This window comes from Leptopilina heterotoma, unplaced genomic scaffold (genome assembly GCF_015476425.1).
Source record: "Leptopilina heterotoma isolate Lh14 unplaced genomic scaffold, ASM1547642v1 Lhet_172, whole genome shotgun sequence".
Classification (NCBI taxonomy): Eukaryota; Metazoa; Arthropoda; class Insecta; order Hymenoptera; family Figitidae; genus Leptopilina; species Leptopilina heterotoma.
The window spans coordinates 446882-518970 of NW_025110888.1; the positions used below are offsets into that span (position 1 = coordinate 446882).

General features: G+C 30.0%; 4 protein-coding genes across 6 annotated transcripts; 3 read left to right on the forward strand and 1 right to left on the reverse strand.

Annotated features, from left to right (window-relative positions):
* Positions 1-656: 656 nt before the first annotated feature.
* LOC122499688 (armadillo repeat-containing protein 6 homolog) lies at positions 657-42484 on the reverse strand. Its single transcript, XM_043608162.1, has 5 exons — positions 42225-42484; positions 35703-36031; positions 5291-5586; positions 1539-1804; positions 657-1093 (listed from the first exon to the last, which is right to left on the reverse strand). The coding sequence occupies exons 1-5, from the start codon at positions 42339-42341 to the stop codon at positions 728-730; spliced, it is 1374 nt and encodes a 457-aa protein (XP_043464097.1). The 5' UTR covers positions 42342-42484; the 3' UTR covers positions 657-727.
* LOC122499689 lies at positions 7366-14824 on the forward strand. Of its 3 annotated transcripts, XM_043608163.1 has the most exons (8): positions 7366-7389; positions 8496-8615; positions 8806-8975; positions 9084-9286; positions 9366-9547; positions 9630-9783; positions 9857-9996; positions 11979-14824. In XM_043608163.1, exon 8 carries the CDS (start codon positions 13670-13672, stop codon positions 14702-14704), a length of 1035 nt encoding a protein of 344 aa, XP_043464098.1. In that variant the 5' UTR covers positions 7366-7389; positions 8496-8615; positions 8806-8975; positions 9084-9286; positions 9366-9547; positions 9630-9783; positions 9857-9996; positions 11979-13669; the 3' UTR covers positions 14705-14824. The 3 variants fall into 3 exon arrangements, with proteins under 3 accessions (XP_043464098.1, XP_043464099.1, XP_043464102.1); XM_043608164.1 differs by lacking the exon at positions 7366-7389 and having other exon boundaries at positions 8244-8615; positions 8818-8975; XM_043608167.1 differs by lacking the exons at positions 7366-7389; positions 8806-8975 and having other exon boundaries at positions 8244-8615; positions 9168-9286.
* On the forward strand, positions 26037-27739 carry LOC122499690. Its single transcript, XM_043608168.1, has 2 exons — positions 26037-26529; positions 27588-27739. Exons 1-2 carry the CDS (start codon positions 26052-26054, stop codon positions 27719-27721), a joined length of 612 nt encoding a protein of 203 aa, XP_043464103.1. The 5' UTR covers positions 26037-26051; the 3' UTR covers positions 27722-27739.
* A 647-nt stretch (positions 42485-43131) lies between the features above and the next one.
* Positions 43132-50970, forward strand: LOC122499698 (geranylgeranyl transferase type-2 subunit beta). The gene is made up of 6 exons (XM_043608178.1): positions 43132-43594; positions 43846-43950; positions 45449-45805; positions 47311-47455; positions 49865-50040; positions 50122-50970. The coding sequence occupies exons 1-6, from the start codon at positions 43592-43594 to the stop codon at positions 50332-50334; spliced, it is 999 nt and encodes a 332-aa protein (XP_043464113.1). The 5' UTR covers positions 43132-43591; the 3' UTR covers positions 50335-50970.
* The last annotated feature ends 21119 nt before the right edge of the window (positions 50971-72089 follow it).

A 72089-nucleotide genomic window follows, 5' to 3' on the forward strand; every position in this document is an offset into this window, starting at 1 on the left:
AGATTTTTCAGCTTTAGTGTTAAATGTTTTTTTTATTTTTATGTTTCTGATAATTCAAAATGGCGGAATCGTTTCTATAGCAAACCGCCTTTTTTTAGAGTCAACTTCACCAAACTATGTCAAAAAATTTACTACAATAAATTAGATGTAACATTACTTTTTTTTGTTAAAATACTTCAATTTTAATATATAAACAGATTTACATTGATACTTATAAAAATTAAAAAAATAAAAACGAACATGTTCATTTTCCGACCTTAGTACAATAGCGGAAGATGAAGGAAGCTTCTTTAAAAAAAGTATTTCAATTTTTGTTAACTTTCATACCTAGGAATTTGTTTGTGTTATGATAATTGTATATTATTATTGGATTAAAAATAAAATTATGATTTAATAAGTGATTTTAGAATGGCTGAAATGATAAAATAACTTATTTCTAATTTTTTATGCGATAAAGTAAAACTATTTATAAGCAATTTTGCTCAAATTCTAGTAAAAAATTTCAATTCTTCTAAAATTAAATTCAAATCAAAGAATTGAAACTGAAATATTTTAATTATAAATTTATTGTATGTCAATTTCATTAATATAAATTCATAAATTAATACATTAAATAAAATCTCATCAAATTTGTTACTGTAACTGAAAAGCTTAATTTTTTATATCTATGTATTATAAAAAATAAAAATACTATAAATATAATTATTCAAAAATGTTGACTTCAAGATTAATTTTCCAATAAATTACCCTTCCCAGTCCATCTTTCTTTTAAATTTACTTTCAACCCTAAATCTCTTAATGCAGCTTTTATATCATTCTCTAATGTTTCACCATGAGTATTAACAGCTTTTGTTAAAACACTCTCAACACCGTGTTCAATAAATTCCTTTGCTTCAATTGTATTTCTAACAGACATATTTCTTATAGCCCAAGATCCTTGTTGCTGAACATTTAAACTTTCAGGATAAGCTTTCATTGCATCGACGATAACAACTGGTGCACCACAATCAAAAAATACTCCAGCGTTTGAGGGACTTCTTAATGATAAGGCAGAAATGCAAGCTAGTCCGGCAATTACAACTGCTTGGGAATTCTGAAAAATTGTTATTGATTAATTAACAAAATTTTTCATCTTCTGAAAAATGGAATTACAAAAATACTTCATATGAGTGATTCTTTACTCAGTGGTCACTTTTTATTCCACTCTCCCTTATTTAATAACATTAAAAATTATTTAGCGCGCACCAAACGTGAAGAGAGAAGATGTAACCCACCCTTACCCCATTACTAAAGAATAATTTTCACTTCTTCTACATGTTTCGAAATTATATAAAAAAATTTTTAGGATGTCAAGTATTGTTAATATAGTATGTAATCAAGTATTGTTAAATATAGTAATTGACCTTTTGAAAACCACCTTAAACAGCATAGTTCTAAAGGAAAAATAAAAGAAGGTACTTTCTGATGAAAACATACTCTAAACGTGATTCACAAACAATCTTGCAATATAAAGAGTCCGGATAAAAGGGAAAACTTACTTTCAGTCTACTAATTGCTGAAACAATAAGAGGAGCACTTCCGGCAGTTACAATACGTGCTTTAACATTATCATTTCCAGCGAGAGCTTTCATCAATTTCAGAGATTGAACATTCAGTTTCTCAACATCAGGGTGGTCAATCATCACATCCAAAAGAATTTTTAGACCACCTGCATTATCAACAACTTCACAAAATTCATTTCTTACTAATAAAGTTGCAAGGGTGAGCATTATATCTCCAGTAATAGATTTATCTAATTTGAATCCTGCGTAAACAAAATCATTAAATTATTATAATATTTAAAAAATTTAATCATAAAAATGTACACAAACCTGTTAAAAATTTGTAGGTAATTCTACAAATATTTATAATAATAAACTGAATACAATATAACTTAATATAATAAACAAATTTATAATAACTAAACATTTTTTCTATGTATTTTCAATAAATGTATAAAATTCTGAAAAAATGACACCTTAATAACAAAAAAATATTAATTTTTCAATAAGATATTTAAGAAAAATCCTATTTTCAGTGACTTGACTAATTTTTGTATATCTTTCAAAGAAATTAACTTTTTTTAACTTTCATAGACTCATTTTAATCTTATTTTTTTGTAGAATTGATATTCCTTACAAGATTTTATCTACATACATTTTTTTATAAAATGCAAGTGACGAAAGTTGAAAGAAAAAATTATAAAAATTTTGAAGGGACTTTTACAACTAAAAAATAATTTTTAAAAATCAAATATAATGCAAAACTTTATTCAAAGTTTAAACATTTTTTTGAAATAACGGATTTTACTAATTCCTTTTAGGCATCTTAATAGTAATTATAATTTTTCCAATTTTTTTGACGCAACTTTGATCACTTGCATTTACCTAGTAGAAATTTTTAAGAACACTTTTTTCAAAATCCTGACGTGATGGGAGGTTTTCGATTCCCGTTAGTTGTTATTTTGCTAATATATTACTCAGTGTTTTTTGGGATCGCTGATTACGAATCCGATGTCCGAATTTAAAAATTCAAATTGGCGGATCCAATATGGTTACCACATTTTTTTAAAAATTCAACGTATTGGCTTGAAAATCATTATTCGGGGTTTTCTAGGGTGGCTGATTTCGAATCCCGAGTAATGAATTTCAAGCTAATCTGTTGATTCGTAAGTAATGACCTTAAAACAGGGTGTCTAACAAGGATTGAGAAAAAAATTCCCTGACTTTTTCCCTGACTTTTAACTAATTTTATTTTTGCTTTCTTGCGACAAAAATATGGTAACTGACATATTTAAGGTACTACTACACTTTAGAAGGCTCTTAAAAGACCAAATTTTAAAAAAAATTTCTCAGATCTTTTATTATAAATATTAAAAAAACTTTTTTGCCTATATTAGTACATATTTGGAGAATAAAAATAATAGTTTGTTTTTAATTTTTATTTAATATCATAATCTGCAGACAGCATTCAGATCGAAACACCAAAAAGTTAGTTGTCCAATTGCGGACAGTTTATCTCAAGATTGACAAATCGGAAACAAAAAATCCAAATTGCTTTTTAAAAAGGAAGGTGTCTTGCATAGAAATCTACCACCAATAATGAAAAATCGACTAAAATAAAAAAATAGCAGATGTTTCAATAATTTGTTTAAAAATACACTATGTTTTTCAGTATTTTTCTAGTCTGCAAAAATGTTTTTTTTAATTTTTTGACCATTTTCTGGTAAATTGTCACACAGGACATGCTAACAAACAAAACGAGTTATCATTTATTAAAATCGGTTCAGTAGATTCAGAGATAAACTGTCCGCAATTTGAGAAAAACGCGTTTAAACTTATATGTATCGTTAGAGGCCATCCATAAATTACCTAAAATTCTTTTGCAAATTGAAACCCCACCATTTTTTTGATGTCAGACACTGTTACATACATTAGCACCAATGTTTCTAGTGGTCGTAACAAAAAGCTGGACCCCACCATCCCCTTAAAGACTTACTTAATTTGTCAATGACTTTTTACATTAATTGAATATTTTTTGAAAAATTTACTTTTATTTTTTACAATTGGTTATAAATACTTTAGGATGTGTTTTCTGAAGTCATAAGGAGTTAAAAAATACAATAAAAAAAATAAAATTTTTTTAAATTCTAAAGTGTAGTAGTACCTTAACAATAAATTAATATCTAATGATAGAAACAAAACGATAATAAAAATCTTGTAAGTTTTGTTAAATTAAATAAAATTTTTATTCACAAAAAATTTAAATTTTTGTATAAATTTTTAGAAATTTCCCTGACTTTCAATGAAATTTCTGCCCTTCCCTGACTTTTCCCTGACCAAAAAAATTCCCTGACTTCCCTGACCGTTAGACACCCTGTAAAACCCACGGAGTATCAAATTAACAAAATAACAAGTAACGAGAAACTGACGAAGACAAATCGGTCCATCTACCTCACACGAAGGTTAACATAAAGTTAACATTAAGACAGGTGGTCGAGGCAAATGCGAGTAGGAGAAACCTTTTTTAGAGTTTTAGAAAAACCAAAATTGATATCGGTGGAGATTTGTGTTGTCGGCGGAATTTTTTTCAATAAACTGCGTTGTCAAGGAAAAACTAAAATTTTTTTGAAAAAACGTTTTCTCATCCTAACTTCTACATTATTCGACTTAATTAATGTCCGCACAGAAAGTCTTTGCCCCTCAGAATTTGTTAACTTTGCAAACTTATATCTCTTTTAAATTTTATTTTTTAATTTTGGAATAAACAGTTAATAAAGCGTAGTTTATCTGTGCAAATAAATGTATGCTATTCTTAACTGGAAAAAATTTTGTTCCTAATTTGTAATCAAATATGTATAAAAATGTCCCTTAAAAATGATACTTTATAAAATGTATGTACTTTCACTAGTCCCTGTGATGTTATTAACAATGAAAAAAATTTACAAAACATATAACAGATTTGTTAATAATTAACCATTATAAAGAAGTTTAAAAAATCCTAAAATTATGTTAATTATCGTTGTAATGAGCATTTTTATGCTAATGTGCTATCTGGCTTTAGAATGAAGATACAGCTTTGCGACAAATTGTAAAATATCCAGTACAACGCAACATTCAAAAATATTTAAGCTAAAAAGTTGTTAATTAATAATTTCAATTTTTAAGAAAAACGGCATTTTTTGGATTGAATATTGAATTGAAAAAAAATGTCAGAAAAAATTTAGTGCCACTTGCTGCTCGGAAACATGGCTCACCAGTAAACTATACCTGGGCTTTGGGAGTCAGGGATGTATAATGGAATATTGCAGTAGGTGAAGCCCCTTTAACATAAAAATACTTACGACTATTCAGATTTTCCATGAAACATCCCTGAGTTTTAAGGCCTACAAAGGTTTGGTCTTAAAATTTTATAACTTTTTTTTTAAAGTAAGATACGAACTTGAGCTTTTCAGTAGCTTCATATTTTATAGAAATCTGTTAAGTGACAACTTTTTCAAAAAAATTTTTTCTTTAAATTTTGAATTGTAAAATATGTAAAAATAAAAAAAATTTAATCAAATTAATGTAGAAATGACTTTTTTATGTTAAAAAGTGAAAAATATTTACAATAGTTGTCTTTAGAAAATTACAAATGACTAAAAAACCGTAAAAAGGGAATAGCGCTCTGACAGACCGGAGGTAGCACTGAGCGTGATTTTTCGGCACATAGCACTTTAAAGGTTAAGTCACAAATAAAAATGTATACCTACTTGATAATAATCCAGTTAAAACATTCAGAGAACTTTTGGCAATAGAAGTAGCATGTTCATGTGCTTTTCCAAATTCATGTCTCACATCATCATCTAGTACCAAAACTCTTAAAACGCTACAAACATTTTTCACTTCAGACCCTGTTACATTTTCATTAATTAGTATCTTCATCAATTTCTCATTAATATTTGTACTAAATATATTTTGTCTATTAATTTCGTGTTGAATACAACATGTTTTAATCCATTTTAATAAGCACTGGAGTGTCTCGGTATCATTCGTTGTATTTAAAATTCTGTAAAATAATAGTTAATTATAAATATGAACAATTTTCAGTGATTTTGACAAAAGGCTTTAAACGTTAGTTTAGTTATTATGCATGATTTACAGTAAATTGTCTTTAAAAAAGGTTTGAAATTTCTCTCTTATCAGAATTACGATAAGACTGTCGACTTCTAACGGAAATCAAACGAAATCTGATCAGTACAAATTTGGTCTGTTTTTTAATTTGAAAATCCGTCAACATATTACACTTCTGCTGTAACGATGGTCTATATATTAATATATAGAGCAATAGAATACGTCACACACAGCCATCGTAGTCGCGTTCAGCGCGAAGGCAAAAAGAGAGTAACGACCGCGCACGAAACTTGCGTTGCCTGCCTCCGCTCCACCCACCACTCGCTCTCCTTGCGTTGCGACAGAGCGAACCTACACGGAGAAAAAAATCAGGGCTTTGTGGTACGGAGGTAGTTCGTACTTTTTTCGCAGGAGCGTCTTTCTTGCCATGGAGTATGAATTCATACGTTTTCAGTGCGAGAGACCTCTAGACTAAAATACCACGTTATAGTAGGGCTATAATTGTACGAACGCGTGCTAGGTTCGTAGCGACGCCACGCGAATAAAGCATGCACCATCAAGGTGCTATATTTCCACGAGTTCCGTCCTATTTCGGCAAGGAGCGTCTTGCAAATACGCTCTTGAACGCTCTCTTTGAAAACCGGCTACAGAACACGTGTTTTGATCAGATCTGGTTTTGATTCATTTTATTAATTTCACGATTAAGGGGATCCCACTTATCGACATTGCAGATCTAAAATAATTAAAAATGTGCAACGACCGTTTCTTGGAAAATATAAGATATTATTACCTATAAATTTGGAAAACTCATTTTTTATCATGAATACACAGGATGAGTATTTTATTTGTTTTAATTATTTGAAAAAAATTATTGTTAGAAAGTTAAATATGGGCAGTTTCCCTGTAACAAATCTTTGACTACTAGTTCAAACTGCAACGACCATTTCTCGAAAACAACGAAACAAAATAATTTTTCCATTTGGGAAATTTAATTTTGTAGGAAAATACGGAGGATGAGACTCATTTGCCATTCAGGAATAAATAAAAACTTTATTTTTTGTAAAGTGTGTATGTGACAGCTGTTCGGTGGCACTTGATATTTAATTTACTAGCATTAATTTTTCTTTAACAATTTGAACAAAATAAATGTCTCACATTGTGTGTCTTTCATCACTAATGAATTTCTACTCGAAAAGAAAACATTATATTTTATTGTTGTTAATTTAAAGCTAAAAATAATCAAAATTTGTCAGTTTTGGAACCTTTGGCGCCATCTCTTGGTTCTATGAACAACTAAAAGCTGTCACATGTGTACTTCTTGTTGTAAATTGCTATACAAAACAGTTTACATAAATTAAAGTTTTTTATTGTTGTTTTCATATGTAATGAATCTTATTATGTGTATTTTTTTATTAAAATTAAGTTTGCTAAATGGAAAAATTATTTTGTTTTGTTTTTTTCAAGAAAAGGTCGTTGCAGTTTGGGCTCTTGGAAACTGACCATATTTAATTTTCTAACAATATATTTTTTTTAATAATTACAACAAATAAAATACTCATCCTATGTATTTATAATAAAAAATGACTTTCACAAATTTATAGGTCATAATTCCTTATATTTTACAAGAAACGGTCGTTGCAGATTTTTAACTATTTTTGATCTGCATTGTCGGTATGTGGGGGTTTGTGCCTTTTGTATAAATAGTTGTTTAACAAAATAATCGTTTACTGGTTTAAAAGTAAGTTAATCATTGAAATTTTGTAATTGATTAACAATAAATTTGTATAATGATATTAATGTTAAAAGTGCTTTTTATATCAACAAATTTTTGTTGCCACTGTGTAATCTTGTTGTGATATTTATTGTATTAACATTTATATATTATCAATATTATTTTGTTATTGTCAACCCTCCGTTACACACCTTATAAATGATTACAACATTACACACGTTTAGAGGGAATTCTTTACCACATTGTAAAATAAGCGACATTACAATATAAACGAAGGAATCAACAAAAATTTAATTTTAACACAAACTTACAAATATGTAGTAAATTATTCTAAATTATAAAATTAATAAAATTAATTTTTGGTTTCAAAAATAAAAATGAAAAAGCAAAAAAATAAATAATAATAAATAATAATAATAATTAATAAGCATAAAAATCATTAAACAATTCATTTTAATTATATTTATAATATAATTTTGTCATTAACCAACAGTGGAACAAAAAATCTTTTGAAAACTTGATTTTTTTACTTAACATAACCTCACTTTTTCGAGTTTTTTCTGGCTTTGAAGCTTCATAATTAAATATTAATTATGTTTAAACTAAATGTTTTTTTAGAAATGTGTTGAGGAGGAAATTTTCGAAAGGTATAGAAACTGATTTTATATAGAAATAAGGAAAACAAAAGTTATTTAAAAAATGCTGAAACCGTAGAGGGAATCCCTCCCTAGGTGTGTGACGGAGGGTTAAACTTATACAATTTATTTCTTTTTCCTTCTTACTTTTTTCTCTTTGCTTTATTTTACTTTTCTTTGCATAGGATTAAATCAATGAACAATGAATTGTAATAACGACGAAAGTATGAGTGAAGAGTATTCTCCAATTGTGTCCCCTACAGATACACAACATTCATATGGTTTGGGTATGCTATTATTTTTAAGGACAGTTAAAACCGCTCTGAAAAAAATTTATATAAATAAATTTTATCCACAAGTTGGTTGACTATCCTTTTAAATATAGTGTTCGTAATAAGAAAATCTTTGACATTATAATTAACCTTTAATTTAATGACACTATTAAGCTTATTTATTTCTTCTATATATTTATTGTAGATCACACGTTTAATGCAACATTGACAGTTCAAAATGAAATAATTGTAGTAGATAACAATAACGGCAGCCTTTTTCAACAACATTCAGAAAAAAACTCTGGCACTAATACAATCGAGATTGGTATGAAAATTAATAAGTAACAGTAAAATTTCTACAATTGACATATTTAATATTTCTAATCCAATTTTCTCTTTAAGGGGATGTCAAAGTCGATTGGATTTTTGCATTGAGCTTCAATGGGAAAATCGCATCGACTTTGACATCCCCTTAAGAAGTGTCAAATCCAAGGCTTGAAAATTATGCTTATCAGGTTTTGTCTCAGTCAGGTGAAGGCAATTTTTTAATTGAAGCCTATGATTACGAATCAATTAGCAATAACAGACAACTTTTATTGGAAACCAAAAAGCAAACCTATTTCTCTATTTACAAAGTATCGAAAAATTTAATATATCACGAAATTTACCGCACAAATTCATATTCGTAAGTATGTAAAAACATTCAAAAATATATGTAATACAAAAAGATGTATAATTTCTATTGTGACTTAAATTTTTTGTATTAACATGCTTTTTTCTCTTTCTCCCATAGAATAACTGCAGACAGACTTGAATTCCTAGCCGAAAGTGTCTCCGAACTTTTTCCGCGTTACTTAAAGGAAACGTTTTATTCCAGAAGTAATCGTAAAATTGATGCTCATGGAACTCTTCAAACCTGCTACGCAAAATTGAGAGAGAAAGCAATTGCGATAAATATTATAAAAACATCAAGAAGTCGAAAAATTGTGGACGATGGTACTTTATTTGTATAAACATTTTCTTTTTTTGATTTTATCTCTTCTTACATTTGTTTATTTGTATTTATCTATTTTAGACGAAAGGCTTAGTGAAGCATTCGCAGAGTTACAAGTACCAGTGAATATAATTGACGACGAATATAAGCAAAAGTGGACAAATACAGCAATTCAAGAAAAAAAATTATTTTTCTCGAAATCGGATTTTGTGAAAATTTTTCAGACATTTCCAGTATTACGGAATCCACTAGGCTACACATAGGTGAGTTTTAATTTATTGTTTAATTTATTATTAACCACAGCAAATTTTAATAATTTCCATTAATATTAAATATACTTTGAAGATACAGGAAGATTTTTGTACTGGTTTCAAGAAGTCCTCAAATACATTTGAGGAAAACTGGCCAAATACTGCAAAGAAGATCATCAAATTGGCTAAATCGAAAAGAGACCAAAATATTAAAAACATTTTAAAAGAATACAAAAATTCAACTGAAGGTATGTTTTTCTTGTAATTTAAAAATAATAAACACTTCTGGATTTCATAATGATAATTTACACTACTTTTCAGAAATAGATAACAACGTCGCATTACTATTACTGCCTCTGTTATTTAAGAAAATAACAAAATTAACGAACAAGTCAAGTTACGGAAAAGTCTGGAATCCTGAAAAAACTGAAGTTTCGAGTTGCTTCGTTTACCACGTAAAGGTATAATTATATATTCATATCCTATCAAGTGCAATAAAATATTGAAAGGGATAGTTTCTTTTTTAGATTGGCAAATGTTAGTCTAATTTAATATTTTGTTGTTATAAGAGACCAAACTTTTGTTTAAAATTCAAGAGGGTAGTATTTTTATACAATTTCACAGAGTTGCCGCAGGTCAGGAAAGTCAGGGATTTTTTGTAAAAGTACTGGAAAAAATTGAGTTTTTAAAATTCATGAGAAAACTCTGAATTTTAATGTTTTTTTTTCTTTGCCTCGTAAACTATGAAATTATTACGAATTTTAATACAAAACCTTCAATTTTTTCTATTTCTAACAATAACTTCTTTTTAAATATCGTAATTTTTCAAAAAGTGTCAAAATTATGACTTATAAATTATTTAATGAATAACTTTTATAATTTCTATAATAAAAGTTATTTCTTAATAACTCTTATAATATATATAAATAAATAATATTAGATTGATAGAAGAATTTTAGTTAAAAATACTAAAAAAAATTGAATTTTTAGAAAGTTACAAACCATACCAGAAATTTAAAATATTTTCAAAAATTGTAAAAATTCTTCGCAGAATTTCAATTATTTTTAAAAATTCTTGGCAAAATTTCACAGGAATTCAATTATTTACAAATTTTTTAATAAATTTCTTCGAAAAAATTCAATTATTTTTATAAGCAATAAAATTTTCAAAGGAATTCAATTATTTAAAATACATAATTTCATAAAATTTTTTGAAAAATATCAATTATTTAAAAATATTTTTATAAAATTCGTCGCAAGAATTCAATTATTTAAAAAAAGTTGAATAAAGTTCTTTTCAAGAATTCAATTATTTTTATAAATAATAAAATTCTTCAAGGAAATTCAATAATTTTTATAAACATAAATAAAATTCGTAGACAGAATTAAATTATTTTGAAAAGTAATAAAATTCTTTTCCAATATCCAATTAGTTTAGAAAAATTTACATTAATTATTTTTGATACAATTTTAATCAAATTTCTCGAAAAATGTAATTATTCTTTAAAATTTTATTAAAATTTGTCAAAAGAATTCAATTATTCAAAAATTTGTTGGTAAAATTTTGTATGAAAATTAAATTTTAACAAACATTCAATTACTTATTTTTAATTTAAATAATTGAATTCTTCTAGAATTTTCTAATAAAAATTGATTTAAAAATGAATTATATTATTATTTATTATTTATGAAAATAATTGAATTATTGCAACGAATTTTATTAAATTAAATTATAATTAAATTATTATTCAAAATTTTATGGTGATTTAAATTATTATAAAACATGAAGAAAGCGATCACTCGGAGTGATCGCCTTCTTCATTTTTTATAATAATATTCTTATAAGTTGTTGAATTCGAAATTTTTCAATATTTTAATTCCTATGGAGAAATAATAATGATTAAATATTTATTTAAAAAAGAAGTTATTGATGTTTTCGAATAATTTTACAATTAAAGAAATTTGTAAATAAATGTAATAGAACCTTTTTTTGAGTATCTAATAATTTTTAGAGTGAATCAGAATTTTCTTTAGGGTCAGAGTAAAAGTAGAAATTTTGTCTGGAAATCAGGGAAAAATAAAATTAAATATTTGTGGCAACATTGATTTCATAAATTGGACAACAGTTACATTTTTTGACAACAGACAAATGTCCAGAATTTTGAATATTTATATCTAAAATCCTTGGCCAATTTTTTTTCTTTTATTTTTTAAATAAAGTTTTTAGAAAATCGAATTATTTTCATATTTTAATCCTTTTTAAATTCGAAATTTTCTTAAATTCAATTTTTTTAAACATTAATTTTCTGTAATACAAATTAAGTAAAACAATTTTTGCGCCTTAAAACTTTTCTTAATCTTATTTCTTTTACCAATTTAATAATTTTTCAGATTCAATTTTTGTAATAAATTTTAATTTTTAATTTTCTTAATTGTTTTGCAGGAGAAAGAAAACATCGGAAACATTTTAAAGGAAATTCATCAGAAAATTGACCTTTTACACACTGAGCATAAATTAGTTCTACAACCATACGTTGTAATTCATGGAACAAGTATAAATACTATAACAGCGGCATATGTTGTCATCGGTAGTCACACTTACCAAGTAGCGACTCCTGCTAAAGCAGTTGATATATGTTTCCAATCCGTTAAAGTTCTTGAAAAAGAATTTTCACATATTTGCAATCATGTGTGGCAATTTCTTGAGAGAGAGGTTTTTAAATTCAATGTTCCCAATATTCTTGGTACAGTTGCTCAAGTGATAAACCAATTGCATCAAGTTTAGTGAACTGAATTGCGTTCGTTTCTGTTTTAAATTTTGTTTAATTTATTACGATGTTTTATTTATTTGGTTTCGTAAATATGTTTTATTTTTATTAATGTATAACATGAAAAAATGGCTCAAAGAGTTGTTTAATGTTGTGACTTCGTTCTGGTTACGTGCGTTATATTTTGCTTGCGTCGTACCTTGCTTTGTAAAACAAAATACTCATTCATTCGCAGCAATGGATTTCACTCATGTTCCTAATATTAAAAGGGAGAATTTAAGTAAAGAGATTTTAAAATTAACGCTTTTTTATATAATTTGTCACATATTTCTCGAAAGGATGTAGATTTAATAATAAATATGTTCAGTAGTTTCATTTTTGAACAATTTATTCCATTCGTTAAAAATGAACTAGAAAATCAGGTTAAGCCGATATCGAATGCGGCATCTTATTCGAAAACACAATTTGTTTTAGAAAATGTCAAAGATTTAGACCAGCAAGTTTCAACTGAACATTTAAGGTTCAAATTGTACGAAGAAAACTGCATGTATATTCCTCCACAACTTTTTCAAATTGAACAAGAGTGTCATTATAGTACCAATGACGATCAAACAGTTCGTGTTGAAATGAAACCTGTATATGGAGCATACGTTTCTTTAAAGGACACCTTGCAGACGACTCTCTCAATTCCAGGTGTACTTCAATCCATTTTCACTTACATGGATGACTTAAGTAAAGAAGAAAAGTACGTGTCAAATGTTTTATAAGCTGATCTATGGGCGAAGAAATATAAAAAATTTGGTAAGAATGTATTGCCTCTTTATTTATATTTCGACGAATTCGAGACGCGAAATCCTTTGGGAAGCCACGCTGGAGAAGAAAAAATGGGAGGAGCATACATTTCTCTTGCTTGTTTACCTCCTCACATGTCTGCCAAGTTAAGAAATGTATTTGTGTCTTCAATTTTTAAATCGAAATATATGAAACAATTTACAAATGAACAGCTATTTCGAAAAACCATAGAAGATCTTCATTTGGTTGCTACTGAGGGCGTAGAAATAAATATTGGAGGCAAAATTCATCATCTTTTTTTCCGCTTAATTCAAATATTAGGAGATAATATGGGACAAAACAGAATTTGCGGATTTTCTTTAAGTTTTACAGCAAATTACTTTTGTCGAATGTGTTCCGCTTCTATGGCAGAATGCAAAGAAATGATCGAAGAAAATGAAAAACTTTTAAGAACAACTGAATCTTATTTAGAGGATTTAAAAAAAACAACTTTGAAAAAACGGGAATTAAAGAACAGTGTATTTTTAACGAATTAGAGGATTTTGACATTAATGAAAATATTTCCGGAGATGTAATGCACGATGGCCCAGAAGGAATTATTAACTACACACTCTCAAAAATAGTAGATGGATTAATTGCAGACAAATTGATAACTTTGGATTTACTAAACAAGAAGATTGAAACATTTCCATATAATGATTTAGAGAAACAAAACAAGCCAAGACTTTTGTATTATTCTGTGGGGAAAAAAGGAGGAAGAAAAATAAAAATCAAACAGTCTGCGTCAGAAATTACGTGCTTAACCAGATATCTGGGATTAATGATTGGCGATTTGATTCCGGCTGATAATCGTTACTGGAAGCTATATATTTGCTTAAGAGAAATTGTTGACATTCTAATGTCTCCGATAATAGATAAAGGCCAAATTCAAATTCTGAATATTCTTATAATGAAACACAATATGCAGTACTTGAAACTGTTCGGAAAATTAAAGCCTAAAATGCATATATGGCTTCACTATCCGAGGCTGATAATGTTAAATGGTCCTGTTGTACACTATTCATCAATGAAATTTGAGAGGAAAAATAAAGAAGCAAAAGAATATGCTCTGGGAACTACATCGAACGTAAACCTGCCACTTACTATTGCAATAAGACATCAATTAAAAATGTGCTACACATTACAATTTTGCCCTCCTATTCTGGGTGATATGGTACTTGGACCGATAGTTAATACGAGTGCTCAGAATCATTTAAAAAATTTGATACCGAATTTGTCAAGTAATGTAAAAGTTATGACTTTGAAAAATGTAGAAATACTCGGAAGTAACTTTTCAGAAGGAACTGTATTTGTGACTAGAATAGCTGAAAACGGTCCGCAATTCGGCATGCTTAAAACTGTATTTTATGTCAACGATAAAACTATTTACTTCGAAACAAGCGAATTTAAAACGATTTACTTTAATCATCAGTACCACGCGTATAATGTACAATCTGATCCAAGTAAATCGAATTTATTGATAAATGCTGAGCTTATACCGAGAATAACACCATGCCTACTATGCACAAAAAAGGGTAACGAATTTGTAGCTACAAGATACAAATTATGAAATTATAAAACTGTATAAAATTTTCCAAGAATACAAATTTTCCAAAATGTTTTTTCACTCAAAATTAATTTATTCCGAATTTAAATTTCAATTATTTCAAACGTTAATCAATTAAAAAGGCAATTATCCCTATTATATTCAATTTAAAACTTCAATTAATTCAAATTTTAATGAATTTGTATTCAATTTTTGTAATAAATTTATAAAATTACTCCCAGGAATTTAATTACTTTAAAATTCTGAAAAGAATTAAGTTATTTTCATAAGTAATAAAACTCTTCGAAGGATTATCAATTATTTTAATACAATTTTAAATAAATTCCTCAAAAAATTCAATTATTCTTAAAAATTTTATTAAAGTTCTTCTAAAAATTTCAATTATTTAAAAGAAATTTTGATGAAATTCGATTCAAAAAGAACTTTCTTATAAGAAGTGAATTTTCGAAATTATTCAATTATGCAATAAACTATTTTTTTAATTGTTATAAACCTGTAATACCTAATATTTAAACTACTATTTTGAAAAAATTATTAATTTTGTTATTTTTTTAAACAATGGTAAAAATTTTGAATAATTTTATTTGAAAAATAAGAATTAAAAAAAATAAGAAAAATAATACTTATTTAACAAAAATTATATAACTTTTGACTGTAATTTTAATTTAAATGAAGAAAATTAGCCTTTTAAATATTGTACCTAATAGAAATTTTTTAAAAACTTAAATTCCAGTAAATAATTTAAAAAGATTCAACTAAATTTCTAACTATTTGGATATTTTGTCATATTTTATTGAAATAAATTTTATATTTTAAAGAATTTCGAATTAAATTTAGAAAATAATTTAACTTCGCCAAAATTTAGAATTAAAGTTACTAACAGGATAGAAGAAAAAATAAATAGTTTTGATGAAAATTAGAAAAAAGTCGGAGAAATAAAATAAAATACAGAATCAAATTTTTTTGGCTCTTGTGAATCATCTAAAACGAGCTACTCTTTTAAAATTAATTATTCAGTTCGAAGCCTGACATTTCAATGATTAAAAATTTCAATTACTTACTTTAGATGTTAATCAATTAAAAATTTAAATATTTAAAATTTTATCCAATGAAAAATTCAGTTTTTTCTAATTTAATATTAATAGTTAATTAAAATTTTTTCTCCTACTCAAATTTAAAGTTTAATAATTCAGTCGGAAAAAAAACAGAATTTTGTTCTTAATATACCCGAAGTTAAGGACATTTCTGTACAAAGTAGGACAAAATATTTTTTAGGTGTAGAAATCAAAAATTTATTAAGTTAGAAAACTTATAAAAATTAAATTTTTTGAAAGTTAAAACAAAATTATCAAAATGCATTACATTTTTTATTTGCTGCTTTATCATATACTATATTTTTATTAATAATGAAATTCGTCAGTCTTGTTTCACACTTTATAGTTTATTTATTAAGAAACATTTTAAAGAAGCTTTAAAAGTTGGACTTTATATTAGAGTTGGTGTTCTGAACCCCGTTTTCACGAGAGCGTATTTGCAAGACGCTCCTTGCCGAAATAGGACGGAACTCGTGGAAATATAGCACCTTGATGGTGCATGCTTTATTCGCGTGGCGTCGCTACGAACGTAGCACGCGTTCGTACAACTAAAGCCCTTCTAAAGTAGTATTGTAGTCCAGAGGTCTCTCGCACTGGAAACGTATGAATTCATACTCCATGGGCAAGAAAGGCGCTCCTGCGAAAAAAGTACGAACTACCTCCGTACCACAAAGCCCTGATTTTTTTCTCCGTGTATACATATACTTCGCTACACGATCCCAAATCGTCAGATAGTCTACGGACTTGGCTCGAGGTGCTCTTCGGACCTATAGGTACGATCTCACCTATGGGCATTAGACTGAGGTAGAGAAGCATCTCTGTGAGAAAAGTGCTGTACAGAGTTTATAGTCTCGTCCGAGCAGTCAAGCTGAACGGACGTATCTTGTAATAGTGAGCTTGCGCAGTTGGCCTTTCTGGCATTTACCCCTTCTCTTTTGTTTTCTTTATTATTACTACAGTTCGCGTTGTTTTGTTGATTTCTTTTTTACAAGTGTTTTATTTTCGTTCTATTTCTGTGTTGTGCTTTTTGTGCCACCCACTCCTCCCATGGAGGGAGAAGTAGTGGGGGATAACCCACATCAAGAAAACACCTGCCACCGCGACGACACCCGCTGGCAGCGGCACCACAGGGCAGGAAGTGGATACCAAGGCAACCCCTTCCGACTGGTCAGAGCTGCAGGTTGACGTCGAAGGAGAGGGAAGCGGCAACGTATTCACACACCCCGGGAACGCGAAAAAAACCCAAAGGTAAGAGCAAACGCACCTCGCGGAAAGGGGGGAAGGATGACGGTGCAGGTAGCATCCCCCTTCCCTCCTCTTCTGACGAGGATAGCATAATTAGTGGTGTTGGAAATGGGCACGCTGCGAAGAGAGTGAGGACAAACGCACCCCATGTCGACGGGGGTCGACCCTGAACCCCTCCTTCACCTTAGAGACACCCCGCACTCGTGCAGCGATGACCGAGAGCGCAATGAAATCCTATTGTTTGAGTGAGGCAAGTGGCATCACTCGACAACAGATGGGTGTCATCATGGGGAGGATGAGGGAGCTTGTTGGGATAATTTCTGAACTCCTGCTACAGAACTCATTCTTGGAGGGGCGCGTCTGCGAGTTGAAGAGTGACGCGCGGAAGCCTATGCCCATGAGCGCGGCGGGCGCTCTTCCGTAATCTACTACGCCAACATCACCGCGTACACCGCAAAATGTGGTGGTGACGGTGGTGGGGGTAGCGTACCGGTGCCGCGATCTAGAATGGAAGGTAGCGCGCGCACATTAGGCATGGCACGCACCCCCACTCTCAACCCCGCGGCGATGGTAGAGAAACCAACCGCAGTGCTCACCTGTGAAGGTGAGTTCACAACGGTGACGAGCCGCAAAGAGAAAGGCAACAGGGGTGCTGAGAAGCACCTCGAAAGGAACACAATTAAGCCTCTCCCTCCCGCGGTTCTTATAACCCCTGGCCCCTCCCTAGCTAACGCGACGAGTGACGAGGTGAAGAAAATCCTCGTGTCCACCATTAACCCCATCAAGAAGGGTGTACAGATGTGCGGCCTGCGGAGAATGGGTGCGGCGAGTTTCATTATTAAAACAAAAACACAGGAGGACGCCGCGAGGATTCTCAGCAGCCCAGCGCTAACTGGGAAAGATCTGGCATCCGCCCTCCTTGAAAAGCGGAACCCAGAGGTGATTGTGCCGGGTGTAGAGACTGGCAGCTCTCCAACTGTACATACTTCTATAGCACATTACCACCAACAGTGTTCGAAAGGGAAGCACACGCAATGTTCCACCTGCGCCAGACCTCCAAAGGGTCAAGCGGAGTGACAATGCATTGCAAAAAAAAGCAATGTCCCACCCGCACTAGACCTTCAAAGGGTCAAGCGAAGTAGAACCATGCTTAAAAAAGCGAAGTGTGCTGTACAAGAGCGGCTCTCCTACCTGCCTCGGTCCCCGTCTCAGTCCAATTTGCCTCGTTTTGTTATGTTTCTTGTTCTGATTTCTACCTGTTCACTTACTTTCCTTGTTTACTTTATTTCTTTACTATTTTGTTCGATTTGCCAGTTCACTTTGTTTACTTTGTACAGTTGTTTCATACGACACTCATTAATTTATTTAATTATTTATTTTGTCATTCAATCATACTTCTTTTTTACCTACCACAACATCTGGTGAGCGGAGCTTAGCTCGGAGACGGAACCTCCATGAGGTTCCCGCTGGATACTTCGTCGCCCCCCTCCCTCTTAAAAACTGCGGATTTTGACAGGGCGAGGGACGGTGATGCTAACCGTCTCCTCCCGGGTAGGGCGCTCGGTCTTCAAATCGTCATTTTGGCTTTACAGCCTTACAACGACAATTTTTCCATCCCCGCTCCCCTCCGGAGCAACGGTATTGAGGAGGTTCGCCAAATCAACGCCGTTTCTCTATGTCGTGTAGTAATTTCTCTAGGAAGTAGATTGCTTTTTAACATTGGGATTATAGCTCTTATGGGCCAAGGTATCCCAGCCGACCTTGTCGTGCCAATCGCAATTCTGTAGAGTTTATGTTTAAATGAATTTCTAATGTTATACTACAGTATTTCTTTTAACAATAAACGAATGTTAAGTTAATGTTCTTACCTATTTTTATATTCACACTTATTGTATTCTTACATCTCTTCCTTTTATTATTGTTTAACATTTTCTTTTGATTTACTTTCGAAGGTTTAAATTTGGACTTGTTATTGACTACACTTCTCCTTGAATTCACAGCAGAAATCATAATTACGTAATGCTCAATCTAATATTCACTAATTATCAGTTAAAGAAACTACAATAGGTACCCGGACTCCATACGGTGAGCGAATACCAAGTACCCATTACCAAAACTGCTCGTGGAAAATTATACAATACGTATACTAAAATTAAGAAGTTCTTGAGAAAACAATCGTTTGATGATAAAGATGAAGTTGGCTCTTCAAAACCAAAACAAAGTACAAAAACTGCAGAACTTTTTCAAAAAGTTTATAAACTACGTACAATTACTCCGATGAGTCCTCTCTTACTGCAATTATGGTCAGAGACGTTTCTGATTAGAGATTAAAATTGATTTTGACGTGACCTTACAATTAGAAAAAGAATTAAATCATAATATATTTTTGTAACATATATAAACCCAATAGAAAAATTAATTATGCTAAAATAACTGTCCATCAACGTGATATTTCGACGAAATTACGTCTAAACAATTCTGGATATTTTTTGGAATTTCAATACTTCTAATATTACTCTACAGCATGCACAAATACAGCCAGCCCTTGAATACAATTCAAAGAGAAAAATAGTCACCTTAGTCAATTAAAGATTCAAAACAAGTCAATAAAGTTGTTTATTTCATTGAGTTCATTGACATTCAGCACGTCGAGCTGTAGATCGTTATCAGGTACCAAGAAGTACATTAAATGACAGAATTAGTGCAATAAGAAAGAAAAAGAGGTTACTTTTAAGCCAGTTATGGGACATTTAAAAAAAACTTTTTCATCTGAACATAAAGAAATATTGTCAGAACATTGCAAAGATTTGGCAAAGAGGCTAATGCATTTAAACAAACAAGCATTCCTGAAATTAACCTTTCAAGTAGCTGAAAATTTTAAATTACCTTATCAGTTCAATACAGAAAAGAAGTATGCGGGAAAGGATTTTTATTATTCTTTCATGAAAAAACAGCAATTTATCCTTGAGGACTTCTGAAGGCCTTGAGTATTTGAAGAAATAGTTTGATTTTACACCTTCTAAAATATTAAATTGCGACGAGATTGGAGTTAGTATTGTTCATAAGCATGGTAAAGTTTTAGCTACAAAAAACCAACGACAAGTTGAAAAATTTACATCGGTAGAGCGTGGAAAAAATGTGACTGTACTTATTTCAATAAACGCTGGAGGGCAGTTCATAACACTCTTTTTCGTGTTCCCACGTTCACGAATAAATAATCTACTCTTGATAAGTGCACCGAATGAAAGTGTAGGTGAAGCTCAACCAAATAGCTGGATGAGTGCCGAACTATTTTTGAAATGGATGAAGCACTTCGTAAAAATTCAAATCCCACAGAAAAAGATCTAGTGCTTCTGATCCTGGATGGACATTCCAGCCATAAATACTTGGGTGTCATTGAATATACTAAAAAAACCATTTACATGTGTTGAGCATTCCTTCTTATACGACACATAAGTTGCAACCGCTTGTTCGAACTTTCATGAAGCCTTTTAAATCTGCTTATATTGATGCGTGTGATTTGTGGATGAGATCTAACCCAAGCATAAGAATCCCTTAGTACGAAATTGTAAGGTTTGCTTCTGTTTGTAATAAAGTTCCTCAAATGGACATTAGCATTTCTGGTTTTCGCTTTACTGGCATTCACTGATTCGCTGATCCTGGCATTTAAAATTTATTGGTTCAGATGTTACTAATTTTACAGAAAGTCAATATTCAGAGTCAACATCATTGCTTCCATCTTCTTAACTGCCAAAACCAAATTCTGGAGAGCCAGAACTAACAATATTAGCTACTCTACCGCAGGTTTGGGTAAGTAAGATATCTCAGGTCTGTTACTACTTATCACGTGGTTCTATAAAATTAAAGTGACATCGACGTTTGTTTTGTTTTTATCGTTTTTTGTGATTAAAAGAATCATACATATAAATGAATCGAGGTTGTAGACCTTTAAATAATAAATTATGAGAGGAATTAGAATATACCAAAAAAATTTTAGAAAACGGTAGATGTGGTGCTTATTGTACAGTACTTTTCAATTATGCCTTCCAAGTTTGAACGTCACAGCAACAATTTGAAGTTTAATGTCACTTACAATGCTTCTTGTTTTCTCAGGAGTTTCTTTTGCAAAGTCTATGATAACAGGGCGACAAAAACGTGATGATGAAGGTAATGGATTTTACCAAATAATATTGCTATTCTCCTTATTGCTTTATCCAGAAGAACCATCAAAACCCCTTTTGCTAATGAATTTGATCCATTCCACATTCTCTAAATAATTTTATAGTCTTTCTGCGTTTGCTTTTATCTGAAGAAATTTCAAATTCCTTTCTGCGTTTTTCTCCTCTTTTAATATTTTTTGCAAGAATAATAATAACGTAGAAACTAGTGTCATAAAGTCGACAACTGAGTCTATTTTATGGTACGTTTTGCTTTTTTATTTTCACTTTTCCAGGATTTGATAATGGCACCTTCTCCTCTTCACAAACTTGGCAATCCACGTCTAACATCTTCGCATGAGCTGGCTTCTGCTTCACACCAACCATCTCGCGGTCGATCAGGAATAGTAAAAGAAATTTGGACTGGTCGAATAAAAAAGTAGGCTTTTCCAACAATCCATCGCCGCCCTAGCAGAGGCTGAATTCCTTGATCTTCCTCTCACAACATCAACACCATCAACTTCTTCGATAAAAGACAATATAACTCGTGGGCATGCCAATTTGCTAACTCAGTAGGTTGAAAATATCTAATTTATCTCAGATAACTCTGGTACAAGAATAACTTCCATTGTGAACCTAGATTTCCAATTTCTTCACTCCCCCATTCCTCCACAACCTGGAATCTAGCCAATGACTTTTTAGTCTCCACCATACTTCGCTCAAAAGGGAATAAAGTATTTATTTCAACATCCCTTGTTAGCAAAAAAGAATTCGCTTATGACGTTAAGCTTGACCCTTCTCTGCATATCATCAGCTCTAAACACTTACCCGAAATACTAGATAACATCATCTCAATTCGTAGGAGAACTCTAAATCCAAAGGAAATGTCAGGACAAATCTTTTACACTTTTATTATCGAATGCGAGAAGTATCATCCCAAGAGACCGGAACTTGAAACTCTATTATGGACCTACAATCCAGATATCGACTGTATAACAAAAACCTGGTTATCCGCACCCTTGCACTTTGAAATTACAATATTTATTACCATCAGACAGGATCGACCTGACGGTAGAGGTGGGTTTCATGATACTTATACGCAGGGAAATTCCTTTTCGTATTACAAACTACACCACTCTTTAACTGACAAATCTGCAATCTGGAAAACGTACACGGAAAAAATTCCGGGACATTAGATGCGCCGAGGACAGTGTCAACAGCAGTACATTTCATTTTGCACGTCTGAGGTGCCATTTCGAGATATCAGACGTACATAATGCACGTCAGATACTCCAAACTGGCACAGATGGCGTGCAAAATAAATGTAGAAGAAAATTTGACACAACCTGTACATCTGACGTGCCGGAACTTTTTCCGTGTACAGTTCAACCGATAGATACCCCTGCCGAACGGAACCAAAGAGATAGAGCAACAGCGCGCGTATCTCTGCCTACGTCAAGCCCGAGAGGTACCAATGCCGTAAGACCTGTTGCTCTTGGAGAACGAAAACACAACAATTCCAAGTGCAAACCAACGAAATGCACCAAAATAGAATTCAATACTGCAGCAGTACTTATTTATATTTCGTAACGAATGTTACGAGAAGGCATAATAACACTGAGTAAAAGTAATTGGTCAAATCCGATCGTTGTGATTAAAAAAGCAAATAAATGAGACTTATAGTTTGTGTTTAGATTTTTGGTAGGTAAACGCGGTAACGAAAAAAATCTGTTCCCTAGTACCTTTAATGGACGAAATTTTGGACATGCTTAGGTCAGTGAAATATATTTTGAAAGTCGATTTAAAGTGGGCTTACAATCAGATTCCACTAAGCGAGGAATCGAAAGAGAAGACAGCTTTCGTAGTTCCAGGATTTGGAATGCTCTAATAGAAAAGAATTTCGTTTGGCCTGTGTAATTTGATTGATAACCAATCTCATCGCCTTAAAATGGTTACATAATCTAAGAAATACGACAAAACGTTTATCAAGATGGGCGGCAATAATGAATGTAACATCGAGAGTAAGGAACATGTGCAAAATATTCTTGATGCTTTGTCCAAGAATTTTAAAATTAACATAAATAAGATATAGTTTTTTTGTTTAAAGTGTTATAATTACAAATTATATTTAATAATAAATATTTTTAAAAACAGATTGACAGAATTAAACGAAAAGCCAAAACCTTAAGGATAAAATGTTCTACTGCAAACGAAGAGGTCTTGAGAAAAGTTATTTCGACGCTTCCAAAAAAGCAACAAATAGCAATTAGAGCTTGCTTTCAAGCTTCTAAATTAAAAAATATGCGAAGTATGCGATACACGTCAGAGTGGATATATGAATACTTATTGTTGCGAATTAAAAGCAAAAAAGCTTATAATCAACTCCGATGAGACAAAATTTTAACGCTGCCTTCGCCAAAAACATTGGCAACGTATTTAAAGCGCATTAAAAGTTCCTATGGTTTTTAACATTATATATTTAAGGGTTTAAAAATGAAAATCGCTTCTATGCCTGAGGAATGTCGTCGAGGTATATATTTTCATTCAGTAATATATATTTCATAATAATTGAAAATAAATTAAAAGTGTGAAAAAATGGGGACTAACTATTATTTCATAATAAAATAAATAAATAAAAAAAAAAAAATAAATAAATAATATAAATATAAAAAAATAAATAGAAGCAGTAGCTAAAATTTTAACATTTTTATTCTTGGTTGGGATGTAATGAGATCATTTATTGATATAATTGAATCATGTTTGTCTCAATGTTTTTTATTCGTAACAGGTATTTTTGCAGTAGACGAAATTAAATTGCCCGAAGCATTGTCTTTTGACAGAACAAATTTAAAAGTCGAAGGTTTTACCGACTTAGGGAAATACACGCCTCAGCACCAGAAAGGAAAACGAGGTGATCACGCATTGGTCATAATGTTTCAGCCGTTCACACGAAAATTTGTTTTGAGCAGAGGCAGTGCAAGTAAAAGTGTACTTCATAAAATAATTTTAGAAGGCCTGGCTTTAGCTGAAAATGCAGCACAATTTATCAATGCTGTGGTAACAGATGGAGCCGGTTGGAATAGAAGTATGTGGGGTTTCTTCGAAATCACGAAGAAAAATATAAGTTGTCCTCGTCCATTTGATGATAAGCGTCGACTTTGATTTTTTTCTGACTTTCCTCATATGGCAAAGATGGTGCGTAATTTTTTTATAAAGTTTAAAAAACATGATGTGATTTTTGTAAGTAATTGTGAAGAAGATTATAAATAGTAGAAATTTTTTTAATGCTAATGAAAAATTAAATATGGTTATGTAAACCTTTTATTATCAATTGCAGACTCCTGATGGTGGGATTTCAAAAAAGCATTGGTATGCTCTCTTGGAAATGCTCAATGCAAACTTATATGCAATAAAAGTTAATTTCAAATTAACAAAGGATCACATTGATCCTAAGTATTATCCAAAAATGAATGTAGCATTAGCATTCCCGGTATTTTATTTGAGTAATATATTTGTAGGCATGAATAATTGATTTTTAAACTAAAAATTAATTCAAAAATATTTCAGTTCTTTAACATTCATGATGCGCTTGAAATTTTCGAAAATCGACATCAAGATTTGGAGGACTGCGAGAATACAAAAGTTTTTTGCAAAAGGTTCACAGCGCTTATTAAAGCAATGAACAGCCGAACACCTGCCGACGCAATGGCAACATTCATATAAAAGATTCTAATAGAGATGAAAATTTTAACGAAATGTACTAATGTGATACTGAAACTAATGTTGATGAAGCTGGTTTAACACAAAAACAACTACCAGAACCTGATCCTCACACATTAGAGCAAGAATTAATATCGATAAATGAGAATGCAAATACAACTACGTCTAAAAAAAGGAATTAATTAGAAATGGAGGGAGAATTTGTAGACTGTCCAAAATCGATGCGTGCTCTACAAAAAGCGTCAGCAAGTTTACATCAGACTTAGCTGTTTATGAATAACAATTACATAAATTAATAAATACATAAAATCACTATTTGGAAAAAAGTTCAAACTTTTAAAAAAATATAAACCCTGGACAAGTAATTTAGCTAACATTTTATGTATAATTTTAATAAAAAAAATCATTTAAAATAATTACAATTATTGTTAAATTGTTTACTATATTATATCATTTTACGTTACTTTAAAAAAAATTTTGAGTAGAATTAATCTTTAAATATAAGTTATAATTTTATAATCGTTTTTCAAGAATTAAAAAATGTAATCTTTTTAATATTTTTAAGATTGGTAGACAGCAATAGAGTAAACTAGACAGTAGTCGGCCACTTAATTATTTAGATTGTAAAAGATTTCATCCTCTACGAAGAAGAGTGGGAAAAATTTGCGAAAGAAAAAAATTATGAATTTCTGACAGACAACAGTTGCTACAGTTTAAAATATCATTGAAAGCAATATGTCCATAATCTATTGAAACCTTATTTTCACGCAGAAATTTTTTTAATTTTGAAAAATTTTGTAAAATATGAGATTTTATGTCTGTTTCGTTTGCTAAATACTTACTAAAAATGTTATAAGTTTTATTTTCTAAAAAAAATTAGTATTTAGATTAATTTAGTTAAAAAGTGTTACATAAAAATTTGAAAATCAGTTGAGTTTTCTTAGAATATTTATTAAATAAATTTTAAATATATATTTTTTATTGCAGCGAAATTTTGAGGAAGATTTAAACGAAATTGAAAGGAACGACACCTCTTTGAACGTCGAGGAGGCATTTAGAGAAACTCTTTCAAATTCAGGTTTTCAAAATGTATCCAATGAATATGTTCATCAGATTAGAGATGATGATCAGGAAATGGAAAATGGACCGGACAATGACGCGAGTAGGTCATCATTCGATGATTCAAACATAGGGTCACCGTTCTGTGATGTGAACATCAGGTTACGAGTCAATGATGAGAACAACAAATCACCAGTCTATGATTTGAACATCGTCTCACCAGTCTATGATGTGAACAACAGCTCACCAGTCTATGATTCGAACATCAGGTCACTAGTCTATGTTGCGAACAACACGTCATCAAATAATGATGCGAACAACAGGTCACATAGACGTTTAATAAATATTGGAGGTAGAATTCGCAGTCTATCTAAAGTACAGTCATGCAGCACACTAAGTGTCAGCAAGTGTACACCCGATTTGGCAGATATTGTGTTCGACAGAAAAGAACTTGCTTCTAGTACCTTAACAGAAAAATCATGCAATGCGAAACGTAATAGGAACTGTGTTCAATTACCTAAACTCGACGAAAAATGTGTCGATGCGATGTTCAGTAAGTAATGAATTTTAATCATTTTTTAATAATATTTTTATATACCCTTTTTTTAATTTTGAAAAAAATGTACTTAACAAGAAACATTTAATTTATTACATTAAACCCATGAAATTTAAACCAATCTAATTTTTTATGCTTATAGGTAATCATTTTTTTTAAATTTGGGTATTTTGAAAAATATTTAAAAAGTCGAATTATTTATCAATAATAAATACTAAAAATAATAATAATACTAAAGAATACTGAAAATTTTTGAAAACTGAAAATTTGAACTACTATCGAAATTTTTATTAATTTTTATTGGAAATTTCTTCATAAGCTTGTTTCATTATTCCGAAAAATCAATCGTATAAAATTTCAACATTTTTAAAAAATAATCTAATTGTCTAAAAACAATGTACTTTAATATTAATTAAAAAATTAAAATTTGATTAATTCTATTAATTTATTATAGTGTAATATCATTTTAGATACTAAAAGAATTTTTCGATCAAAATGTAATAACCATTCTGTCAAATGACAATTATATCTAGTGACTTTTCTATCTGTTGACTTTTCGATATAATTTTTTTAGTGTAACTCCAGAGAATTATATTTGAACCGAAATGAGTTACCGAAAATTGAAATCGGATAACATTTTGGTTTAAATATAGTTTTCCACAGTCCAATTTCTCCTTAAAGTTAATATTTCTTAAATTTAAAATGCTTAAAATATTTTTTAAAAATTACAGACAATAATGTAATTTAGGAAATTTCGTACAAAAAATTAAATAGAAATTTTTAAATTGTTAATTTTAGTAAAAATATTTGTTAAGAATTTTTAAAATTAGAATGTAGTGTTTTTTTTTAAGAAGAGAGGCGAGAAAAATTTTTTCAATCCATTTAAATTTATGTTGTTCTTGTATGATTTCCTTTTCTTGGAGTAATTAAATTTCTAATCTAAGACAATTCCTTGGCCAAATTTCAATTTTTCTTTAAAATAAATCCTTAAATTAATCAAACTATTGTGGTCAATTTCTATAACGGATGATATAACGGATTAAAATATGTTACAGAAATCACAACGTCAAAATTCGGATCAACTGCTAAAGATGTAAAGAAGCTGTTCAGAATTGCTTTAAGAGAAAAAATTAGCAACGCGAGGGAGAGAAAGAGACACCCCTTGCAAGTTGCTCAAAACGAACTATAAAACAAAAATTAATTATGTTTTTTTTAAATTTTATAAAAAAAAGTTTATATATAATAAATATATGATGTTTCAAAGTTTTTAAATTATTGTATTTTTATTCATAAACCTTTTAATAAATTAATAATTTATCAACCTTTCTACTTTTTAAGTTCATAGAAGTGTCATATTTTACTTGTTGTTTTTCTGGTGTCATTAACCCTTTAACGCCCAAATGTGCTGTTTTCCGACTTAAGGGGGGCGCCTACTTTATCGGGTCAAAAAAATCGATTTTTTAAAAGTTGTCTTAACTGAAAGTACAACTATAAGAGAATATGCTCTTAAAATATTACGTCAAAATACAAAGTATTTTTCGAGTTACAGCTTGTAAAACGCAATAAAGAGCGTGGACTGGCGCTTGGCCTGGCGCGCGATTTCACTCGCGGTCTCTAATACTTTTCATAATTTGTCGCGCTTATCTACTATTACACCTACCATTAAAATTACCATTTATCAGTAAAATCTCTTCTTATCCAAGAGCTACACATAAAAAAATAGTCGTTCATCGAGGCCGCGAAATAGCATTTATATATGTTTTTCAATCTTTAAACGCGTTTTTCTCAAAACACTGTTTTTGTAGTTTGCGTACACGATAGACAAAAATCTAATCAACCGATAAGGGTCTATTTGGGCTTGTTTTGAAGATGAAGAGTGTCTCTTCTGTATGAATTAAATTTGTTTTTGATAGAGTTAAATTTAATTCTTTCTTTTAAAGAAAAAATGAGATTTTTTTTGGCAAAAATTAAATTTTTTTTTAAAAGTCATGTAAAAATTTCAGTTTTTACTTTCTATTGAAATCTTTTAATTCATACAGAAGGCAATAATGTATATTTATAGAAAAAATTTTGTTTTTTTGTTTTAGATAAGAATTGTGGGCCCTAGGTTGTACGCAATGGGAAAATTTTAGCAGCGAGGCGTTATATATACCGTCAACTGGGGCTATTTTGTGCATCCGGGGGCTATTTTGTGCACGCGAGTTTTTTAATGGAAAAAATTATTAAAATGAATTATTTTAATCTGCTATTTTGTAAAATGAAAGTTTGATTACATGACAATAGAGAGCACTAAATGTTATTATTTAATTCTTTGGCAATTAAGAGAAAAAAATTCCTAAAAACGGAAAATTTGTTTAAAAAATTTTGAAAGTTCGGAAAAATTATACCAGATCTTCTAGAATTTTAATGTGTCTCATAAACTGTGTTAGATATTTGTTTTCAATTGTGTTGTGATGATACATACGTAATGCGCTAACTTTTTATTCATTATTTTAAGAGAAAAGTGGAAAAAACTGAAAAACCAGGATTCCATGGGGCTATTTTGTGCACTTAAAAAAATCAAATATTTTTCATAAATATTTTATTTAGTAAGTAAAGAAGATTCTGTTTATCATTTTTATACATTTTTGTCTTACTTTTCTGTCAAAAAACTGTAAATACGTTAATTAAAATCATTAAAACGATTAAAAGCTCTACCGGTGCACAACGTAACCTCAAAAAATGAACATTAATTAATATTTATAAGTTTTTCAAATTAGTTTTAAAACTATTTTCTCGTTTCTCTTAAAATAACTTGAAAATCATATTAGATATTAAATTGTTATCTATTTAACCTTAAAAATATTTATTTCAAGTTTTTTAAAAATATCATTCAAAACCATTAAAAAAGCTCCTATTGAAATGATGTTTTAAAGTTATTTATAAGTGTTTAAACGATCATTTTATAATTATATTAGTATATTATTATAAAATATATATTAAAAAAGAAAAAAATTTTATTTACTATCTGTGTAATATACAATTTAAAAAAAGATTGTTAATTTTTAGTAAATCCAGATTTTAGCAAAATTTTAGTGCTTTATTTTACATTTTTTGTATAATATATCTACAAAAAAAATTTTACTAGGTCATTCTTTTTTTAATTTACTCTCAAATATATACACAAAAGATTTCATGAAGCAGAAACAATTAAAAAAATTGTTTACGCAACATTATAGAAAAACAAAGTTCGATGCACAAAATAGCCCCATCCCGGGAGTTATTGTGTTCACGACTTTCAATGACTATAACTAAGACAAAAAAATTTTTTTCTTTGCAAAATTTATAGGAAACCTTCAAAAGGATGTCCACAACATATATCAAAAGTTGATTTTTTTTATTCTCTTAATTCTGAATTTAAATAAATCTTTGAATAAAAAAAAAGCTATTTGGTGCACAAAATAGCCCCGGTTGACGGTATGACGTTTATTTTATTATTAAATTCTATTTTCATTTAATGAAAAAATTATATTTCAAAGGTTTAAATATATAAGAAAACATACACTAAATCTCGCATCGATTTATTTAAATGTGTTTGAGAAAAAAATTCCTGAAATGTACGCAGTTTTTTACCTTCTAAAGTAGGCGCCCCCCTTAAACTTTAACTTCATACAACTATTAAAAGAAAGCTAAAAAAATTTCAAAAGTACCATTTCCTACTATTTTTAGGGTCGCTCTTTCGAATGGCGTTGTCAAAATTTCCAAAAAATGAAATTAACCCCCTCTTTTAATGAAATTTTCCAAAAATGCAAGATTTTTGGATGAAATTTTTTTTTATTGCAATTTTCATTGTTATATCGGTATCTACATATTGTCTAAGGTATAAAAACCGTATTCCCGATAGCTGTACTTTAAAAATGTGCAGTAGTTTTTTTTCATTTTTTATTAAAAAATGGCACCCGAACGCTAAATTTTTCTTTTACACATACAAATTTTTTTTTCTAAATTTGCTTAAATTCACTTGAAATTTGTTACTCATGGGTTTATGGGGTCGCTAATTACGAATCTGATGTTAGTTTTGAAAAATTCAAAATGGCGGATTCAATATGGCGGACGATTTTTTTAAAAATTTATCAAATTCGCCTGAAACTTGTTACTCGGGGGTTTTCAGGGTCGCTGATTACGAATATGATGTTAGTTTTTAAAAATCCAAAATAGCGGATCCAAAATGGCGACCAAAAAAATAAAAATCATTCAGATTGGTTTAAAAATTGGTACTCGGGGGTTTTTGGGGTCGCTGATTAAGAATATGATGTTAGTTTTCAAAAATCGAAAATGTCGGATCCAAAATGGCGACCGAAATATAAAAATCATTCTGATTATCTTAAAAATTGGTACTCGGGGGTTTTTGGGGTCGCTGATTACAAATATGATGTTAATTTTTAAAAATCAAAAATTCGGATCTAATATGCAACAGATATTCAAATGAGTGAAGGTGACCAGGACTTAGAATAAGTCCTCAATGTGTTAAATCAAATCAGCACTTTACCTCCCTTTTATTATACGCTTAATAAAATTACCCTTGTCTTAGCTCGGAACGTGACAGAAGACAACCTCAAACAAAGTTTTATGATGAAAAAAGGTTCCCACTTTAAAGTTCAATAAGTAATTAAACTAAGTTTTATGAAAGTAATGTTTCAAGTTTGACATTATTATTAATTGAGTATAAGTAATTTTTAAAATTGACCCAAATAACAATTTTCAAGCCAATCCGGATAATTTTTATTTTTTTTGTCCGACATATTAGATCCGAAATTTTGTATTTTTAAAAACTAACATCATATTCGTAATCAGCGACCGCAAAAACCCCCGAGTACTAATCTTTAAGCCAATCAGAATGATTTTTATTTTTTCGGTCGCCATTTTGGATCCGCCATTTTCGATTTTTAAAAACTAACATCGTATTTGTAATCAGCGACCCCAAAAACCCCCGAGTACCAATTTTTAAGCCAATCTGAATGATTTTTATTTTTTTGGTCGCCATTTTGGATCCGCTATTTTGGATTTTAAAAAACTAACATCATATTCGTAATTAGCGACCCTAAAAACCCCCGAGTAACAAGTTTCAGGCAAATTTGATAAATTTTTAAAAAAATCGTCCGCCATATTGAATCCGCCATTTTGAATTTTTCAAAACTAACATCAGATTCGTAATTAGCGACCCCATAAACCCCCGCGTAACAAATTTCAAGTGAATTTAAGCAAATTTAGAAAAAAAAAATTGTATGTGTAAAAAAAAAAATTTAGCGTTCGGGCGCCATTTTTTAATAAAAAATTAAAAAAAGAAAAAAAAGCTACTGCACATTTTTAAAGTACAGCTATCGGGAATACGGTTTTTATACCTTAGACGATATGTACATAGATACCGATATAACAATGAAAATTGCAATAAAAAAAATTTCATCCAAAAATCTTGCATTTTTTGGAAAATTTCATTAAAAGAGGGGGTTAATTTTATTTTTTGGAAATTTTGACAACGCCATTCGAAAAAGCGACCCCGAAAATAGTAGGAAATGGTACTTTTGAAATTTTTTTAGCTTTCTTTTAATAGTTGTACGTAGTTAAAATTCAAGTCTGAAAACAGCACATTTGGGCGTTAAGGTACTACTACACTTTAGAATTTAAAAATTTTTATTTTTTTATTGTATTTTTTAACTTCTTATGACTTCAGAAAACACCTCCTAAAGTATTTATAACCAATTGTAAAAAATAAAAGTAAATTTTTCAAAAAATATTCAATTAATGTAAAAAGTCATTGACAAATTAAGTAAGTCTTTAAGGGGATGGTGGGGTCCAGCTTTTTGTTACGACCACTAGAAACATTGGTGCTAATGTATGTAACAGTGTCTGACATCAAAAAAATGGTGGGGTTTCAATTTGCAAAAGAATTTTAGGTAATTTATGGATGGCCTCTAACGATACACATAAGTTTAAACGCGTTTTTCTCAAATTGCGGACAGTTTATCTCTGAATCTACTGAACCGATTTTAATAAATGATAACTCGTTTTGTTTGTTAGCATGTCCTGTGTGACAATTTACCAGAAAATGGTCAAAAAATTAAAAAAAACATTTTTGCAGACTAGAAAAATACTGAAAAACATAGTGTATTTTTAAACAAATTATTGAAACATCTGCTATTTCTTCATTTTAGTCGATTTTTCATTATTGGTGGTAGATTTCTATGCAAGACACCTTTCTTTTTAAAAAGCAATTTGGATTTTTTGTTTCCGATTTGTCAATCTTGAGATAAACTGTCCGCAATTGGACAACTAACTTTTTGGTGTTTCGATCTGAATGCTGTCTGCAGATTATAATATTAAATAAAAATTAAAAACAAACCATTATTTTTATTCTCCAAATATGTACTAATATAGGCAAAAAAGTTTTTTAAATATTTATAATAAAAGATCTGAGAAAAAAATTTTTTAAATTTGGTCTTTTAAGAGCCTTCTAAAGTGTAGTAGTACCTTAAAGGGTTAATCATGTCATTTATTTCGTGTCATCGCGATATAATGACACGTATTATCATGACACGCATGCATGTCATTATTTTCCAGTCACACTTTTTCGTAAGGGTGGTTGAACGACCACCCTGATTCGACACTTTTTATACAAATGTATAAATTAGTTTCGACTTACTCGCTCATCAAGCCGCCCAAAGGAAGCAATATTGAAGGAAGCGATATTCTTAACTCATTATTAAGTCTCAATGACATTGAAAGTGATAATGAAAGAAGAGATGTCTGGGAAGAGAAATTGACACTGTCATTGCCCAACTGAAAAATCTTGTACAAGATCGTGTACACGATCTTGCAGAAGATCATGTACAGGAACATTGACCCGAACCTACACAAGATCAGCAAGTGAGCTTGTACAAGAAATTGGAACAAAGAACATGAACAAGAACGTGTACAAGAACATGCACGTGTACATTCTTGAGTGGCTTTTGAGTTCCAGATCATCTAGGCAAACATGCACCTGTTCATGCACATGTTCGTGTGTGTATTAAAAAACCGTTGTTTTTAGGTTTAAAATTTAAGAAAATTTTAAGAAAATTTTTAGTTATAATCAAAAGAAGTCTCTGACTGAAATTGCAAAAAACTACTGCGCAGCTGTAAAACACTTAGAAAACTACTGCGCAGCCTTTAAAGTATATGAATGATCATACACATGAACATGAACCAGTCAAAGTTATACACACACACGAACTTGTGCATGAACATGTGCATGTTCGCCTAGATTTTCTCGAACTCAAAAGCTACTCAAGAATGTACACGTGCATGTTCTTCTATACGTTCTTGTTCATGTTCTTTGTTCCAATTTCTTTTACAAGTTCACTTGCTAATCTTGTGTAGGTTCGGGTCAATGTTCCTGTACATGGTCTTGTGCACCATCGTGTACACGATCTTATACAAGATTTTTCAGCTGGGTGACAAAGGGAACATTTCTGATGTTCTAGGTGAGGCTTAAAAAATCCTACTAAAGCATAATTACTCTATGTCCGAAACATCGGAATACGCTCCATTGTACATTACAGGCTATGCAAATCGGAAGGGGATCCGTTTTGCAAAGTATTTAGAAAGCAAAAACCAAAACATTTGCAATTAATGCATATCAGATTTAACTTTGATACCTGATGATGTGATACCTGAGCGGCATAAGCTTATAGAGTTAAAATCAAGAGGCCATTTAAAGCATCCGTCATTAAATTTATTTAATTTAATCACTGTGTTAGAATGCACTACAATGAATGTTGTGAGCAATGAAGAAATTAATTCCAACACATTGTTTACAATTACAGAAGCATTAGAAGCAATTAGACGTATACCTTCTGTTGGGTGTAAAGAACGTGCTCCTTTACTCTTAAGAAGTATTTTTACATTCTACTTAACCATGCGCATGTTTTTCATTTGTAAACAATTGGAAGTTGTTAATATTGTAATATTGATATTACAAAAATAACAACTTTCTAAGAGAACAAACTCGAGAAAAGAGAAAATCATCCAAACTTACTACTCAATCGAACAACAAAGTTCTTCAAGATGCTTCTAGAGAAAATTGTTGTGACAGTAATAACATAACATTTACAGCAAAGCAATCCAGTAAAAGAAACAGTAACAACAAAAAAAAACTTTGATAAATATTTTTATTAATTATATCATATGTTATTGAAAATATAGAAGAATTAATATCACAATTTTTGCTTTTGAATATTAATTATGTACTATTATTTAAAAGTTTGTTAACACCATTCATTTTTCAATTATTCTATATACTTGCATAATTACAGGTTAATTGCAGACATTTTTAATTGAAAAAAATATGTCCGATAAATTAAATGACGATTGGATATAGCTCTGCTCATAATAATTCAGATTGCAACCTTCCTAATATTGTGCAAGAAGCAAAGGAATTCGTCAACAAGAAGATGGGTTGATCGCCCGGTAAATCAAAGAAGAAATGAACTCAGAAATTCCAGGCCTTTTTTCAGGAAATCAAAAGTGATGAAGTGTATTTTTTCAAATATACCAGAATGAAGAAGAGAACCGTTGTCTCCAGAGCATCGACTTGCCATGACACTTAAATACACTGGAACTCGATTTGCTAATTTGCTTCAAACTAGCAAGAAAAATCTTTTTTAATATCTTGATAAATTATTTGGGGTGAGACCAAAAATTTAGAACCATAGCCCAATTAAGAAGCACACTACTTTATATCCATGTATATAAATAAACTGAAGAGCCCTTTTCATGCGGACATACATATATTTTTTCATATACCCTACGGCCCTGAATGTTTACATTTTTGAAAGGTCAAGGTCACTCTCCAAGAGAGTCACATAAGACTCTGCGAGTGACTCTTTTGGGAGTTTTAGTGTATTACGTGTACTGTTACGATTATTGAATGTAACATCACAGTGATGTTAAATTAATATTACGTGCTGCTTGGGAATTGTAATTTCAATGATTCTTATATTTCATTCAGAAATATAATTTTTTACAACAAACTATCAGATAAATCATTTCAAAAAACTATTTTTCATTATTACCTCGAGAAGTCTTTTAACAGAAAATTTATCATTTAGTTCCACCCTCCTCATTGCATATTAAAAATAAAAAAATTTACTCACTCTATTTGAAGAGAAATTCCTTTTTCGTCCAGCAAATCAGGATGACCTGTCATTAATGATGTTATTGTTTTGAGTGCAAGTTTTACTAATAATTCATCGTCTTTGATCTCTTTAATTACATTTAACAGAATTGAATAAGCGTTGTGTTTTGCTGCATATATTCGCCGGGCAATATCTCTGTCTAATTCATTCTTCAATTTTTCTAGTTGTAAATGAATAGAATCATTATCTTTTTCCGATAAACATGCATGTAATTTATCCAAACACGACAGGATATCTGAACCGTCATCGATTACCATGTCTTTAATAATGTTACTCAGATCGATTCCCTGAAAAAAAATATGTAGTTGCCTTAGATTGTGAAAACTTTTTTCTTAACGCTTTGACAGTTTATGGCCCATATATGGCCAGAAAATTCGACATGCCACCTTTGTGTCCATGGCCATATATGGCCATCGAAAAAAATACTAAATATAATTCGGTTTGAGTGTAGATGGGTTTCACACTGATTACGAATCTAAAGTCAGATTTTCAAAATTCAAAATGGCGAATCCAAGATGGCGGACGATTTTTTTAAATCGTTTAGTTTTACTTGAAACTTGTTACTTGGGGGTTTTTGGGGTCGCAGATTACGAATCCGGTGTCAGATTCTCTAAATTAGAAATGGCGGACAACTGTTTACAACAGATTGATCGGATTAGCTTAAAAATTGTTACTAGGGGTTCTTGAGGTGGCCGATTACGAATATGATATCAGTTTTAAAAAATTAAAAAAGGCGGATCCAAGATTTCTGACGACAAATGTAAAAATTAATCGGATTAGCATGAAACTTGTTATTCGGAGGTGTTTAGAGTTGCTGATTACGAATATAACATCAGTTCTTTTTAAATACAAAATGACAAATCCTATGTGGTTTATGTTAACTAGTAATCTAATTTATTAATGATACGATAAATTTTTCATTTGTTTAATTTTATTATTTATTATTATTAATTTTTTATTTGTTTAAACAATTTATTATTAATTATTTATAACATTTTCAAATAAAACTAGAAATCAACAAATTTCTATAAAACAATTAACTTTTTTTAGTACTACATAGTATAAAATTAATAATCCAAATAAGAAATTTAGTTAAACTGCTTACAACTATTGTATAAAATTGTTTAAATAAACAATTCTTGTTATTTATTAACATTTTACCCATGGCACCTAGAAAGACGCAGTTTTTTCTAATTTTGCAATTTATTAAGCTACTTATCATAACCGATAAATATTAAATATCAAATCGATATTTTAACAATTGTTTAAACAAATAATATTTATTAACTTTTTTTCTATTGCACCTAGAAAGATGCAATTTTTTTTAATTTTGCAATTTATCAAACGTAATCTAATAAATAAGGAAATCAGTATCGCCGTTTAGTTATTGGTTCACATATTCAACTCCATAAATTGCAAAATTAAAAAAAAACCGAATCTTTTTAGGGGCAATAGGAAAAACATTAATAAATAACAATTATTTGTTTAAGCAATTTCTAAACTAGCAATTTAAAATTTTATATTTATTGGTTATTATAAGGTCCAAAAATTGCAAAATTAGAAAAAAATTGAGCCTTTCTAGGTGCAATAGAGAAAAACTTACTAAATAACAATTATTTGTATATACCCATTTTGTTTGTTATATGCTTTTTTCTATAACAATTGACTGATCTAAATTATTATGCAAATTACTCTCCTTTTTATTTATAAAAAATACTAGAAAACTGTTAATTGTTAAAAAATTTTAATTAAAAAGTAGGAAATATACTCATTTTATGCATAATTTTTATTTCTCAATAACAATATTGTTAACAAACTCATTTTTTTCTTTTGAGAAGAAAAACATTAGATATTCCCGTTTCTTAATATTTTTTTAGAAAATTCTCAATTTTCATAAGGAAATAATTTCCATCAATTCTATTTCTTAATTTCAATTGTTTTAATAAAATAAACTTTTTAAAAATAATGGAAAAAAATGTTTATTAATTATATTTGTCAATTAGAAAAATTAATTGAAAATGAAACTGAAAATTTTTGAATTTTTAGAAAATAAAAGAAAAAATTTTATAGAAAAAAATTTTCTGTTAAATTTATTTACTAATATCTTTATTTGTAAAATTATTCGAAAACAATAATTTATTTTTAAAATACTTAAAATATTTAATTATTATTATTTTTCCATAGCAATTAAGATTTTTAAAAATTACAAATTCAAAACTTTTTGAAATTAATCAACTTTAAAAATATTGTTATAAAACATAAAGATAACGATTTCTTACATATATAAAGTGATCGATTTCTTCATGTTTTATAATAATTAAAGAGGATCGAGTGTTAAAATCGTTTTCTTATATTATAAGAATATTGTTACTGTAACTTCTAAAAAATTATTTTCATATTTCATTATTATCTAAAATTTAAACTAAAATTCATTTTTAAATCAATTTTTATTAAAAAATTCTACGAGAATTTAATTATTTAAATACGAAAGTAAATTATTTATTAAATAATTAAATTTTTTAAAACATTTTATTCTTATAAAGAATTTTATTAACAAATTTCTAAATAATTGAATTCTTTTGACGAATTTTAATAAAATTTTTTAGAATAGTTACATTTTTCAAAGAATTTGATTAAAATTGTATTGAAAATAATTAAAATTCTACGACGAGTTTTATTATTTCTGAAAATAATTGAATTTCTGCAATCATTTGTAACTTCTTCAAAATTCAATTTTTTTTAGTGTTTCTAACTAAAATTCTTCTATAGATCCTTATTTTTAATAATAAATTAAATATATATTGACAAATTTAAATAATTTTAGAAGATTTTGAATTATTAAAATTTTTCAAAAATCTAAGTTCATTAAAATTTCTAATTAAATTCATTTAACATTTAAATTTTATGAAATTTCAAATTGAAACCGTTTCATTTATTTATGAAAATTGTAAACGCAACTTTTTTAAAATTGAATTAATTTTGAAATATTTAGGTAAAATTATTGTTGTTCAAGATTTAAGATGTTTAAAAAGAAATTCTAGTCAGAAATTGAAAAAATTAAAGGCTTTGTATTAGAATTCGTGGTAATTTTATAGTTTCTAAGTCAAACAAAAAAGACACAAAAATTCAAAAAAATTTTTATTAAAACTATATATTCTAATTCATAGGGGAGTGTAAGGTATGGTGGCGTGTAAGGTATGGTGGCGCACTTGTCAAATCTGGCATGTAACGTCACATCTGAAGCGCCTTATCACTATGGTCGATGTCTTTTATCGTGATGACATTTTATATGCAGTAGTATTAATGATCAAACGCGTGCTTTGTACTTTAAGTGATTTTGAATAAAAAAGTAGTGAAAAAAAGTTTTATTGGATATGTGTGTTAACAGTGCCAGAGTGAAGATTTTTTGAAAATTGAGTCTGGTAAATGTATGGAACGTATTGTTTAGACCTTGGACAACAGTTTTTTGTATTTTACATTTTTCTCAATTCGCGCTGTATGAAAGTAACACCATCATATTTTCATCAATAGCTTGTAAGGTATGATGGCGCAATTTTTGCAACGTACAGTGGCGGATCATTTTTTGCACGAGTTTCAATTGTCTTTGCATTTTTTGTGTACTAATGCCTCATGTGCTCCAACGCAACAATTCTCGAATATGTGACACTTGCGGTCTTCTCTTATTCTAGTTGCGTTAAAACAGCCACCAGCTACTTCACATGTCCAAAATTGTAACCATAACTGAAGTGAAACTTTTTTTTCTATAATGTAAAATCATCAGTTTTCTCTACTTTTGTTATTTTTCATCATTTCTAGTAGTTTTAAAAAATAATTTTAACATCTACATAATATTTTAGTTAAATACACCAAATGCGCCACCATACCTTACAACTTTCAAAAATAAAAAAAATCAGTTTTTTGCGCCAAGAGCTGTAAAATTTCACTGAATTTAAATTTTAACAGCCGCTTCTGACAGAAATATGCTTAATAGATGTCAGCAACTGCCTGCTTTTGAAATTTTGAAAAATATTGTTTTTTGAGAGAGAGAGACGCAAAAAAGAAAGTGTCCGCCACTTTGTCTATACTTTGTCTATATAAACTTTAAGAAATAAGCTTTCAAAATATGCAAGTGAACAGATAAAATGATTTGTCTTCAAAAAGTTATAAACTATATTTAAAATTGCGAATTATTTTTAACGTGCAACAAAAAAATATTTAACCAGTGTTTGTTTTTTAGAATCGAAAACAATTGAAAATAACACAGTGCAACATTTTTTAGGTTATCGAATGTTTCTGAAAGTACTTATCGAAACTAGCAAAAACCTATTTCAGTTTTGCTAGATTAGCTCTGATTTGAATTTTATCGACACTTGAATTTTCTTTTGAATTTTCACATTTTTCAGTTTTCTGATACGGGCGGATGGGAACACTGGCTATTAAAAGTTTATTAAAAAAATTCGCAATGGTCACAATTTGAAAAGCAATAATCCCTCTTTAATTACACAGAAAGAAAAAAAAATTTTGTCAAAAATTGTTCCAGTTACGAATTTTTTTTTTTGCTTTTTTACATTTTTTGGTTTTATGAAACGGGCGAGTGAGAAAGCTGGCTATTAAAAGATTATAAAAAAAATTTCGCAGTGGTCACCATTTGAAGAGCAATAATTCCTCTTTAATTTCTGACTTTGAAAAAAAAATTTGGTCAAATATTATTTGAGTTATGAATTTTTTTTGTAATTTTTCAAATTTTTCGGTTTTTCTAATACGAGAGGGTGGGAACGCTGTTTATTAAAAGTTTATTACACAAAATTTGCAATTGTCATAATTTGAAAAGCAATAATCGCCCTTTAAATTCTGATAAAGAAAAAAAATTTGGTCAAAAATTGTTCCAATTATGGTTTTTTTTTACTTTTTCACATTTTTCGGTTTTTTGATAAAGCGGGTGGAAACGCTGGCTATTAAAAGTTTATTAAAAAAATTCGCAATGGTCACCATTTGAAGAGCAGTAATTCCTCTTTAATTTCTGACATTGAAAAAAAATTTGGTCGAAAATTATTTGAGTTATGAATTTTTTTTTAATTTTTAAAATTTTTCGTTTTTTCTAATACAAGAGGGTGGAAACGCTGGCTATTAAAAGTTTATAAAAAAAATTTTTTATTTTTTTTTTGAATTACTAAAAAATTTAAATGGTTTTTATTTTAAAAATGGATTCTAATTAAACTGAGTTGTAAAAATATAATGTATAAAGTTTACCTAACAATTTCCAGATTCATTTTATTTTAATTTAACACTCATAAACTTTCCAATTTCTATTCATTTTTAATATTTTTCTTCTTTCTTATATCTTATCTTTTTCAGAATTAATTTTTTTTGATAATTTATTCTGTGTAAAAAAAATCAAAAGAAATATTGAAATCAATTGAAATTTAACCTTCATTTTTATTTATTAACAGTTTCTGTAAAACAGTTAGAATCGACAACTTCATACTTAACAATTTCTTTTCTAAAAACTTTTGGTCGATTACGGTCGATTGTAATTGCCAAATATTTTTACATTATCTTTGCAATAAAGTATTTTTTCTTGAAGCACATTCACTGGATGTTAAATGGCACATGCCAAAATATATGCAAGTACTTTTCAAATACTTTTATTTGATTTTTGTGGAGTATCACTCGAATTAAGGTCGTTTTCAAATTTTGTACGCACGTGTTTCTTGTTATTTAAATTACAACAGTTTTTTGAAGACTCGGGGCACATTAATTTAATATGTCTCAAAATAATTCTAATAATTTGAACTTTTATTTCCCGTAAGTCATTTTTATGTGCCATTTGTCTTATTAATGAAAAATGATAAATATGTCGATTACTATTAAAAAGGTTAAAAGTGAGGGACAACTTTTAAAAGCTTATAACTTTTTTCACAATTAACAAATTTTTAATTTTCATACGGAAAAGTGTTCACTGTTTAATTAACTTTAAAAAGTAATAATAATTATTGATCTATTTAATAAATTAATGTAAAACCTTTTGGAACTGATTCATCTTATCAAGCTTTAATATTTCCAACAAAAATAAAGTAAAAAGTTATTGAAATTATCAAAATATATGCAAGGGACATGAAAGTTAAAGGTTCCAGAGATATGCCCTTAAAAAAGTGAGTGAAAAGTCATCCTCGCGCGAATTATTGTTAGTTAATTGTTTAAACAATGTTATTTAAATTACTATAGCAAATTATATTCATATATTGTTAAACTTTTTTTATTTTCACCTCCAAGCGGTTAATAATATTGTTTGTTGACATAACCTACATTTGACACCATTGTTAAAGGATTTTTGGTCTACCGAAACATTTAAAAAACAGACTGAAATTATACTGAAGCCAGTACAATTTCAGTTATTTTTCAGTCTATCCTTACGGCAGGGTATAGTCTAAAAACATTAAATTTGAATTACAAAAATGTCAAAAGGAAAATGTCTCACACCTGTGCTTCAAATTCTTTGATTGCTTCGACAATAGCTTCTTTAGGAGTCATTTCGAATTCATCAATATTTTGTTGCACAACTTCGTCATATGTTTCTTGACTTATAACACGAACCATATTTTATTATTATAGAAATTAAAAGTATAAATAAGTTCAACAAACACGTGTGAAAATTGTATTATAGAAACCTTCCTATATCCTACACAACTGTATTTGAAAATAAATATACATAACATATATACTTATTTGCATAGAAGTATATGTTTTTGACACAGTGAATACTATTACTGAACTCTATATACGAAGTCTTCATGTCAATCATGTCTATATATAACCAGTGACTGCAACAAAACAGACAAACCTTTTTTGGCAGAAATGTCGAAACGATGCGCACAAACAAAACTTATTTCTCGCGCATTGTGTTGAAAGAAAATTTTCGTTGAATTCAAAAAACTGAATTTAAATTGTAAACAAACACTATAATTTACTTAATTATTGAGTTTCTATAGAGAAATGCATGATTATATTAATAATTATTAATATTGATTTAATCTTATTTGTCTAATTTGTTATTTATTTGATTATTAATTTAAATATTTAGTGATTTACGTCTACTAAATTACTAAAAACGAAATTCCCTATGCTAGTGAATTATAGTGACTTCTGTATTTCTTTAAATTTACTATATTACCAAAGACGACACTAGACGTTAGGGCCAACGCAGAATAAATACGGATACGGAAACAGGGCATGCAAAAGAAAATGACAGAAGCTGTCTGTGTCTTTTTCTTTCTCATGCCGTTCCCGTGTCCGTATTGGCGTGTTCATTCTGCGTTGGCCCTGACGTCACAACACGACCAAGAAAAAGATAGTAGTTGTAGAAGCAGCTTTATGTTTTGTGTCATCACTGACGTAAACCGTGGACGTAAGCTACGTAAAGTGGTTGTCTTTGTAAAAACATTCGAAGCAAAATAATAATTTAATTCTACAAAATTTTATTTTGTTTAGAACAAAATTATTTTGCATTCAATAAAGAATTACTAAAATATTTGTCTAATTTATTTGTACAATTTGCTTTCTTTAAACCGTTGCTAAAGTAATGTTTAGATTTTGAGGTTAGAAAAGAATTTTATATGTTAAAGTTTTTATTAAAATTTTAAAATAACGTGATAAACAGTGCATTGTTCATATTAAATGTTTACAAAAATGACTTATAACATTGATTGTATTTTCAGTTTAGTGCTTTTATGTTTTTAATTAGGGAAACTATAAAAATATATAATATTATAAAAGAAAGGAGAATTTGTTATTTGTTTTGCAATTGTAATTAAAAACTATCTGCCGAATATTAATTTCATGTTTTCAAAATGGTATGTATTATTTTATCTAAATTTTTACTCAAATATCGGTAAAATTGAGTTGCAAAGAAAATTATATTTATAATTTTACACTTAAATGAATATCGAAATTTTGAATCTTTAACCTAAGAAATATTATATAAAGTTAATATAAAATGTTTAGAATATTTTCTTAAATTTAAACATGTTTCACTAATTTAATTTTTTGATTGATAAAAATATAATTATGTTAATCTTATTGGTTATTCTGTTTACAATGACAGGCAACTGCAAAGAATGATATTAGATTGCCAGCTGATATTCCTCAATTGTTGCTTGAAAAACATGCGAAATATCTCGTTTCCTATTCAATTAATAAAGATGATTATGTAAGTATGTTAATATTTTAATGACCCTTTTAATTATAAAAATCAGAAACATGATTCTCGAAAAATGTAATTATTCTTCAAAATTTTATTGAAATTTATCAAAGAAATTCAATTATTTTTAAAATCTTTGCTATAATTTATTTATTAGAGAATTTGAGTATTATTGTCAATACATTTTTAATTAAATTTCTTGAAAGAATTAAATTATTTTTGCAAATTTTAATGGAATTCTTTGAAATTATATCCAAAATAATTTTTATAAAATTCTCGTATAAATTTAATTAATTTCAACAATTTGTCAAAATTTAATTATTTTCAAAGTTTGTTATTTCTAAAAAATTTCACAAAAGAGTTCAATTATTTAAAAAGAAATTTTAATAAAATTCCTCTCAAGAATTCAATTATTTCAAAAAATTTTAATAAAATTTGCGAAATTAAATTACCTTCAGCAATTATAATAAAATTTTTTTTCAAAATTCAATTTTCAAGAACCTTAATAAAATTTTTTGCAAAATTCAATTATTTTCAGGAATTTTAATAAAATTCTTTGCAAAATTCAATTATTTTTAGAAATTTTAATAAAATCTTTTTTTAAAATTCAATTATTTTCATAAATAACAATATTCGTCACAAGAATTCAATTACTTTTAAAAGTAATAAAATTCTTCGAAGAAATTCAATTATTTCAAAATTTTTTAAAAAAATTTGCTTTATTTTCAAAAAATTTTCTCAATTCAATGTTTTTCAATATCTACTTTTTTATAGTCTTTATTTTATAAAGATAATTATTTATTTTCATAAATAATAAAAATTTCACAGGCATTAAATTATTTGCAAATACTCTTATAAAATTCTTTGGAGAATTTCAATTATTTTTAATATACAATTTTAATCAAATTTCTCGAAAAATGAAATTATTCTTAAAAATTTTATTAAAATTCTTCAAAAGAATTCAATAATTTGAAGTTTTGTTGATAAAATTCATTATGAGAATTCAATTTTAAGAAACATTTAATTATTCAAAAAATTATTTATTTTTGTATTTAAATAATTGAATTCTCGTAGAATTTTCTGATAAAAATTGATTTAAAAATTAATTTCAGTTAAAATTTTAGATTATATTTAAATATTAAAAGCATAAGAGTGTGAATTTTTAGAAATAATTGAATTTTAAAAAGGTTTCAAATTAAAATCTTTGAAAATTTGAACTTTTCATAGTTTTAATTAATAATTCTGTGGAATTATTTTTTTTTATATTTAATTGAAGAATGTCAGAATAATTGAAATTTTATAAAATTGAACTGTAAACAAAAGGATTTGAAAATTCTTAAAGAACTTTTTTAAAAATTATTTTAAAAAATTGATTTAAAGATGATCTTTTCGAATAATTTTACAATTAAAGAATATTAAGAGTGTTTTATAATATTTGTTTATATTTATTGCTTGCAAATACATTAATTAATTTAGTTTTAATTACCAAATATTGTATATTTTACAGACATATTGTATGACGGAACATTTGAGAATGTCGGGAATTTATTGGGGCTTGACAGCTTTAGATCTAATGGATCAATTGGACAGTATAAACAGAGAAGAAGTATTAGAATTTATAGGAAAATGCCAATATGATTGTGGAGGAATTGGTGCCAGTATCAACCACGATCCACATTTATTATACACTTTAAGTGCAATCCAAATACTTTGTATGTACGATGCACTGGATGTAATTAATGTTGATAAAGCTGTGAAGTACATCAAAGAAAGACAACAATCTAATGGTAGTTTCACAGGAGATATTTGGGGTGAAATTGATGTCAGATTTTCATTTTGTGCTGTAGCATCATTATCTCTGCTGGTAAAAATTCTTGTCAAATAGTTTTCTTTTTTAGAACAATATTATAATAAATTGCAGGTCTCGAACTAGGTTCTTTAAATCCCGTAAAGGTCAGTAAATTTGCTTGAACTCCGTAAAAGTCAGTTCTTTTGAAAAAAGGTCCGTAAAGGCCGTAATTTGATTGAGAAAAGACGAAAAGTTCGTAAATTGTAAGATATAATTTGGAGAATTTTAGAGAAATTACAAATAATTGTAGAAATTCAATTATTTTCAAAAGTAATAAAATTCTTCGCAGAAATTCAATTATGTTAAAATTTTTTTTTTAAATTCTCGTCAAAATTTTAATTATCTTAAGAATAATAAAATTCTTTTTAGGAATTCAATTATTTACACAAATAATAAAACTCATTACCGAATTTCAATTATTTTTAATACAATTTTAATCTTAAATTTTTATTCTTTTTATTCTTAAAAATTTTATTAAAATTCGTCAAAAGAATTCAATTATTTAAAAATTTATTGATAAAATTCTTTATATTCTTTATATTCTTTAGCATGAAATTATTCAATAAATTGTTTTTTTTATTTAAATAATTGAATTCTTGTAGAATTTTCTAATAAAAATTGATTTAAAAATGTATTTCAGTTGAAATTTTAGATTATAACTGAATATTAAAAGCATTAGAGCGAAAAATTTTAGAAATAATTGAATTTTGAAATTTTTTCAAATTAAAGTCTTTGAAAATCTGAATTTTTCATATTTTTAACTAACAATTTTGTGGAATTATTTTTTTTTAAAAAAATTTAATTGAATTTTTTTATATTATTTGAAGTCTTTATTTTCTAATATATATTTAATTGAAGAATTTACGAATAATTAAAATTTTGTAAAATTGAATATTGTAAACAAATGGATTTGAAAATTGTCAAAGAACGTTTTCGAAAATTATGAAAAATAATTGATTTAAAAAAGAATTTTAGTTAAAAATTCTCGAAAATAATAATTCATTTGATAATGATTTTATCACTAGGTCTCAGACTGGTTATATTTTTGGCAATAATGGGTCCGTAATTTTTTATTTTTGGTCCGTAAAGACCGTATTTTTAAATACTTTCACTGGTTCGAGCCCTGAAATTGGCATGTCATTTTAGAAAAACTTTCATTTGATTTAGATTATTAATACCACAACATAATATAAAAATGTTTTTTTATGTTAATGATTTAAATAATATAACGTTAAGAATTTTATAAATTTTGAGGTGGTTCATTCAACAGATGCATTCTGTTTAAATTATTAAATTTTAAAATTATTGACCTCTAGAAAAATAATTAATTAACATTCAAATACTATAATTAAAATTTGTTTCTAGAAAAACAAAAATAACAATTTTTGAGAAAAAAATTGACAATCAAATTTTCAACTAATGTGATATTTATTTGCCCTATAAATTTTATTTTAGGGTTGTATTTTTGTATTATTTATTGTTTCTTAACAAGTATATTTAGCATTGAATCTTTATTACAGGGCAGATTAGATGAAATTGACGTCGAAAAAGCTGTTGAATTTGTAAAAAGTTGTATGAATTTTGACGGAGGATTTGGTTCGAAACCAGGAAGTGAAAGTCATTCCGGTCTTATTTACTGCAGTCTTGGGCTGTTATCAATTACAGGTAGAGAGATAAATTTTTCTAACTTATATCTCAAATAGTACAAAATTTTTTGTCAAGTTTGTAACAAATAATAAATTGTCTTCTGATGTCAACTTTACAGTTCATACTTGCTTAAGATTTTCAAAAGAAGTTTTCATATATATTTTATATTTATTTATTTATTTAATATACATTCCCGCAGTCCAATATTGGACCATAAATGGGTAACTAGAGAAATATAAAACAATTAAGTAACAAAATTATTAATAGTAAGAAAAATTTTATAATTTTGTAACAAAAACAATTTTTCTCTTTCCAAACTTAATAGTTTTAAAAGTTTTCTTTTATTTTATGGTTGCTCACGAAATCCGATAACATATAGTTTTTTGCGCATTCAGTAAATTTAATTTGCGATGCCATAAACAAATCCATATTTAGGCGAAAGTTTCTATACATATATTATTAATATGGTAACACGCATAAAAAATCGGAGATGTCCTAATCAACCCTAAATCATCCTTATTTCTATAAAATGGTAAACTTGTTCGCGATGACAAACGAGGTATCCTAAAACTAAATACTTCTAATAATTTTTGACAATCAAAGTCGTATTTTATAATTTTAAATAAAAAAATCATTGCATTGCGTCGCTCTGCCAAAGTTAAAAAGAAAAAACCTTGACAAAGAGAAACATAGTCACATCCACGTATAGGGTAAAAATTACCCCAATAACCCCCGAGTAACAATTTTCGAGTGAATCCGTTAAATTTTTAAAAATTCGTCAGTCATATTGGATCCGACATTTTGAATTTTTGAAAACTAATAGCAGATTCGTAATCAGCGACCCCAAAAACCCCCAAGTAACAAGTTTTAAGTAAATCCGTTTCTAAAACTAGCTTGTAGAGTATTTAAAATCGCTTGGATTGACGTATTTTTGAACCTCAAACGTTCAGAAATTACGAAATTATTATAGTGTTCTAGAAACCAAAAATTGTGAAAAATATCATTTTCTTAACTTTTTTGTTAAATAACTATTATATATTACTTATATTATTATCTCTGATCGGTTAAACATATTTTTTTCTCGTCCTTTATAGAAAAATATTAAATACGTATTTTTATTTTTGTACCTATAATTGCCCAAATTTTCGAGTAATGAATTTTCGAAATTTAGGATTTTTAAAAGTAGACCTATTTTCAGTAGCTTATATCTTTGAAAGTATTGAGTTTAGAAAACAGTTGTCAAAGAAATAAAATTTTGATTTTTCTTCAATTATATTTAAGTAAAAAAAAATTTTTTTTTAATTTTTAACCTCTTCTTTGTGGAGCTGAAATATTTTAAACTGATCCAAAAATGTGTAAGACCTTTTCATCAATTAAATCACTTGAAACTTGTTACTCGGGGGTTTTTGGGGTCGCTGATTACGAATCTGAAGTCGGATTTTCAAGATTTAAAATGTCGCATGACAAATTTAACCATTGGATTCGCTTGAAACTCGTTACGTGGGGTGTTTTTGGGGTCACTGATTACAAATAAAGAGTCGGATTCTTAAAATTTAAACTACCGAATCTAACATTGCTATGAATTTGGTATTTTATGAATTTAAAAATTTAGTAAATGTTTAGGCAAATGATTATTATTATTTTCTTTTTTTAAAACAATGTACGTAGAACCTTGCAAGTTACTTCTAATTTTGAAATAATATTTAGCTTGATAAATTGCAAAATTAAGAATAACTGCTAATTTGTAGATTCTTTGTGTAAAGAGTTAGTAAATAACAATTATTTATTTAAGCAATTACTGAATTGTTAAATTCATAAAATTTCTTCATGTTATACTTTTTAGCTTTTAGTAACTGCAAAATTAAAAAAAAAAATTGCAAGCTTCTATGTGCTTTGTGTCAGGACTTCGCAAGTAGCAACAATTATTTGTTTAAAGAATTGTAACATCGATAATTTTATGTTTAATTTTTCTTTGTTATTATATTAGGTCGATAAATTGCAAAATTACGAAAAAACAGCATTTCTGTAAGTGTAGGAAGAAAGAAACGTTTACCTACACTGTAAAAAATTTCTGAATTTTATCCGATAATATGAACGGGAATTTTTCCGAAATTAGGGGGAAATCAGTTTTTCTGAATATTTAATAGGAAATATTTCCGAAAGTTTTTTTCATGACGTGTTACACGTAAGGGGTTAATTAAAAAAAATAATTTTTTTAAATTACTGAAAAGTTAAAGAAAAACTAAAATTTTGTTTCTTTGACAACTATTTTTTAACTCAATATTTTTAAAGTTTTAAGCTAGGTACTGAAAATAGGTCTACTTTTAAAAAATCCTAAATTTAAAAAAAAATCTGATTTAAATTTTGGCACGTATTATTGAATTTAATAGAAAAAGTTAATAATTCAACAAATATTCACGATTACAGGTCATTTACATTTAGTGGAGGTTGATAGATTAGGATGGTGGTTATCAGAAAGGCAATTAACATCTGGTGGATTAAATGGTAGACCAGAAAAATTACCAGATGTTTGCTACTCCTGGTGGGTTTTATCATCTCTTTCAATTCTGGGGCGATTGCATTGGATAGACAAAGAAAAATTGGTAATCATTTTTAATGTGTAGTAAATTTTCTTGTATTCCAACTTTTTAGTGAATTGTTAATAAGAGAAATATAATTTTCAGCTAAATTTCGTAATGTCATGTCAGGACGTAGAAACTGGAGGTTTCAGCGATCGACCTGGAGATATGGTTGATCCATTTCACACCTTATTTGGTTTAACAGCTATATCTTTACTGGACAGTAATACTACTTTGAAACCAATTAATCCAACATATTGCATGCCACAGTATGTCATAGATCGTTTAGGTTTGAAGCCTTCTCGATTAGAAAGATGATTTTCCATCCATCGGGACCTGTTTCTAACGAACAGTTTCTAATTTAACTTACAGATGGAAGCACTTATTAGATAAACTGAGAATACCCTGAACTATATTATAATTAAAATAATTTTCTTCATATCTAGAGCCGATAGAAAATTGGAACCGTCTTTTTACTTTAAACGAATGACAAATGATTTCTGTAGTGATACTTTCGCTTTTCTCACTTATGTCAAATGTTCATTTAATATTTTTTAATTAGCAGAAGTGATTAGTTGCACCTAATATTATTGTATGTATTGTAATATTTAATATATAGTAATGCTGTACATTAAAATTAAAATGTTACTTTCAAGATAATATTATAGTAACTTATGGTAATATTATTGTAACGTTTCAGTAATAATGCACAGTAATCACAAAAATACAGGTAAATTATCCTTTATATGCATAACTATCAGACAGTGTTAAATTCACTTTCTAATTGCTACTTGAAGAAATGATCCCTCCTACAATCTTCAAAGAAGAAAGTGCTTTATTTAATTTGTTCTCATTTATCAATTGAATTGAGTCTTGCATTTGAATAAGGTTTTTATTACGCTTAAACTTGAATAAGACTTGTTAATACACGAAACTTTGAATAAGAATTATATTTCAGAGAATAATGAATAAGAACTTATATTAACTTTTCAATAAATCATTATATGAACGGGAAGAAACGAATTATTATTTATTAATTTTTATTATTATTATTATTATTATTATTGAAGTACCAAAATACCTATATAAAATTCTATGTTCTGCAGAATTATAATTACAAAAGTTACAATAATATTTCTATGCAATATTAATATAATACTAGCAATAATTCACTTTTTTAAATAAAATTAGCAATTTAAAAAAAAACGTAAAAATTTTTAATTCAATTTTTTGTTATAAAAATAAAATATGAATTTTAATATTATTATAAATATAATAATTATATATTCTGACATAGGGAATTTGGGGAAAAGTCAAGAATTTTTATTAAAAGTACAGAAAAAATTAAATTTTTAGAATTCATAAGAAAATTCTGAATTTTTGTGTCTTTTTTGTTTGTCTCATAAAGTATAAAATTAACACGAATTCTAATACAAAACCTTCAATTTTTTCAATTTCTGACAAAAATTTCTATTTAAATAACTTAAATCTTGAACAACTATCATAAAATAAATAATGAATAATTTTACTTAAATAGTTCAAAATTTTAAAAGAGTTGCGTTTACAATTTTCATAAATAAATGAAACGGTTTCAATTTGAAATTTCATAAAATTTAAATGTTAAATGAATTTAATTAGAAATTTTAATGAACTTAGATTTTTGAAAAATTTTAATAATTCAAAATCTTCTAAAATTAGTTAAATTTGTCAATATATATTTAATTTATTATTAAAAATAATGGATTTATAGAGGAATTTTAATTAAAAACACTAAAAAAATTGAATTTTCAAGAAGTTACAAATGATTGCAGAAATTCCATTGAGGGGCTGGATGCCTTAATGTGTTACGCGCCATTCACTTAACATAGCGCGTAACACTTTATAGCATCCAGTCCCTCAATTATTTTCATAAGTAATAAAATTCTTATCACAAAATTCAATAATGTTTAAAATTCACAAAAAAATCTCGACAAAATCCCAATTGTCAATCCCAATCCTAATCTTTTTTAATAAAAAAATTCTTCTTTAAAATTCTTTTATTTTCAAAAATTTTAATAAAATTCTTTTCAAAATTTCAATTATTTTCAAAAATTTTCCTCATTTCAATGATTTTTATTATCTACTGTTTTAATAAAATTACCTAAAAGTATTCAATTATTAAAAAACATTTGAATAAAATTGTACGCAAGCATTTGATTATTTTCATAAATAACAAAAATTTCACAGGATTTCAATTATTTAAAAATAATGCAATGAAAATTCGTTTAAGAAATTCAATTATTCTCCTAAATAATAAAATTCTTCACAGGATTTTAATCATTTTTAATTAAATTTTAAGTAAATTCTTCGAAAAATGAAATTATTTTCAAAAATGTTATTAAAATTTTTCGAAAGAATTCAATTATCAATTATTTTTAATAATTTTTGCAAAAGTTCCTTGAGAATTTTCAAATTTGTTTGTTTACAATTGAATTTTACGAAATTTCAAATATTCGAAAATTCTTCAATTAAATATATTTATTAGAAAATAAAAACTTCAAATAATTTCAAAAAAATCAATTAAACTTTTTAAAAAAAATTAGTTCTACAGAAATGTCAGTTAAAATCATATAAAATTCAAATTTTCTACGAGAATTCAATTATTTAAATACAAAAATAAATAATTTATTGCATAAATAAATGTTTCTCAAAATTGAATTCTCATAAAAAACTTTATCAACAAATTTTTAAAAAATTGAATTTTTTCGACGAATTTTAATATAATTTTCAAGAATAGTTACATTTTTCGAGGAAAACAATTGAAATTGTATTTAAAATAATTGAAATTCTATGATGAGTTTTATTATTCATGAAAATTATTGAATCTTTGTAAAAAAATTTATTACATTTTTTTACATATAATTGATAATTTTAACACTCGATCCTATTTAATTATTATAAAACATTAAGAAATCAATCACTCCGAGTCTTTGACTCGGAGTAATTGTTATCTTTATATTTTATAACAATATTTTTAAAGTTGATTCATTTCAAAAAGGTTTTAATAACATTTTTTCCTTTACTTTCTAAAAATTCAAAAATTTTCAGTTTTATTTTCAATTAAATTTTCTAATTGACTAATATAATTTATAAACATTTTTTTCCTTTATTTTTTAAAAAAACTTTGAATTTTATTAAAACAACAATTGAACTTAACCCCTTGACTGTGGATGACGTGTATACATGTCATGAAAAAAACTGGCCCAAACAGTGGATGATGTGTATACACGTCATGGCCCAAACAAGAAAACATCTTAACGTATATTCGCAAAAATTTTTATTTGGGGGTTTTTGGGGTCGCTGATCACGATTCTGAAGTCAGATTTTCAAAATAAATAATTTTTTATCCAAAATGTTCGCCAAAAATTTTTAAAAATTTTAAAAGTGGATAAATTATTTAAAAAATTTTTACTCGGGCAGGGTGGCCGCAAGTCAGGGAAAAACTGGAAATCAGGGAAAAGTCAGTGAATTTTGATCGAAAAACACCCGAATAACGAATTTTAAGCGTATCCAATGAATTTTTCCAAATCGTGTCCGCCATTTTGAATTTTAAAAAACTAATATCATATTCGTAATCAGCGACCACGAAAACCCCCGAGTAACGGATTTTAAGCGAATCCAATGAATTTTTTAAAATCGTGTCCGCCATATTGGATGTCATAAAAATTTATTCACAAGAAGGTCTTACACATTTTTGGACCATTTTGTTATATTTTAGCTACACACTGAAGGGGTTAAGAAATAGAATTGATGCAATTTATTTCCTTATGAAAATTGAGAATTTTCTACAAAAATATTAAGAAACAGGAGTATCTAATGTTTTTTTTCCTAAAAGAAAAAAATGAGGTTGTAAACAATATTGTTATATTTAGATACACCAAAGAAAATAATATTTTTGTTCATATATAAAGTTAGCTGTAAACTTTCTTTTACTTATAATTCCATGTATGGGAATGCAATTCTACAACAAATCAGAATTGTGGAATTATAATACTTTAAAATTTGAATTTTGAATTCTGAAATAAAAGTATTCTGTTTACACGTGAAAAATGAGTAATTTTATTATTGCCTGTAAAAAAAGTATTCTTTTTCTCTTTTTCTCCATTCTCTTTATGACGCGATAATTCCTTATGAAAGGATATGGCGCATGTATGCGTGTACTCGAGCGATGCGCTTTATTCGCTTATAGCGTTAAAGGAGGTTTGGGCTGCAATATGTCAGAGCGAAAGCAGTGGGAAGGGTTTGGACATCATATTAACGGCCATGACGTACGAGGCACGAAGCACGAGGCGCAATGTGCTTTACGACCTTCCCCTCCCGCGAAGAGAAGAGATTAGTCGAGCGTGAAATCAATTACCTTCCTTCCCTTTCTCTCTATCTTCCGTTTTCACTCCAACAAAAACCCCTTTCAAACTGGATTTTATCCCTCCCTGATCAGTGGCGTAACTTTACTATCCATTAGAGTGATTTCAATAATATTTTTAAAACCACATGAAAATCCTATACCTACTTGTATCTGATGAATAGTTATTCTCATAAATCCAATTGTTTCTGATTTTACATATCTTGTCCGAAGATTAATAATGTTGCACGGTTTGACAGAAAGATGTTTTATCAAAATTATCTGGTACCTTCGAGTTTCTTTTTGTGACTGATAGTTCGAGGTGCCAGGCAGTCAATTCAATACTTCTTAAAATCAAAAAGAAATGCCCCGACCCTAAGAAATAATAGCATAAAACCAATAAAAGTTAAGTAAATTAAATTATAAGTATACGAAAAATTCGCTGTACATATACATTGTCATCAAAATTTTAGAAAAATCAATTCTTCTCTATTGCTCACGTCGATTTGCAGATAGAAAAGAATCCAAATTTTCTATTTTTCTTAATGCGCAAAGTTTTATGGTATTAAATGTTTTTGAAAAAATATGGAGCTAGTGAAAAATGAAAATATGGTTGAAAAACGCAAAGTGCTTACGATAAAATATAAAATGCTCTTACTGAAAGGAATTTTCATGTGTTCAATATTTAACGTCAAGTTTTGAAACCTAACCCCACTTTCTAGTGGAATCTTGAGTGGTAGTGAGTCAATTTAGTGGAATAGAAATTTCTACTGATTTGCTGTTGATTCTGATTATTTTGAATGCGCGTTTCATATTTTTGTGAAGTCAATTCAGAATAATATATTTTTTTGAAATTTTGGTGGTTCCCGTGGAATAGAGCTCCGAGGTAAATTCGCCTATTAAGAAGAATACAATTTTTGAATTCTTTTCAATTCTACGCTTCTTACCGGGTAGTGTAATTCGGGAGGCTAGGAAGTCAGACCAATAGTTTCTAAATCGAAAACAAATTGTGACGCGATCTGAAGAAAGGGACCTTAGAAGCAAATCATTTTAACCCTGCTAAAAATAAAATCAGGAATAAAGAGAAAATGTCAGAAATTTTGATGTTTTGTGACTACTTTGACGTTTCCTGAAGCTTTTGGTTAATTCTGACTAAAGGATTTTTTATGCTCCTGTTGAATCCTGATGTTTATGGATTGCGATTATTGAGCATTGAAATCTGTTTTTTATTTACAGCCCCTCACCGAAATCTGCCGTGTGATATAAAAACTTAGTTAACTGACATTTTGGTGAAAAATGAGTTTTTGGTATCAATGAACTCGTAAGAAAAAACTGCGTCTAATAGTTATAGTTTACATTTTTTTGCGAATTATTGTTTGTAAAAAATTTATGTTAAAAATCTAAGAAATTGCAGAAAATGAAGGAATATTTGATAAAAAGTTAAGGAAAGGACTTTGCGTAGTCCAAAAAACAAACGAGGCTACGAGCTCGAATGTAAGATTTGAAGGAAAAACTTAGTTAAAGGCATTTGTGTGTTTTTTGTATCAAATAAATAGTCGAGTCTGAGCGTTGGATTTGAAATAAAAACTTTGCATCTGCAACGCTTGCAATTACCTAAGTTATTCCGTCAAAAAGTCAGTCGAGACAGAGCCGAACGACTACTTAACTACATTCGGCTAAACTCGGTTTATCCTCGGGACGCAAGCAGCAAGCAGCCGTCTCCTTACCACATGACGTCATTGTCAGTTAGGTAAGTTTTTCCATCAAATCGGAGGACTGAGCTCGCGTACATTTTTGTTGAGCAACTACGCAAAGGACTTTACCTAACTTTTTACTTCATATTTGCATTCGGTGCAAATTGCAAAGTGCATTTTTTCATATAATTTGTTTAAATAATTAATTTTTTATTTCATAATTAAATAGAGAACCATCATTATACCCAGTATGTGAAGTTGAATTGAACAATTTTTTAATTTTTATTAGGGTTCTGAAAGCAAACAGTTTTTCCTTATTTTCTCGTTTCGATATAAATGTCATTTAACTAAGTTTTTATTTCAAACGGCAGAAATATGGTCGGTAAATGTTTTATATCGTTAAAATTTGAAATTTGTGCGTAGCCCTTTTTTCACAATAGAATCGCGGGTCTATTGTTGCGAGTTTCGGGTTTCTAACCTAATTTTTATTGCTGAAAAGTTTTGCAGTTTTAAAATTGCAAGTAAAATGAATATAAATTCAAAATCTAGAAATCTCCACAATTACAAAAACCGCTGCCAAGTTGTACATTTTTATAATTTTGGTGTGCATTTCATGAACACTTTGCTTCCTCATAGAAATAATAATAATTGAAATATAAGAATTACTTTTTATAAAAGTGTTAAAAATCATTAAATCTTGGTCAAAAAAATGTGTTTTTATATATATTCTATAAGATGGTACTACAAAAACTCAATACAAAACAAAACTAAACTTCTACATTTTTCAACAAAATTTTCAAAAAAGTCTTATTTTCTAAAATTTTTGATTTTTTAAAGTTTAATATTTCCGGTTAATATGAACGAAAAATGTTCAATTAGGGCTCAAAAGATGCGTGTGAAAAAACTCTACAAAACTAAAGAAAAACATTTATAAGTGTCCTAACATTTTTTTAAGTTATGTCCAAAAAACGTTTTTTTACAAAATGAAAAATGCAAAAAAAAATTAATTAAACTTTATGAATCGGGCTGAAAATACTCTCATTTTATGTCCCCCGGGGAGACCTACAATTTAAAAAAAAATTGAGGCCTTTAGCTCTTTCTTGTTCTGAGATATTGAGGCAAATGTAATGTTAGTACACACACACACACACACACATCGGGACAAATTTTTAAAATCCGTTTTTTTGACTTCGGAGGTCAAAATACGTCGAAATTTTTTTTTATTTATTTAGAACATTTATACGGGGAGTTCCTGTGCATATATAAAGTACTAAAGTATTAGGCATAATAAAAAAAAATTATAAATATGTCAAAAAATGACAATCCAAAATTTTGCTAATACAAAGCTTCCTTTATGAGGAAGCAATATCTAAAATTTATTATAAAAAACATTTTTTTAAGAAAACTGTAACGTATCTCGAAAACCGTAATTGATAAATAAAAAAGGATATCATTTTTGAATTTAAGTTCTAAAGCATACATAATAATAAGCATACATAATAAGAGCATATGAGGAGCCGGGAAGAAGAACTCGCCGAGCGCTCCAACGCATGCGTTAATACCAGTCGGGCAGCAGTGACAGGCCCAGAGGCGCTCACTGCTCCCCGACTGATATTAGAGAATACGTTCGCGCGCTCGGCGAGTTCTTCTTCTCGGCTCCTCATATTGTTAGATGAATTCTAAGTCGATGAAAAGTATAAAAATAAGTATGAAGTATAATAAAAGTATGAAAAGTATAATGTTTAAATAAATATGAATATAAACAAATAAAAAGATTTCCCTTCAATTTTATGACGGTCAGTTGACCATTTTCCAGGTAAAAAAGGGTATCGACTTTGTATAAAAAACCTGACTACTTTTGAAGCTTTCTGATTAAACATGACTCAAGCCTGACGTTCTCTGGCTGCAATCGTAACAAATGCAGCCTAAAATCATCAGAGATTCTGACTAAATTTCTGTCGTTTTGTGATTTTATTTTTAGTAGGGAAGGTTGGGTTAGCTTACTTTTTTCTTGTTTGAAAGTTTCTTTTTACTTATTTCGAATTAAAATCAGTGTTTATTAAATAAATTAGTTTTAATTTATAATTGTAATATACTAAATAACAACTATTAAAATTTCTTGTTGATTAGTTTTAGAATAATGAAAAACAATAACCGCATAAATTAATTGCTTAATTTAAAAAGTATACATCGATAAAATTGAGGCTCCGGATCTTAAAAGGGCACACGCGCGAACACACGGCAAATAATTTGGCCCCTGGAGATAAAATTTTGAAGTTGTTCAAAATGAATTTTAAATTATTGTTTCTTATACAGAATTTCAAGGCGAAACTTTTTTTCTAATAAAAATTTTTTATATAATTTCTCGTTTTCACGTAAATTGAAAAAGCGTGATTTTTTAAGTTAAGAAATTTTAATGAATTTTTGACTTCAACTCGTGACTACTTCGTTGAATATTAATATTTTTTCACAAAATTTACACACAATATTCTTCAAACTATTCCAAGAGTGAAACAATATTTGGAAATTTAAAAAAAAATTGTATGTCAAAGTAAATAATTATTTAAATAATTTTGTCGGAAAAATGATTCTCCTATTTTCAATTGAAAAAGTTGAGTGACGAATTTTCGTTTTCGGAAAACTTTCAGCGACAAAAATGTTCATTAATATGTTAGGAAGTTTTTTGGAAAATATCTCGCCATTTGATAATAAATTCAAGACAATAGAGCAATTTAACATCGTCGCGCTCTGCTGTAAAATTGCGGCGTGGCGGCACACGTGTAGCATGGCCGCCATTACAAGACCAATGTATATATAGTTAGACATGGTTTACGTTTACAGCAGAGCGCGACGATGTTAAAATTGCTCTATTGTCTTTAATTTATTATCAAATAGCGAGATATTTTCCAAAAAACTTCCTAACATATTAATGAACATTTTTGTCGCTGAAAGTTTTCCGAAAACGAAAATTCGTCACTCAACTTTTTCAATTGAAAATAGGAGAATCATTTTTCCGACAAAATTATTTAAATAATTATTTACTTTGACATACAATTTTTTTTAAATTTCCAAATATTGTTTCACTCTTGGAATAGTTTGAAGAATATTGTGTGTAAATTTCGTGGAAAAATATTAATATTTAACGAAGTAGTCACGAGTTGAAGTCAAAAATTCATTAAAATTTCTTAACTCAAAAAATCACGTTTTTTTCAATTTACGTGAAAACGAGAAATTATATAAAAAATTTTTATTAGAAAAAAAGTTTCGCCTTGAAATTCTGTATAAGAAACAATAATTTAAAATTCATTTTGAACAACTTCAACATTTTATCTCCAGGGGCCAACTTATTTGCCGTGTGCTCGCGCGTGTGCCCTTTTAAGATCCGGAGCCTCAAATGTAAACCTAGCGCCTTTGCCCCACTCTCCGCCCTATAGGTTAGATAATTTAAAAAATTAATTAAATGAAATTCAAATTAGAAAATATAATTATATTCAATATTATAATTGTTAATAAATTATATTTTATTTGTCTTGAAAAAAACTTAAGTACTTTCTAAATTTAAAATAAATGCAATTAATTTATAATTAGTTAAGTAAAATTAAGCAATACAATAACAAAGAACTCTTAATCTCATTATTTAATTAAAATACAAACTAATTCTATAAAAAAAGAGCTTTGAAAAAATCAAGAAATCTTATTATTAAAGCAATTATTAAATTATTCCAAAGAAAAAATATAAATAAAAACGGTTTAAAAGTAAAATGTTTTATAAATTAGTTATTAAAAAAAATTTCCACATTTCTTTCAACAATAATAATAATAATAATAATAATCCGTGCCCGGTTGGAACTTTTGTTCTAATTGGAACTTTTGTTTTACCCGGGGCGCATTAGAACCTGTTCTTTTGCGCGGGGTTGCTGGTCCTCTATCGGACGCGTGCCAGGTGGCGGATAGGTTAGCTTCCTAGAAATAGGTGGTATCGAGGAAATCAAATACTCGACGCGGACCAAAACCAGCAAACAAGAAACATCCATCATGAGCGATTGTAAAAACGAGGAAGAGTACCTGCGGGGTAATGCTACGGCTAAATCCCTCACTGGTTCCGATCGTCAAGCGCTTTCGAGCGTGAGGGCGGTGGCCAGTGGCCCAAGGATGCAGGAGTGCAACAACGCGTTGGTAGTGCCACAGATCATCGTGGACAGGTCGGAGAGACGAGGGAGTACGAGCAGCGTGACGAGTCAAGCCAGCTGCATTTCTGTCTTCAGTAATGCCTCGGCAAAGGACATTGCAAGCTGCAACCAAGATCGAGATGAATGCGTTAAGCTGCGGGAGGAAGAGACAGCCAGCATTCTAGAAATGGAGGAGGAGGTCAGCAAGATGCTGAAGTCCTGTGAAGTCCAGAAGAATGTCAATAGGACAATCAAGGATGGACTCAAAAGCTTAACATCGCTCATAAGGGACGTAAAGGAGAAGCACGCAGCAGCTGCGAAAAAGGACGAGAGTTTCTACCAGGGTTTGACCTGGTCTGAAGAAGCTAGACAAGATCGCAGAGCTAGACGAGATCGCTGTAACGCGATCGTGTTGAGAAACGTCGTCTTGGATGCTCAGAAGCGGAAGAGAAGTGATCCTGAGCCTGCGAAGGATCCAAAAAGGAAAAAGGAGGAGAAAACAAAAAAGACTGGAGGCAAGGGAAACAAACCGGTTCCAAAGCAAGACCAGGTCAAGAAGGGAAGAGCCACAGTGATCGTTAAAGTGGCCGAAGGAAAAACTTTCGCTGAAGTGCTGGCGAAGGTTCGAAAGGAGGCTGACCTGGAGGCCAGCCAGACAAGGGTTGTGGGAGCTTTACCTACTAAAAAAAATAATAATAATAATAATAATAATAATAATAATAATAATAATAATAATAATAATAATAATAATATTTATTATTATTATTATTATTATTAATATAAAATAAAAACATCAACTTACCTCAAAAATGTTATCCGCAATTGATATAGAACAATTAATTAATTACCATTCAATTAACACTCCACTTAAATTTATTTTTACTCCCCGCCGATGGTTGTCCACTACCGAACATCACCGATGTCTTCGACGTGCTGGGAGAAGCGGATCCACTGCCAAATATCATTGATTTCTTTGATGTGCTGTGAGAAGTGGATCCACTGCCGAACATAATTGATTTCTTTGATGGGCTGGGAGAAGTGGGTCCGCTGCCAGACATGATTGATTTCTTTGATGAGTTGGGAGAAGTGGGTTCGCTGCCAGACACGACTGGCATCTTGGATATGTTCGGTAGACCTTGCCGTGGTGGCGGGGCTTTTCACTAAAGGACAACCAACAGGGTGGTTCCCTGATTTTAAAACCAAAAAAAAGGAATGAAATGGATAAAGAATCACATAAATTACTCCAAGTGGGTACCTCGAAAGAGGGTAATCCCACCACCGATTCTGATCGGGTGCAAGCCTCGATAGTCGGTGCAGATGGCTCCAAGGATTTTGGAGGGAGCCAAATAGATAGCCAGGTGACATGCTACGAATCAAATGTCGCAAATCAGTTCCTGGCTATTCCGGGAATTTTTAAAAGCTTGCGCCAAGGATTCAAGCGACAAAAAAACGTCGGTCGTGACATCCAGGATGGCGTGACGGTTTTGGAAAATGCGTTCGATATAATCTGTAAGAATTTACGTTTTATCCCCGAGCCTTTCAAAGACCAAGAGCCGCAATTTCCAACTGTGGAAACTCCACGGCAGACGAAGAGTGTTATTGCAACCTGGGATAGCGCGGCTGCAGGCGCAACTAAGACGACAAAGGTTAATAAGCGCCCTAGGGAAGGAGTAAGCCCGGATGTGAGTCCACAACGAGCGACTCAAAGTGAAAAGAGGATTAAGCGAAAGGATGCTCCACAGCTTAATCCTGAGTCGCTAGTTGAAGCAAAAGGGGCGTCCTCAAGTAGTCCTAGTAAGACGTATGCCGATACCGTCTTGAAAGACGGAGCGGACATTGAGGATGACTTTAAGGTTGTTGGAAAAAGAAGGGAACGGGATCCAAGAAAGGAGCCCCCAGGCAAGAAAACAGAGCTCACGAAGCCCCCTTTGAAACTCAGGTCCACGGAAGCTGTGAAGATCACGGCAAGAGACCCAAAGTTTTACGAGGGTATCTTGCCGCTGATAAAAGAGAAGGTTAAACCTGAAGATACAGGCACCGTGGTACAGAAAATCAGGAGAACTTTTAAACAGGAAGTTCTCCTGATAGTGAAAAAGGGTGGAGAGACCTTAAAATTTGCGAAAAGTCTGTCCTTGGCCCTGCATGGCAGGGCCGAGGTCATACCTCTTGTAAATAAGAGGTCTCTAGAAATCAGAGACCTGGATGAAGCCACTACAGAGAGTGAGGTGACTTCAGCATTGGAAGAAAAGCTGGGCAAGTCCGACCTGCCTATAGAGTGCAAATTACTGCCGCGCTACAAAGGAACTAAGGTTGCTCTAATCCGCTTGGCAGAAGCAGAAAGTGACATTCTGCTTAAACTTGGCCGAATCAAAATCGGCTGGATAAATGCTCAAATTCGCGAGCATGTTGAAGTAGCTAGGTGCCAAAAGTGCTTAGCCTATGGACACTCTACCCGAACCTGCAAAGGCCCCGACAGAAGTAAAAACTGTTGGAGATGCGGCGGAGAGGGACACCTCGCGAAGAGCAGTGGGTTCGTGTGGATAGAGGTGGCTAATATACGTATGTATAGCTGCTACTTCTCACCCAACGACCCACTGACAAACTTCGAAGCCAATATCAAAGACCTAGAAGCGAGCCTCACAGAATCTAGGCTGGATGTCATCATCACTGGTGATTTTAACGCAAAGTCGCCAGAGTGGGGTGAGACAAGACTCGACAAGAGAGGAATTCGTATTGGAGAAATGATCTCCAGAAACGACTTATTGGCAGTAAACCGAGGCAATACATGGACTTTTAGACGAGGTGCGATCGGATCAATTATAGATCTAACAATCGCATCGTCTAAACTATTTAGCCGCATAACCGACTGGCGGGTCTCTGAGGAATATACCGCAAGTGACCACCAGTATATTGAGTTCTCAGTCTCGATGGGAGACACACGAGGAGGAAAAAGACAGGATGCTCCTAGTCGCAAAACCTCCTCGTGGAATATGAAGAGACTCGACAAGGAAAAGTTCGGCCGGTCCCTAAGAGAAGCCCTTTTAATTGAGGACTTGGGCTGGGTGAAGAGGCCGAGCAGTCTGGATGCGGAGGTGCGAGCGGTGAGGAACATGATAGTCACCGCTTGCAATGCGTCAATGCCACGCAAAGGCGCTACTCCCGTAAGAAAATCCTTGCACTGGTGGTCAGAGGAGCTAGCCTCCTTGAGAAAGGAATGCCTCAAAGCAAGAAGGACATATACCCGATCTAAGGGAGATCCCTTGCTGAACGAGGCTTTCAAGGAGGCGAAAAAGAACCTGAAGAAAGAGATCCGGAAGTCGCGACGCCATAGCTGGAAGGACCTAATCGAGGAAGTCGATAAGGACCCATGGGGTCTGGCTTTTAAAATCGTAACTAAGAAATTAGTGACGAGGCAAAAGACCCCCGGCCTGGACAATCCCGATTGGGTCAGAAAGATAATAAGTTCTTTGTTTCCTCCTGCGGAGACATACCTTAGAAGGGACTGGAGTTTTTGCAAAGTCGAAGAGGAAGAACTCTTCACACTTAGTGAACTGCAAAAAGCAGGCAAAAGATTGAAAACAGGCAAGGCGCCTGGAATCGATGGGATAAGTAACGAGATCCTAAAGTTGGTAATCGACACTTCACCCCAGATTCTGCTTCGATGCTTCAATCTTTGCCTTGAGAGAGGAGAGTTCTTCCGCGACTGGAAGCGACAGAGGTTAGTCCTCCTAAGGAAAGGTGAAAAACCTCTAGATAAGGTTTCATCGTACAGGCCTATATGCCTGCTAGATACGATGGGTAAACTTCTAGAGGATATGGTTCTGCAGAGAATGCAAAGCCACTTGACCGAAGAGAATCGTCTATCCGATCACCAATTTGGTTTCCGTAAAGGCAAGTCCACGGTTGATGCCATCCAGGCAGTTGTGGACATAGCCAAAGCAGGAAAAAACAAATTGGGACCTGGGAAAAAGAAGAGCTTCTGCGCGTTGGTAGCAATTGACATACGCAACGCGTTTAATTCCGCAAGATGGAAAGATCTCATCGAGTCGATGGAAAAGAAAAACATGCCGCCCTACTTGTTGCGGATAATGGATAGTTATCTTAGCGACAGGTGGGTTATATATGAGGGAGACACCTGCACTCTCAAGGAAGAGATGCAGCGTGGGGCTCCTCAAGGCTCGAGGGTGGGTCCATTTGTATGGAATGTATCTTACGATGATTTTCTGCGAATGGATCTGCCCGAAGGTGCGATGATCATCGGCTTTGCGGACGACGCGTTATTCGTGTGCACTGCCGAAAGTGAGGAGGCTCTTGGGACATTGGTGAACGAATGTCTGCGACTAGCTAAAAGCTGGCTGGATACCAGAGGTCTTGAAATGGCCCTTGAAAAGACCGAGGCACTGCTGGTCACAGACAGACGTGGTTATGAGCTCCCACGAATCGTGATAGACGGATTCGAGGTCAAGTGGAGTAAGCAAATTAAATATCTTGTTGTGGAGTTAGATGGAAGGTTAAACTTCCACCACCACATGGCTACGGCGTCAAATAAGGCGATCGAGTGTGCGGCTAATCTTTCACGGCTAATGCCAAATGTTGGCGGACCCCGTGAACAAAAAAGAAGACTGGTGGCGAGTGTCGCCCACGCTAAAATGCTCTATGCAGCACCAGCGTGGGCCCCATCCCTGAGGAGTAAAAGATGTGTGACCATCTGTGAAAAGATACTGTCTGCGCAGAGATCGATAACAACGCGTATCATCTCTGCATATAAGACGGTATCTACGAGTGCTGTGCAGGTCCTTGCAAGTGTCCCGCCAGCAGATCTTTTGGCGAGGGAAAGGGAAGAAATGTTTCTCTTTTCTAAAGAAAGCAGTTCCTTGAATGAGGAATTAAGACCAAGCAAGGGCCTGATCCGCAAAGAAGCGAGGCACAGGCTCATAGAAAGATGGCAAGAAAGATGGGATGGTGAGGAAAAAGGTCGATGGACTTATCGCCTTATCCCGGCACTCGCCACCTGGATAAATAGGAAACACGGTCAGGTTTCCTATTACTTGACTCAGGCGTTCACAGGTCACGGGTGTTTTAACTCGTACCTGTGTCGCTTTAAATTACGCGAGAACGAGGTGTGTGCATATTGCCAGTTCCCTGAGGACAACGCGGAGCACACCCTCTTCTCATGCAAGAAATGGGACTTGGAGAGGCGGGCCATGTTCGAAGGTGTAAACAGTCAAGTTACACCGGAGAACATGGTATCGCTGATGACCCAGTCGGAAGAGAATTGGCGGGAAGTCGAGAACTTCATAATCTCGGTTATGTCGAGGAAGGATATCGACGGCCGCCAAAAAGCGTAATTTAAACAGCTTTTAATTTTGTTCGTTTGTTTTTTATTAATTTATTTTGTGATTTATTTGTCCTTATACATTTTTTAATTGTTTGTGTTTTTTATTCATCTTTGTACAGTTTTATGTTTTCAATATTTTATACGCGTTTATTTTTTCTTTTTTTTATATATCCGTTTGTAATTTTATCTTTTGACTTTTTACACTTTTTAGAATTTGCTTTTTTATTGTTGTGCTGTAAATTCCGCTTATACTTTGAAATAGTTAAAAAAAATTTTTTTAACTATGGACGCAGGTTAACCGCAGAGAAAAGCAGAAGGTCGCATTAGCGACAGAGTTGGAGCGCTACCCTCGAAGGCTAAAGTCTTACGACAGTTCCGAGGGAGGGTAAAGGGCTCCAGAAGAAGGGTTACGGGTTTTAGTGGGTCGGGCTGGCAGTGGGTCGCCAGTTTATTAGGTTTACTATTTTATATATTTATTTTTCTTTTTTTATCTCCTTTTGTTTTATCATACCAACCCCACATAACCTTGGAGTGCGGAATCCAAGGTATCTGTAGGCAGATTTCCCAAAAGTCCCTAAGCAAAAAAAAAAAAAAAAATTTATTTTTACTAAACAGAACGAAATCATAATTATATATGTATAATTATATATGTATATATTTACTTGTAATTATTAAATATAGTTAATTAATAATAAATTTTGTTTCATAATATTAGTAATTTACTATACCAGTCAGTACTTATTATGAGAAGTATTTGCATTATAATTGAAATACAGTTATATTTAAATTATTATTAATCATTAATAGAATAATTTTTTACTATAATGATTATTAATAATTTAAATTTAAAATTTATAAAAATTTCAATATTGCATTAATAACACAGGTCAACAAAAAAAGACTTACTTTTTTTTATGAGATAGCGGAATGGTTTCCTATGTATTTTTGGACGCTGAACACGATCCCGACTTCCAAATTTGCCCATCACGTCAGGATTTTGAGAAAAGTGGGGGTAAAGACCCCAAAAACGCTTTTTTGAGGATTTTCAACATTTCTTTTCTCTTTAACCTGACGTGCTAGAGACTTCCACAAGGTCTTAAATTAAAGCTTGTAATGTGCACAACAAGACCAATATCCATAAAATAAAAAAAAATTAAAATTTTTTTCAAAAAATGGGGTTGAAGACACCAAAAATTTGTGTTTTTGGATTGCTTTAATAGACTTCTTGCAATCGCTTGGATTCGCTTGAAAATGGGTACTTGGGGTTTTTGGGGTCGCTGATTACGAATCCAATATTTGTTTGCAAAAATTTAAAACGGCGAAACCAAGATGGCAGATGTAAAAATTAAGAATTGCTTGGATTCGCTTGAAAATTGTTATTTCAGGGTTTTTGGGGTCGCTGATTACGAATCCGCCATTTTTAATTTTTGCAAACTAATATCGGATTCGTAATCAGTGACCCCAAAAACCCCAAGTAACCATTTTCATGCGAATCCAAGCAATTGCAAAAAGTCTATTAAAGCAATCCAAAAACACAAATTTTTGGTGTCTTCAATCCCATTTTTTGAAAAAAAATTTTATTTTTTTTTATTTTATGGATATTGGTCTTTTAGTGCACATTATAAGCTTTAATTTAAGACCTTGTGGAAGTCTCTAGAACGTCAGGTTAAAGAGAAAATAAATGTTGAAATTTCTCAAAAAAGCGTTTTTGGGGTCTTTACCCCCACTTTTCTCAAAATCCTGACGTGATGGGCAATTTTGGAAGTCGGGATCGTGTTCAGCGTCCAAAAATACATAGGAAACCATTCCGCTATCTCATAAAAGAAAAGTAAGTCTTTTTTTGTTGACCTGTGTAATTCATTATTATTATAAATTATAATGTTAAATTAAATTAATATTAAATACTAAATTCATTTTAAATGCAGATATAATAATAATTATTATTAATCTGTATTCGTATTATAGTTTATGAAACATTACAAATTGTAAAGTTAAGACTTAATTTATTATTGATTCAATTAATAATGTTAATTTTTATTAATTCACATAACCTATTATGACTAAATTGAAATATAATTAATTAATAAAAATTATTTAACAGTTTATTCTGATTTATTAATAATATTGGTAATTGAATTTTACTATTTTACAGTTGCTCTTTATATAGACAGTTGAATCCAGAAATATGTAAGTCGGTTCGGTAGTCGCAGTCGTTAGGGCAGTTAGTTTAGGCACTAGGTTAGGTCATGCGTCGGGGTTCGATCCCCGTAGGGTCCAAATTTTAATTTAATTTCGGGAATTAGTTTCAAGTTGTTCCGTATGTAAACAAACTGATATTAATTAATAAAATATATTTTTTAAAATTAATTTGTTGCAACTTTTTGCATATTGTTTAAATAAATAAAACAGAAGTGGCTTAAAAATATGGTCAAAAATGAGATACAAATGGTCTCAAATAGTCACCAATTATGGGCGGGGTCAACAAAGAGGAGGGGATAGTAGCAAACTTGTGACCACTTTAAACTTCCTCCTGATCAGTTGTGATAGATTTCTGACGAGATCCATCCAGAATCGTAAGAAAACTGGATTAAAGTGATCAGGCGGCCTGACCATTTGTCTGACCATTCCTGATTTTATTTTTAGTAGGGCTCCGTCAAAATTTTTACATTCTCATCATATGAGAAAGTATTAGTTTTGGTCGAAAATTGACTTTCGCTAATTTCATGAAATCTCGACGTTTTGGGGTCCCCTGAACCCAAAAAACATGGTCCGGCGATGGTGTCTGTCTGTTCGTCTGTCTGTCTGTAGACCAAAAATTTTGTTCCCACGATAACTCTTGAAAAACTTATCCGATCGTTTTTAAATTTAACACACTTAAAGTTGGTGCAAAAATGAAGGCCAAGTTCGTTAACCAGCCATTTTCGTTAAAAAATACAAAAACTACAGTACTTTCAAAATTTTGAAAAATCAATATTTTCAAATTTTTATTTGCATATTACGATAGCTTAGAAAAATTAAAACAACTTTTCTCTACAACATTTTTTTATAAAAAGTCAAATTTTAGAGTTATAGGCTCTTAAATGGTCAAAAAAACTGAAAAATCCCAAAATAACTCTAAAAATCAAAATATTTTCAAAGAATTAAAAGTAACTTCAACTATTTTTGATTGGGGTACAAAAGTTCCAAAACGGAAGTTCCAATCGAAAAGTTCCAAGAAAAAAGTTCCAAAATGAAAATATCCAAAATTTATTTTTCCACAGTACAAAAGTTCCAAAATCCAAAATGTCCAAAATATAAATTTACCAAAGTATAAAATTTCCAAAATAAAAAGTGTTTGTTTGAAAAAATAAGTTTAAAAATGTAAATTGTAGCCGATGGCCCTAAGATATCCGAGAATGTTATTATTATCCACACAATCTTGAAAATTTAGAACGATATTAAAAATCCTGTCTTCGGCGATTACCGCGAACATAAGTAACCTATAATGTTAGTTAATTTTTGTAATATTAGTTATATTTATTTTTTTTATTTTTAAAACAATTAAATATATTTTATATAACTTTCCATCCGAATGCTTGCAATATAGAAATCCTTCGATATGTAAATAATTTTTTTTTGACTTGTAATATTTCTGCCATAATTAATCAAAAATATAATTTCACTGTTCACTATTTTCTAATTTAAATAAAGTGTTTCATATACTTTACAATTTAATACAATTTCACTGATTACTATTTTTAATTTGAATACAATTTTTAATTTCACAACATGATTTTGGAATGAGCACACGTCGAAGGACAATAAATTTATGAAAATAACAACGACAATAACAACTGAAAGTTTCCTGATGTGAAGTTGTACTTTTAAATTTGAAAAATATTTTAAAAAACAATGTTTGGAAAAAACGACGATTGGAAAAAACTACTTTGGTAAAAATGGTCTTTGTAAAAATAATATTTTGGAAAAAATTTAATTTGGCAAAATAATAATTTGGGCCCTTCGGAATTGGAACTTTTGTTTTGGAACTTTTGACTCCATACCCTATTTTTACATAATCTCACCCAAATACACCCAAAAAACATATTTATAGACATAAAACTGTCAATTTCTCGAGAAACCACTGTATATATATATATATATATATTTTATTATTTTTTGGGCAAAAAATCGATATTCCGACTCAATTATCTCCGAATCTATTCCATATGGAATCTTGCTACTCGAGACTTTTTTTCTCGTCTCATCCTCAGCTACAACTTTGCTGTAGACACCATTTCGCCAAACCCTATACTTTTCGAGTTATTTTCAAAAAAAGTAATGATGTTACGTTTTTAGGGGCAGGGGAGGGGTCTCTATTAAACGTGACACAATGTATTTTTCCAAGTGAAATTGCATGAAGTAGCGTGACAGTGTAGGGGGAGTCTAAAATCCCGAAAAATTGCGTGACATCATTTGTGAACGCTCCCTTAACCCTTTGCGCCACAGTGGGTCGCTCAGCGACCCTCCTTTTCCTTCTCAGTTTTCAGTATTTCTATGGCATATTTATTAATAAATTTAGGGCTTTTTTTATCGGGCATGTTCCTCATACCTAAACAAGTCTAAGAAAACTGTTTATTCACAATTTGTTAATAATAAAAATATTATAAACAAATAAATAACAAAAAATAATGCTTCTTTTTCAGAAAAAATTCATTTTCTACTTATCCTTACTAATTTTTCAAATGATAATTTTTTTTCTTTACAAATTAGATCCTAAACTATATTTACAATTACTTTTTAAATTTTTTTTTTATAATTTTTAATAATAAATAACAATTTTTTGTAATATTTTATAAAATAAAAGTATTTCAGATGAAATTTCAAACCTATTTTTATAAAACTCGTTACTCGGGGGTTTTTGGTGTCGCTGAATACGAATCTAGCATCAGATTTTTAAAATTTAAAATGGCGGATTCAATATGGCGGACGCGAAAAGTAAAAATAAACTGAATTTGCTTGAAACTGGTTACTCAGGGGTTTTTGGGGTATCTGAATACGAATCTGGCATCAGATTTTCAAAATTCAAAATGGCGGATCCAATATGGCGGACGCGAAAATTAAAAATAAACTGAATTTGCTTGAAACTGGTTACTCAGGGGTTTTTGGGGTCGCTGAATACGAATCTGGCATCAGAGTTTCAAAATTGAAAATGGCGGACGCGAAAATAAAAAATGAACAGAATTTGCTTAGAACTCGTTTTTTTGGGGGTTTTTGGGGTCGCTGAATACAAATCTGGCATGAGTATTAATAAATTTATTAATAAACTTAGAAGATTCAAAACGTTCGGATAAAATTAAAGAGTAAAATTAAAAGTAAATGCATCCTGACAATCCACAGTCAGGTAACTCGTTTAACGTAAAATCCTCTTCATAGTATTTCTGTCTATAAAAAAAAAAGAATTAATTTTTTGATACTGAATATAATGTACCATTTTTGACAATCCGATTGAACAAACTGTAGATATTAGTAAAGAATTGCTAACCGATAAGTAACTGAAAATGTCAAACTTAATGCAGGATGTGATGTAAAAAAACACAAACAATAATACTGCTTCTACTCAACAAAATACCTTCTTTCAACGTAAAAGCTATATTAACCTGTTGAGAGAATCGTTAGTAATAGTTTCTCGAATGTCGTTTGTTTGAATGAAGTTGATACTTACCTGTGGAGAGAATCGTTCGTGTAAGTCTGTCGTTTGTCATTTGTTTGTTTGTCCGCCATATTGGATCCGCCATTTTGAATTTTGAAAATCTGATGCCAGATTCGTATTCAGCGACCCCAAAAACCCCCGAGTAACGAGTTCCAAGCAAATTCTGTTCATTTTTTATTTTCGCGTCCGCCATATCGAATCCGCCATTTTCAATTTTGAAACTCTGATGCCAGATTCGTATTCAGCGACCCCAAAAACCCCTAAATAACCAGTTTCAAGCAAATTCAGTTTATTTTTAATTTTCGCGTCCGCCATATTGTATCCGCCATTTTGAATTTTGAAAATCTGATGCCAGATTCGTATTCAGCGACCCCAAAAACCCCCGAGTAACGAGTTCCAAACAAATTCTGTAGATTTTTTATTTTCGCGTCCGCTATATTGGATCCGCCATTTTGAATTTTGAAAATCTGATGCCAGATTCGTATTCAGCGACCCCAAAAACCCCCGAGTAACCAGTTTCAATAGATTTCAATGAAATGAAAAATGTATGACTCAAAGGGTTAACTGTGTTAAAGAATTTGTTATTGATTTTGTAAAATGTTATAACTTTTATAAAAATTCGTTTTTATCAACAACTTGATAATAATACTTTAAAAATATTTTAGCTGCTTCTGCAAATCATGTTTCTGCTAAGAGAGTTAGTATAATTAAAAATAACTTTCCAATTTTAATCATCAAGACCAACAATTAGAGTTGTGCAAAAAGCTTGAAGCTCGAATCTTGATCGAGCTTTTTCGAGCTT

Coding starts and splice junctions, on each gene's coding strand:
- LOC122499689 (XM_043608163.1), top strand. CDS start 13,670: ATGCACGATGGCCCAGAAGGAATTATTAACTACACACTCTCAAAAATA.
- LOC122499690 (XM_043608168.1), top strand. CDS start 26,052: ATGGAAAATGGACCGGACAATGACGCGAGTAGGTCATCATTCGATGAT. Junction 26,530..27,587: donor ATGTGTCGATGCGATGTTCA/GTAAGTAATGAA, acceptor AATATGTTACAG/AAATCACAACGTCAAAATTC.
- LOC122499688 (XM_043608162.1), bottom strand. CDS start 42,341: ATGGTTCGTGTTATAAGTCAAGAAACATATGACGAAGTTGTGCAACAA. Junction 1,805..5,290: donor TTTAACTGGATTATTATCAA/GTAGGTATACAT, acceptor TTGTTTACGCAG/GATTCAAATTAGATAAATCT. Junction 1,094..1,538: donor CAGCAATTAGTAGACTGAAA/GTAAGTTTTCCC, acceptor ACAATTTTTCAG/AATTCCCAAGCAGTTGTAAT.
- LOC122499698 (XM_043608178.1), top strand. Junction 43,951..45,448: donor CAATTAATAAAGATGATTAT/GTAAGTATGTTA, acceptor TATATTTTACAG/ACATATTGTATGACGGAACA. Junction 45,806..47,310: donor TAGCATCATTATCTCTGCTG/GTAAAAATTCTT, acceptor TCTTTATTACAG/GGCAGATTAGATGAAATTGA.